This window comes from Lithobates pipiens, unplaced genomic scaffold (assembly GCF_037356315.1).
Source record: "Lithobates pipiens isolate NorthernLeopardFrog02 unplaced genomic scaffold, aLitPip1_a1.2 Scaffold_13, whole genome shotgun sequence".
In the NCBI taxonomy this organism is placed as follows: Eukaryota; Metazoa; Chordata; class Amphibia; order Anura; family Ranidae; genus Lithobates; species Lithobates pipiens.
In genome coordinates this window covers 547,449,874-547,503,247 of record NW_027507718.1, presented here as the reverse complement: position 1 = coordinate 547,503,247, position 53,374 = coordinate 547,449,874, and the positions used below count along the sequence as shown (strand labels likewise).

Sequence of the window (53,374 nt, the reverse complement as noted above, 5' to 3'; positions counted from 1 at the left end):
GTAATATTGCTACGGTTGTTGTTGGGTCTCTTCCAGGCTCATAAGTTATCAGGGCCTCACTCACTTTCTTTCTGTGTTATGCCGCGTACACACGATCGGAATTCTGGCCAAAAGAAGACCGATGAGAGCTTTTCATCGGAAAATGCGACCGTGTGTACGCTCCATCAGAATTTAGCTGTCCCAATTTCCGCCAGCCAAAAATTGATAGCATGTTCTCAATTTTCCAGACGGAAAAACTTTCTATCGGTAATTCCGATCGTGTGTATGCAATTCCGACACGCCAAAAATCACGCATGCTCAGATTCAACTACGAGACAGAAGCTATTGACTACTGGCTATTGAACTTCCTTTTTCTATTCACGTCGTACGTGTTGTACGTCACCGCGTTATAAACGATCGGAATTTGATGTGACCGTGTGTTAAGGCAAGATAGCTTGAGCCGAATTCCGTCGCAATTCCGTCGAGAAAACCATCAGAGCTTTTTCCGACGAGAATTCCGATCATTACTTTTTCTTTGCATTTCACACAATCTTGTTGGATCAGTAATATATTGCTCATTTCAGAACTTGTTTCCTGTTGTTCCAGCTATGGTTCGCAAGGTTATTTGGCATGTCTCATTTCCTTTGTTCTTTAGTCAGTTTCTAGGTACTGTCAAGCTTACGACACGTTTATCAGGACCCCAGGGTTGTTTCTTCTTTAGTTTCACAGTTCCGGCTTATTCAGGTAGGTACTGTGGTGTTTACCTTGAGTTCAGGTTACTCATGGTAGGGCTAGGTGGGGTGTCACCTGGTTGGGTTTTCACGGCATTACTTCACTACTGAGGTGCCTGCCATATTTGTATGCATACAGGTTGGAGACGTTGGGTTCAGGATTATCCAGTATAGTGGCAAGTCGTCTTATTCATTTCACACACGTCATACGTTGTTATTTCACCATCTTGTTATCACACCTGACTCGTTTTCAGGTTCATAGGGCCTGACTGTACGTTTTTTTAATTACCTGCTGAAACCACAGGTGGCTCGGCTCTATCTATTTCATTTCTAGCACATTTCCATTTTCATTTTTCTCACTATGTCACAATCTACGCACGGGAGTATTGGTACATTTGTGACGGGGGAATGGTTCTTTGGGGGGCTGGGTCATCATTTCACGGGGTTCATCACTCACTCATCTTTTCAGTATCACAAACGGTCACGGTTATAGGCTTGGCGGGATGGTTTCCTAACTCACTGTCACTTGTGTCAATTAGATCATGTCTCAGGCGGCAGACATCGAAGATTCTGAAATCATCCCTCCTTCCCAGGCTGGGGATTCCGAACATGACAGCACACCCTCCATGAGGTCTTGGACGGTCCCCAGGTTGATAGCCGAACTTCGTCGTAAAGGTGTCGCTTACCCGGCTTCAGCTCGCAAAGCAGAGCTTTTCAGACTTTTATTCCCCAGTGCTTCAGGCGCTACCCCCGAACACGTTACCTTGCATTCTATTGGTGCATCGCTCACGTTAATTCACTCCTCCCTTAATGTGTTGGCAACATCTTTTCAGGAGTTAGGAGCCAGAGTGGAGGTCTTGGAGTGTCCTCCGAGCCCTGTGATTCTTGACACGTCAGCTCTCCCTGTGTTACCTCTGGTCATTCCATCAGCAGCAGGTAATAGCGCTAGTTCGTTATCAGTCACTCCAGCCCATTTCATCCCGGCTAATATTAAAAAAGATATTTTGGATGGTAAGGACATTAACCTAGCCTCCCTCTTGATCGCGGCCCATGACATCGCGGACAACAAGTCATACGCTTGTGGCGATGTCTTGGTGGTGGTCAAGACCAGGAACCACAGGCTCAGTCGTAAACTTTCCATCCCTCATTTCGTTCTAGCGTTCAGCATCTTCAGGGATATTGTTTGCTCGGTCAGTCCTCAGAGGAGGGAGGAGCTTGACCTTTATTTATACGCAGTAGTGGAGTTGGGGCAAAAGTATGGCGGGTCGGCTTTCTATGACTACCATCGGTCCTTTTCACCACATTGGTGTAATATATTGATTGTACTATTACCCAAATGGTTTCACCATTGTTTTTATTGTTTGTAAATAAAAATTTAGCTTTTATTATATTATTTTGGGATCCTAATTAAGTACATATTACCCAGCACTTTAAAAGTCCCGGGGTTTTGTCAACCCCAATGTCCCTTCTTGTTCTTTTCTGCAATTTCTGGGATGTGGTGCTGTTTTTGTCCGGGTTTTCCTCTATTGCTTGTTTGACATGGGAGGGTTTCCTTGATCTGTCAAAATGTATTTAGGAATACCAGTATGTGAAAACATGTGGAACAAGCTCCTTTACTATAACCTGAGAGGTGGGTTTCTGAGAGGGATTGCTTCATGGTACTGAGTGGCACAGTCACTATTAGGGATGAGCATACGTTCGACTCGAACATCGGCTGTTTGCCCGTTCAGCGAATTCCGAACGTTATAGGCCATTCGCGCCAAATTCCTGTGGCGCTCACGGCCCACAATGCACTGCGATGGCGCAGTGCATTGCTGGCTCATGATTGGCCAAGCATGCACTGTGACCCGCATGCTTGGCCAATCACAGCGCCGGCAGCGAGGAGAGCCATGATTGGCCTCAGGCAGGATGCCTGGGGCCAATCATAGCTCAGGCTGTGTAGTACACGCCCCACACTATATAAAGCCGCGAGCGCGGCGGCCTTGTGTAGTGTGTTGGCGTCTGAAGCAGTTAGTGGGTGTTCTGTGTACCTTCAACACAGTATACACCGATCGTTATCGGCCGATTTTTCAATCTTGCTCTTCTGTAGTGGTTGTTGTCTGCGTGCCCTGACCGCAGTATACACCGCTATATTCACCTCACCTATATAGCTAGTGATCTATCTTTTATAATAGAGCTTGCAGTCAGTGTTAGGAGCTTGTGCGTGCTGTCTGCGTGCTCTGTACCCAGTACACACCGCTATATCCACCTACATAGCTCTTCTCTATTTGAGCCATCTGCCATCTGCAGGAGTTATTGGAAGTTGTGTGTGCCTCCAGCACAGCACAGTATACATCTGTATTTACCCTTTATTGCTGGTATTCTATAATAAAGGCATCTGCAGGAGTTAGTGGGTGTTGTGTGCCTCCAGCACAATATACACCTGTATCTACCCTTTATTGCTGTTCTCTAATAGAGCCATCTGCAGGGCTTAGTGGTTGTTGTGTGCCTCCAGTACAGTATACCCCTTTATCTACCCTTTATTGCTGGTGTTCTATAATAAAGGCATCTGCAGGAGTTAGTGGGTGTTGTGTGCCTCCAGCACAATATACACTACACAATTGCTGTTTTACCCAACTCCCTTCAGGCCATTACCATGTCTGGAAGGCCAGCAAGGAGAGGCAGACAGGCGCGAGCCGATAAAAGAGGGCAAGCAGGCTCTGTGTCTAGAGACAACAGTGCTGGTCGTGGACGCGGTGCATCGTCATCATCAGCACGTGGCCATGGGACACGCTTGTCCTTCTTTTCGGCAGCTGGACATGTTGAGCAGCAACATGCCAACGACTTGGTAGAGTGGATGACCAAGCCCTCTTCATCTTCCTCATCCTCTCTCACCCAGTCTCAGGGTACTAGCAAAGCAGCTGCCAACGGATCGTCTTCCCTCGTCTCAATGTCATCATCAGTGACTCCTTCCCTAGACCCACCACATCCTCCTGAGGAGTCTCCTGAACTCTTTGAGCACAGTGTTGGGTACATGCTCCAGGAGGATGCCCAGAGTTTTGTAGGCTCTGATGATGATACTCAGCTAGAGGAAGGCAGTAGCGTGAATGCAGAGAGAGGGGATGCTCAAGAAGGACAGCAATCTGGCAGTCATGTTCCACAAGCTGCAGCATACTGCCAGGTTTGCTACAGCGATGAAGAGGGAGGGGATGATGAGGGCACTGACTCCACGTGGGTGCCTGGTAGGAGAGAGGAGGAGGAGGAGGAAGAGGAGGCACATGTCCAACGAGGCAGGATGCCCTCCGGGGGCCAGCTTAGGGGCAGCACACCGACTGAATCACACCGCAGAGCTCCGCCTGTGCAGAGCGCTTCCTCTGCGCGTTATTCTAAAAGTTCTTTGGTGTGGGCCTTTTTTGAGACGAGTGCATCAGATCGCACCGCTGCTATTTGCAACATATGTCTCAAGCGTATCTCGCGTGGCCAAAACATCAGCCGCTTGGGCACCACATGCTTGACCAGACATATGTTGACCTGCCATGCAGCTCGTTGGCAAGCGTACCTCAAAGACCCACACCAAAGAACAAAGCGGACTTCTCCTTGCTCCTCATCAGCTGGCATCTCCAACCCCACTAGACCTTCAGTCCTCTCTGAAACCTGCTCTGAGAGGAATGAAGGTATAGAATTAGGTGTGTCACAGCCAAGTGCTTCCGGGAACTCTGCTAGCAGTACACCCACGTCCGATTATAGCAGGCAAATGTTCCTGCCCCAGCTTCTGGACCGGCGAAAGAAGTTCACTCCCAGCCATCCACATGCCCCGCGTTTGAATGCTAGCTTGGCTAAATTGCTAGCACTTCAACTGCTGCCTTTTCAGTTGGTAGACTCGCCCCCCTTCCGTGAGTTTGTACAATGTGCGGTTCCTCAGTGGTAGGTCCCCAAACGCCACTTTTTCTCACGGAAAGGCGATTCCGGCTCTCTACCAGCATGTGGAAGGCAATGTCCTTGCCTCGCTGGACAGGGCGGTCAGCGGTAAGGTGCATATTACCGCTGACTCATGGTCCAGCAGGCATGGACAGGGACGTTACCTGTCTTTCACGGCCCATTGGGTCACTCTTCTGGCAGCTGGGAAGGATGCAGGATAAGGTGCAGTAGTGTTGGAGGTTGTTCCGCCACCACGCCTCCAAAATGCTACTATTGGTTGTGACACACCTCTCTCCTCCACCCCCTCCTCTTCTTCTTCCTCCATGGCCTCTTCCAGTGCTCTGTCCTCAGAACCAGCGGTGCTCCGTAGGCGTTCCAGGGGCTATGCAAGTACGCAGGCAAAACGATGCCATGCCGTGCTTGCGCTGGTTTGTTTGGGGGACAGGAGCCACACTGGGGCGGATGTTTTGTCAGCTCTGCAGGGGCAGGCAGAGAGGTGGTTGATGCCACGCCAGCTTAAGCCAGGAATGGTGGTTTGTGACAATGGCACCAACCTCCTCTCCGCCCTCCGACAGGGACAACTGACCCATGTGCCCTGTGTAGCTCACGTCCTTAACCTGGTGGTGCAGCGGTTCTTGGGCAGGTACCCGAGCTTACAGGATGTCCTGAAGCAGGCCAGGAAAGTCTGTGTGCATTGCCGCCGATCATTTAATACCTGTGCTCGGCTGGCTGAGCTCCAAAAGGAGTTGAACCTGCCCAAGAACCGCCTTATATGTGACATGCCCACCAGGTGGAACTCAACGTTGGCCATGCTGCAGCGGCTGCACACGCAGCAGAGGGCCATCAATGAGTACCTGTGCGATTATGGCACCAGGACAGGGTCAGGGGAGCTTGGTTTTTTCTCACCACGCCAGTGGGGCATGATCAGGGATGCATGCACTGTCCTGTCACCGTTTGAGGAGGCCACAAGGATGGTGAGCAGTGACAGTGCATGCATCAGTGACACTGTACCTCTTGTCCACCTCTTGGAGCATACGCTGGGTGGAATAATGGACAGGGCACTTGAGGCAGAACAGAGGCAGGAAGAGGAGGACTTCCTTGCCTCTCAAGGCCCCCTTTATCCAGACAGTGTTCCTGCTGTGCCACCCATCACACAGGAAGAGGATGAGGAGGAGGAAGAGGAGGAGGAGGATGATTGTGTCAGCATGGAGGTGGAGGCTGGCACTCAGCATCAGCAGCAGCAGTCTTGTAGGGATGATTTACAGTCCCAAGAAACACGTGGACTTGTATGTGGCTGGGAGGAAGTAGCTGTGGATCATGTTGCCCTTAGTGACCCAGAGGACTCCGGACCGAATGCCTCAGCTAACCTACATGGCCTCCCTGATCCTGCAAAGCTTGCGGAAGGCTCCTCGTATTCTTCGGATCAAGGAGAGGGACCATTACTGGCTGGCCACTCTCCTTGATCCACGGTACAAGGGTAAGGTTTCCGACCTTATCTTGCCATCGCAGAGGGAGCAGAGGATGAGACATCTCTGGGAGGCCTTGCAGAAAGGTCTGTGCAACGCGTTCCCAGAGACTGGGAGGTTACAAACTCCTGGTCCTGGACAACGTGTTGGTGAGGCATCGGTCAGAAGGAGCGGTGGAGAAGGTGGCCCTCTGACTGATGCGTTCAGACACTTTTTTAGTCCGCAGCCCCAAGGTATGATCCGTTCCAGCAACCATCTCCAGCGTCTGATTTACATGGTGCAGGAATACCTAGGGGCAAGGTCAGACTTGGACACATTTCCCACCGAAAATCCTCTGGCTTACTGGGTCTTGAGGATGGATCACTGGCCAGAGCTTGCACAGTATGCAATTGAGCTACTGGCCTGTCCTGCATCCAGCGTTCTTTCGGAACGCACCTTCAGTGCTGCTGGTGGCTTTGTTACCGATCACAGGGTGCGCCTGTCCACCGAATCAGTTGATCGACTGACCTTCATCAAGATGAATCAGTCTTGGATCACCCACAGCTACCAAGCACCTGAAGCTGATGTAACCGAATATTTTTTTTTTTTAAATATCACATCCCTTCAAGACTGCCTATGCTGATGCTGAGTGACTGTCCTGTTATGTTGATTGTCTATCCTCTTCCTCCTCCGCTGATATGTTGGAAGAACATTTCTGGTTCTGGGTGATGCCATCAGCCCAATTTTTCTGCCCCTGTTTAACAGGGGCATTTAATTACAATTTTTGATGCAATGCTTTGCAGCAGGGCTAATTCCTGCAATAAAACTAGAGTATATGGGAGAGGTTGCAGTGTCGTGGCACCAGCACCAGTGCCTAAGGCCCAATTTTTCTGCCCCTGTTTAACAGGGACATGTAATTACAATTCTTGATATAATATTTCACAGGAGGGCCCCTTCCTGTGCCCACCCAGAGTAACGGTGAGGACTTATAGTGTTGTGGCACCAGCACCACAACCACCAAAGGTCAATTTTTCTACCACTGTTCAACAATGGCATGTAATTACAATTCTTGATATAATCGTTCACAGCAGGGTGCTCCAGCACCCACCAAGAGTCACTTTGAGGGCTTACAATGTTGTGGCAAAACCAACACCTTGTTCTGCCATTTCTGCAGAGCATATAGGGCAGGCCCCTACTTTCAAACATCCAACTTACAAACATCTCCTACTTGCAAACGGAAGGAGACAACAGCAAGTGAGATGAAAAAAGATGGACGACAAAACAAATTATACAGGGGTGATAACCCTTCCCTATGTTTTCCAAAAAGCTTAAAAATAGTTTTTTTGACTGGAGCTACACTTTAAAAATGTACCAGTTGAAAATTACAAACAGATTCAACTTAACACAACAAACCTACACAGTCCCTGTCTTGTTTGCACCGCCTGTATACTGCTGTTCTGAGTATATAGGGCCTGGGGGCCACACGTATTTCCTTTTTTTTTTAATATGGGCAGGGGGTTCCCCTTAATATGCGTACAAGACCCAAAGGGGCTGGTAATGGGCAGGGAGGGCTACCCATGCCATTGTTCTCAATGATTTTCAACCATATTGCAGGAACCAGATATAACATTAAAACCGCAAGCAGCTTTAAATCACGTTATTTCCGTTAAATGTCATTTTGTGCAGGGACTGTTCTAAACACAGGAAACACGTGGCACTTCACAGGCATACTACAGACACCCCACAGGCACCATATTTAAAGGAATATTTCACTTTTTTTTTCCACTTTAATCGTCATTAAAATCAGTGCTCCCGCCAAAACGGCCATTTTTAAAAACATTTTAGGCATTGACCCATGTCCCCTGGGGCAGAAGCCAGGTCCCCAAACCCTTTTTAGGACAGTATCTTGCATATTAGCCGTTAAAATTAGCACTTTTAATTTCAAACGTTCGAGTCCCATGGACTTCAATGGGGTTCTAACGTTCGTACGAATTTGGGGTCCGTTCGAAAGTTCTGGTGCGAACCGAACCGGGGGGTTTTCGGCTCATCCCTAATCTAGATAAAGGAAGGCCCGTAGACGTGGTGTATCTGGATAAAGGAAGGCCCGTAGACGTGGTGTATCTGGATAAAGGAAGGCCCGTAGACGTGGTGTATCTGGATAAAGGAAGGTCCGTAGACGTGGTGTATCTGGATAAAGGAAGGTCCGTAGACGTGGTGTATCTAGATAAAGGAAGGCCCGTAGACGTGGTGTATCTGGATAAAGGAAGGTCCGTAGACGTGGTGTATCTGGATAAAGGACGGCCCGTAGATGTGGTGTATCTGGATAAAGGAAGGCCCGTAGACATGGTGTATCTGGATAAAGGAAGGTCCGTAGATGTGGTGTATCTGGATAAAGGAAGGCCCCTAGACATGGTGTATCTGGATAAAGGAAGGCCCGTAGACGTGGTGTATCTAGATAAAGGAAGGCCCATAGACATGGTGTATCTAGATAAAGGAAGGTCTGTAGACATGGTGTATCTGGATAAAGGAAGGCCCGTAGACGTGGTGTATCTGGATAAAGGAAGGTCCGTAGACGTGGTGTATCTGGATAAAGGAAGGCCCGTAGACATAGTGTATCTGGATAAAGGAAGGTCCGTAGATGTGGTGTATCTGGATAAAGCAAGGCCCCTAGACGTGGTGTATCTAGATAAAGGAAGGTCCATAAACGTGGTGTATCTAGATAAAGGAAGGCCCGTAGACGTGGTGTATCTGGATAAAGGAAGGCCCGTGACGTGGTGTATCTGGATTTTTCAAAAGCATTTGACACAGTTCACCATCAACATTTACTGTACTCAATTGTTCTCAATCATCAGTTTATGTTACTTCTTTGTTTATTAAACCCTTGGATTACAAACATTGCAGTATAATAGCTAGCAGAAGAAAGAAGACAAAAGACTTTATCCTTTACTGCAAGGCCTTGCAGTGTTGTCGCTCCACACCGGTAACTGCATTTTTTTTCCACAGGGGGAGTTTTGAGTAATTGCACTGTATTATATTGTATGGTTAACATTGTGTGGGACAATACAGATTTTTTTAGTGTCTGCACGGCTGTGCTGGAAGTGGGAAGGTGCCCAGTGCTGAGATCTTGCCGCCTGAGCATTAGTCCCACTTGGAGACACGCCTGTAGGGGCCGTTCAGGTAACCCCTGTGTGATAGCCTTTCACAATTATCTGCCTCAGTATTGTGTCCATCATTGTTCTTGTGTTTAATTGTTCAAATATCTTCCAGTAAACTTGTTCTAATATTGACTTACAATAGAGTGTGATTGTTTTACTGTGAGTATGGAACCCGAGGTGTCAGAGGGAAGGGTAGTCCTGAGTGTCTGGGATAGCCATTGGGAAAATGAACAATTCAGCAGCTCCCAAGGGGGGTAGTGCGCTACATATTGACGGAGGAGATAGCTGGGGGACACAGGAAAACTTGCTATAATATACTTTTTCCTTAGCTTACCTTTGCACAGCAGTGACAGTTTCCGTACTTCCTGTCTGCTGCCATTTTTACAATTCTTCTGCATCTGGCGTCTTCCTTCTTAAGCCGCTGGATGGCCAGCAGGGTTACCACCTTTTCTTCAAGCCAAACCCGAACACTTTAGCGGCACAGGGCAATTTCTTATTTATTTTTGCAGTAAACACTATAGCAGGGATATGCAATTAGCAGACCTCCAGCTGTTGCAAAACTACAAGTCCCATCATGCCTCTGCCTCAGGGTGTCATGCTTGTGGCTCTCAGAGTCTTGCTATGCCTTATGGGACTTGTAGTTCTGCAACAGCTGGAGGTCCGCTAATTGCATATCCCAGCACTATAGGATTATAAAAGACCTGGGACACATTTGGGTGCCCCAAGGGGGGAGTAGTAATGTAGCGCACAGAGCGTGCCAGTGGGTGTGGCCAAATTGCTCTTGCTAACATCATCACCCCACCCTTCAGCGATGCCAAACCTGCCCCCAAACAGCCGCCCGAGAGCGGGAACAGATTTGTGTATGGCTATCTCGTTTATTTGGGAAGCCACAACCTGGTCTGAATAATGTGTCCGGGTTTCGGGGTCGACTGAAACCTGGGCACATGATTCAAAACCCGAACTGTCCGGGTGAATCCTGGACAGGTGGCAACCCTAATGGCCAGTGATGATGCAAATCCCCTTGCATGTGTATTGCAGCTGCATTATCCCTATTATACAGATTCCACAAGACAAGACACAGCCACTTCCATCAATATTTTTAATGCTTTCAATTAATTAATTATTAATGCCATACAAATATAGATAGTCAAGATACAGCCCTAACCCAGTAAACCAATTACAAAATATCACCTGAATACACAAAGGGGCTCTGAAAAATATATATATATACCGTTTCCCCTAAAATAAGACCCAGCGTGATTGTCGGTGATGGTTGCAATATAAGCCCCACCCCCCAAATAAGCCCTAGTTAAAGTCCTTGTAGGTCTTATTTTCAGGGTAAGCCTTATTTTAAGGGAAACAGAGTAGGGCTTTTTTGGGGGGTAGGGCTTATATTTCAGCCAACACCGACAATCACGCTAGGTCTTATTTTAGGGGAAACAGGGTAGTAGGTGCAAAATAATTCATTTTTCAGGATATATATGGAGAATATTATGCTGTATATTGTACTGAATAAACTGTATCAGCACAGACCTCCGGCTTATGTTTGATCCAGAACACCATAAGGCCTCGTTCACATAGACGTACTACTACGACATACACCTGTGTGAGGGTCAGTGTTATCTTAGTCCACAAAAATATATTCGCCAACTAAATTAATGCTATTTCAGTTGACTACAATTCGACTAATACTAAAACAATTCAGATGACTAAAATATGACCAAAAAAATAAATAAAAACAGATGAATAACAACAAACTACTAAAACTAAAATGACATTTTAGTGAAAAAAAAAACTATGAGTGAGTCTGCTTTCACACTGGGGTGCTGGCTGCGTTGACGGTAAAGCGCCACTGTTTTAGCTGTGCTTTACCGTCGTTTGAGTGGCGTTTTTTGGGTGCTAGCGGGGCGCTTTGGCAGCGCTGGCCATTGATTTCAAATGGCAGGGGGCGGTTTAGGAGCGGTGTATTCACCGCTCCCACACCACCCCAAAGATGATGCTTGCAGGACTTTTTTTCCTGTCCTGCAAGCGCCCCGCCCCCCCAATGTGTAAAAAACCACTCAGGCTTTCACACTGGGGTGGCTTGAGAGGCACTTTTCAGACGATCGCATTTTCGGATAGGAACTTTTTCTGACCGAAAAATAGAGAACCGGCTCTCAATCTTTTGCCGGCAGGGAATTCTGCCAGCAAAAGTCCGATGGAGCCTACGCACGGTCGCCTTTTCCTAGACCAAAAGCTCTCATCGGGTCTTTTGCTGGCGGAATTTCCGATCGTGTGTACGGGGGGCATTAGACTAGAACTACATCGAAAATTGATGTCAAAATGAGCACTGGTCGAGGGTCACCTGCGACAGATGTTCCACGCTTCCCCATGCAGGCAGTCCCATTCACACAGTCCACGTGAACGAGGCCTATGTACTAAAAACTGACAATTAATGGAGGTATACAGCAATTCGTTCTGGATTAAATATGTACGTCTTTAAGAGTTTTTTTTTTTTTTTTTTTTTCATAGATATAACTGTCTGGAGTACAGCTCCTTAACCGGTTCCCGACCGGCACACATCGATGTACGTCGGCAGAGTGGCACGGGCAGGCATATTGGCGTACATGTACGTCCAATCTTTAATGCTGCCCTGCCATCGCGAGTGCGCCGCCGCCGGCGCGCTCGCGTGCCGGTCGGGACCCCCGTGAGTCCGGTCGCGGGTCCCGCGGACTCGATCGCCGCGGGCATACCCGCGATCGTCTCACGGGACGGCTGAATGGAGGAAATGCCGTGTAAACAGCATTTCTCCATTCTGCCTAGCAACTAGTGACGCTGATCTCTGCTCCATGTGATTGGAGCAGAGATCAGTGTTCACTAAATGAAAGCCCAACCCCCCCCCCCACAGTTAGTAACACACCCCTAGGAACACTTAACCCCTACACTGCCACCCACTGGTTAACCCCTTCACTGCCAGTGTCATTTACACAGGAATCAGTGCATTTGTATAGCAATGATTGCTGTATAAATGACAATGGTCCCAAAAATGTGTCAAAAATGTCCGATGTGTCCGCCACAATGTCGCAGTCACAATAAAAATCGCTGATCGCCGCCATTACTAGTAAAAAAATAAATAATAAAAAATTATTAATAAAAATGCCATAAAACTATCCCCTATTTTGTAAACGCTATAACTTTTGCGCAAACCAATCAATAATCGCTTATTGCGATTTTTTTTTTAACGAAAAATATATAGAAGAATACGTATCAGCCTAAACTGAGGGAAATTTTTTTTTTATATATATATTTTTGGGGGATATTTATTATAACAAAAAGTAAAAAAATAATGCGTTTTTTTTCAAAATTGTCGCTCTATTTTTGTTTATAGCGCAAAAAATAAAAACCGCAGAGGTGATCAAATACCACCGAAAGAAAGCTCTATTTGTGGGGGGAAAAAAAGGACGTCAATTTTGTTTGGGAGCCACGTCGCCACGACCGCGCAATTGTCAGTTAAAGCGACGCAGCGCCGAATCGCAAAAAAGTGGTCTGGTCTTTCACCAGCAAAATGGTCCGGGGCTGTAAGCGGTTAATTTATCTATGCAATTAAATTATTAAAGAGATCCCTATTAGAAAATATAACATTCAGTAGATGAAAGAAAAACAGGGAAAATAACAATGTGACGATTGTACGGGAGATCTCGGGGGACTTTCATCTAACCCAGGCGGGACTGGTATCCAAAATTCCTTGCGCAGTTAAAATTGAAATTAGTCGGAGTCTTCTTCACTCAGCACTGGAGAAAGAAAAAAAATGATAAGGACAGAGTGAAGATGGTGACAATAAAAGGTGACAATCGGAGGGGGCTGGTGTTTTTTATTTTTTTTTGGGGTGGGGGTGGCCAACAAACCCCCCCACCCCCCCACGGGCGATTGGTCAGTCATCCAGCCCCTCACTTACCCAATGCAGATTGTGAGCGGGCAGCGGTCCAATAGTTGGCGGCTTCCATCGCATCTCCTCCTCCTAAACAACAAAAAAAACAAAAATCCTCAATTTGTAGCGCTCTTGGGGATGTCAGTCTATGCAGCCAAAACTACGCGGCGTTGAATAAGCTGGCTGTTACTTGTAGTCCCACAGGGTCAGACAGGTGACTCCGAAGGAACTGCAGTCATCAGATTGCGTGTAAACTTTTGAAGCTTATTAACCACTTGCTTACTGGGCACTTAAACCCCCCTCCTGCCCAGACCAATTTTCAGCTTTCAGCGCTGATGCACTTTGAATGACAATTGCGCGGGCATACAACACTGTACCCAAATGACATTTTTATCATTTTTTTCCCATAAATAGATCTTTCTTTTGGTGGTATTTAATTACAGCTCGGAGTTTTATTTTTTGCTAAACAAACATAAAAAGATGCAAAAAAAAAAAAAAAATCATGTTTAATAGTTTGTTATAAAATTTTGCAAACAGGTCATTTTTCTCCTTCATTGAAGTGCGCGGATGAGGCGGCACTGATAGGCTGCACTGGTGGGAACTGATAGGCATAGTTAAGGCAGCACTAATAGGCACAGATAAGGTAGCACCGATAGGCACAGATAAGGCAGTACTGATGGACACAGATAAGGCGGCACTGATGGGCACGGATGGGTGGCACGGATGGGTGGCACTAAGGGGCACTGATAGGTACCACTGATAGGTGGCTCTGATAGGTGGCACTGCTGGGCACTGATTGGCGGCACTGCTGGGCACTGCTGGGCACTGGTAGATGACACTGATGGGCACGGATATGTGGCACTGGGGTGCAGCACCGTTGTTGAGGCAGATTGTGGGCACTGCTGGGTGGCACTGCTGGGTGGCACTGCTGGGTGGCACTGTGGGCACTGCTGGGTGGCACTGACGGGGGGCACTTATGTTTTATTAAGGTGGCACTGGCAGGGGGCAGGTGGGCACTGGCAGGGCTGGCCGTGATCGGGACTGAAGTCCCTCTCACGGCCGCCGGTGATCGCTGTCAGGGCGAGGAGGAATAATAGCCGATTACCGGCTCCGTTGCATCACATGATCAGCAGTCATTGGCTGACAGCTGATCACGTGATAAGGGGTCGGGATCGACCCCTTGCTCGGATCAGTGATCAGGCGAGTCTCATAGACTCGCCGATCACAGAGCGCGCCGCGAGCGCCCCTCAGGGGGCGCGCAGGCCGCTCGTGCACGGGACGACGTCAATAGACGTAGTCCCGGCAAAGGAGATCCGCGCTGTAGCCATCATTCGGCTATAGCGCGGATCTCAAGTGGTTAACCACTTCAGCCGACCCCGGAAGGATTTACCCCCCCTCCCCCCCTTCTTCCTGACCGGGCCAGTTCTTGCGATTCGGCACTGCGTCGCTTTAACTGACAATTGCGCGTGGTCGTGCCACGTTGTACCCAAACAAAATTGACGTCCTTTCTTTTTTCCCCACAAATAGAGCTTTCTTTTGGTGGTATTTGATCACCGCTGCGTTTTTTTTTTATTTTTTGCGTTATAAACGAAAAGCGTCAATTTCGGAAAAAAAAACAACACTATTTTTTACTTTTTGCTATAATAAATATCTAAATTTAAAAACAAAAAAAAAATGTCTTTCTCAGTTTAGGCTGATATATATTCTTCTACATTTTTTTGGTAACAAAATAAATGAAAAAAAATCGCAATAAGCGTATATTGATTGGTTTGCGCAAAAGTTATAGTGTCTATGTCATTTTTATTATTTATTTATTTTTTTACTATCAATGGCGGCGATCTGCGATTTTTATCGGGACTGTGATTTTGCGGCGGACAAATCGGACACTTTTGACACTTTTTTGGGACCATTGTCATTTATACAGCGATCAGTGCTAAAAAAATGCACAGATTAATGTATACATATCACTGTCAGGGAAGGGTTTAACACTAGGGGGGCGATCAAGGGGTCAAATGTGTTCCCTCAGCGTGTTCTAACTGTGGGGGGGGGGGGGGAATGACTAGGGGAGGAGACCGATCGTTGTTCCCGTATACTAGGAACACACGACCGGTCTCCTCTCCCCCTGAACAGACGTGGATGTGTTTGTGTTTACGCGCATACACATCCGTGTTGTGGCTCTGTGAGGCGTGATCTCGGGTGCCCAGCGGACCTGATGGGTACGCACATCGGCTCTTCAGTGACGCGGCAGGTGTGCGCGTGCCCCCGTTACCCCTCAAAGCAGCCGCCGTCCAGCTACGGCGATTTGCGCAGGGGAGCCATTGTGCCGCTGCCAGATGGCGCGCGGTCGGCAAGCGGTTAAAAAGTAATGAAAGCAGTCAGAAAAAAACAGGACTGGTCAGTAAAACTGAAAAATATCACATCATCCCAATGTCATAAAACAACAAGGAGGGCTCCACATACTATACAGGGAACGCTGCTGAAGAGGAGAAGGAAGCGGTCTGCCCGGGTCAAGATCACTCCATCCAGGGGGGTCAGCTGAACCAATACAGGCATGGAAGACACTTGTGGGAAGCCCTGCCGTGCAGCTAACATGAGGTGCAGGAGGAAGGATGGCTGGAAAAAGCTGGCACCCCATTGGTGAGGACGTCTGCTGCAGTATACAACGTCGAGGCCGCTGTTGACCCTGAAGGTAGGGGTTAATCCACAGACTGAGTCTGACCGGCCGGTACGGACAGGTGGCACGCCACGATGGCGTCAGAGGCTGGGAGCAGCGCTGGAAGCCATCCTCCTCCTCCTAGGTGTCCAATAGGATCGCCTGTCCTTTAGCCAATCAAGTGACTTGCTTCCTGATTGTGCGGGAGGAGCATCGGTGTGAAAATACAAATATTCATTTGCTATTGTCACACACTGCAGTGCACTGCGCTCCGAGCCCACCCTTTTTGAAGCCTATTAGAGCCTCTGGCTCTAATCACGTGCTTCAAACCCCCTCCCTCCCCACCATTGGAACACATACATCCAGTGCCCTTCATGTAGATTAGAGGGCCAGGCACATGGATGGGGGGGGGGGGTGCTCGTGTGCCCCTATGGATGGGCCGCCACCGGAGATAATAAAACAAGTGCCTTGATCTGATAAAGTGAAAGTTATTTCTCATGTACTAATTTGTTTATCATCAAGTTAACCCAGTTTGGAGAGCTGTTGCCCTGGGTGCCATGTGTCAATTCTGCCAGTGTTCTGGTGGAGCTAGGGCCGCAATCAGGGGGGTACAGCCATCACAGGTGTAAGGGGCCCGAGGAGCCTGAGGGCCGACCAGGCCAGAAGAAGGCAGGACGGGTGGGTGGGTGGAGCCACGCTGTGCATCACACAAACCATCTCCCAGCTTCTGGTGTCACCGACACTGAGCTCCGACATCGAGCTCTTTACTGCCACCTCTGGCTACTATGTGTATGTTCACTGTTGGTGTGATCTGTACTGCGCTTCTCAGCAACATGTCAGCTTTATGAAAATGACCTGGGACTAGGTAGGAAGACCTTATTTACAAGTAGGGGCTGTGAAGGAAAGGGAGGGGGCTGCTGGTGTACAGAGAGGGGCCAGAGCCTTTTGTGGTGTACAGATATGTGTATGCAGTGGTGTATTTTTGATGTTGTGCTGCCCCAGGTAAGAATGAAATCAGGAGCCCCCTCCAGCTAAAATTGTCCCACCCCTTCCTTCTCAAATGGTTATTCGGGGTCCCTGGTGGCTGTGCAGGGTCCCTGATGGTTGTGCGGGATCCCTGGTGGTTGTGCGGGGTCCCTGGTGGTTGTGCGGGGTCCCTGGTGGTTGTGCGGGGTCCCTGGTGGTTGTGTGGGGTCCCTGGCGGCTGTGCGGTGTCCCTGTTGATTGTACGGGTCCTGGGTGGTTGTGTAGAGTCCCTGGTGGTTGGCGGGGTCTCTGGTGGCTGTACGGGGTCCTGGTTGGTTGCGTAGAGTCCCTGGTGGCTGTACGGGGTCCTGGGTGGTTGTGTAGGGTCCCTGGTAGTTGTGCAAGGTCCCTGGTGGTGTGTGGGTCCTGGTGGTTGTGCAGGGTCCCTGTGCAAGGTCCCTGGTGGTTGTGTGGGTCCCTGGTGGTTGTGTGGGGTCCCTGGTGGTTGTGCAGGGTCCCTGGTGGCTGTACGGGGTCCCTGGTGGCTGTACGGGGTCCCTGGTGGCTTGCGGGGTCCCTAGTGGTTGTGCAGGGTCCCTGGTGGTTCTGCAGGGTCCCTGGTGTTTGTGTAGAGTCTCTGGTGGTTGTGTAGGACCTCTGGCGGGTTGTGCAGGGTCCCTGGTAGTTGTGCAGGTTCCCGGGTGGTTGTGGGGGGTCTCTGGTGGCTGTGCGAGGTCCTGAGTGGTTGTGTAGGGTCCCTGGTGGTTGTGCGGGGTCCCTTGTTCGGCCGAGGCCAGAGCCTTTTGTGTGTACAGATATGTGTATGCAGTGGTGTATTTTTGATGTTGTGCTGCCCCAGGTAAGAATGAAATCAGGCGCCCCTCCATCTAAAATTGTCCCACCCCTTTCTTCTCAAATGGTTATTTGGGGTCCCTGGCGGCTGTGCGGGGTCCCTGGCGGCTGTGCGGGGTCCCTGGCGGCTGTGCGGGGTCCCTGGCGGTTGTGCAGGGTCCCTGGTGGCTTGTGGGGTCCCTGGCGGCTGTGCGGGGTCCCTGGTGGTTGTGTGGGGTCCCTGGCGGCTGTGCGGGGTCCAGAGTGGTTGCATAGAGTCCCTGGTGGCTGTACGGGGTCCTGGGTGGTTGTGTAGGGTCCTGGTAGTTGTGCAGGGTCCCTGGTGTTGTGCGGGGTCCCTGGTGGTTGTGCAGGGTCCCTGTGCAGGGTCCCTGTGGCTGTACGGGGTCCTGGGTGGTTGTGTAGGGTCCCTGGCGGTTGTGCGGGATCCCTGGTGGCTTGCGGGGTTCTGGGTGGTTGTGTAGGGTCCCTGTTGACTGTACAGGTTCCTGGGTGGTTGTGTAGGGTCCCTGGTGGCTGTACGGGGTCCCTGGTGGCTGTACGGGGTCCCTGGTGGCTGTACGGGGTCCCTGGTGGTTGTGAGGGGTCCCTGGTGGTTGTGAGGGGTCCCTGGTGGCTTTACGGGGTCCCTGGTGGCTGTGCAGGGTCCCTGGTAGTTGTGCGGGGTCCCTGGTGGTTGTGCGGGGTCCCTGGTGGTTGTGCGGGGTCCCTGGTGGTTGTGCGGGGTCCCTGGTGGTTGTGCGGGGTCCCTGTGCAGGTTCCCTGGTGGCTGTACGGGGTCCTGGGTGGTTGTATAGGGTCCCTGGTGGTTGTGCGGGATCCCTGGTGGCTTGCGGGGTCCTGGGTGGTTGTGTAGGGTCCCTGGTGGTTGTGCGAGGTCCCTTATTTGGCAGAGGCCAAAACACAGCACCGTGTGTATGTGAGGGGCTGATATATAATATATACAGGTGTGGGTGTGTGTGGGTGACATATATATATATACACAGGTGTGAGGAGCTGACATATATACAGGATTGAGGGGGGCTGAGTGCGTACAGGTGAGATGGTCAGTGTGAGGATTCGGTAGGATGGCCTGTAGTCAGACTGGGGGGGGGGGGGGGGGCAGGCCTAAAGCTGTGTAAGGGGCCCAAAAATTTCTGATGGCTGCCCTGGGTGGAGCTCTTGAATTTGGTGCCAATAACTGAGCAATGCCACATTCAGTGGCACCAGCAGTATAAGCCCTGATTGGGTTTTAGGGGTAGAGTCAGGGGTTTAACCCCCCTGGCGGTATTCCCGAGTCTGGCTTGGGGTGAAAATTCAGTACCATTAGTGGTAACCCCGAGCCAGAATCGGGAATCGGAATCGGATCCAGGATGAGTGTGCTTACCTTATTCCCGGGATCCAGCGATGTCCCCCCGCACTGTGAGCGGCTCGTCCTCCGCTCGATCTATCACGGAGCCGAGCTCTGTTCCCTGCGAGCGTTGCGACGCACGGGGACGGAGAACGGCGCCAAATTCAAAAAGTGAAACACACACATTACATGCAGTATAATGTAATCTTACAGATTAAATTACTGTGTGAAATTATTTCACATCCCCTCTGTCCCTAGTGGTCAGCCCAGTGTCCTGCATGCAGTTTTATAATATAAAAACTGTTCTTTCTGCCTGGAAACTGGAGATTGCCCATAGCAACCAAAACTGTCCCTTTACATCAAAAGTGATTTTAGACCAGCTAGAAAACAGCGATAATAAATTAGAATCACTCGCAGGATTGAGGGATAGCGATTTGTGGGGAGATCCGTCATCAAATACTGTAAAGTAACGACAGCGACAATTCTGCAACTCAGCAAATTTCTGTGTTTTTGATTTGATTACATTATTGAATAATTTTTTATTATTTTTATATTATTATTTGGCATAATTATTTATAGTTATTTATTATATTATAATTTATGATTTTGTTTTTCAAACTTTATCATACCCGGGATGTCTGCTAGACTCTGTTTTGGACACATTTAAGTGAGTTATTCCTAAAGCCGTGTACACACGATCAAACAATGTGGTGGAAAAGTCCAGAAGACGGCGACAGCGACGAGAGCGGCGACAGAAGACCGGGCCACCGCTTGTAAAAGAGCTGGAAGAAGGCAAGAAGAACCGAAGAGGGGGACAAGACCCCCGAAGAGGGGGAAAGACCCCCGAAGTCGGAAGAAGGGGGCGGCGGCGAAGAAGAAAGCTGGGCTCCTCCGCTAGTAAAAGAGCTAGCAGAAGATAGCGGAGGAGTCCGGCGAGAAGACCCCCGAAGACCGAAGAAGACCCCCGGAGCTGTGCAATAAACTATTTTAACCCTTGTGTGTTGTGTTTTTTTTTCTTTTCACAGGTGAATGGGTAGGGGTACATTGTACCCCGTACTCATTCACATAGGGTGGGGGGGGCCGGGATCCAAGGGCCCCCTTATTAAAGGGGGCTCCCGGATTCCAATAAGCCCCCCGCCCGCAGACTCCGACAACCAACGGCCAGGGTTGTCGGGAAGAGGCCCTTGTCCTCATCAACATGGGGACAAGGTGCTTTAGGGTTGGGGGGCCGTGCGGCCCCCTTCCCCAAAGCACCACCCCATGTTGAGGGCACGCGGCCTGGTACGGCTCAGGAGGGGGGGGCGCTCGATCGTCCCCACCCCCTTTCCTGACCAGCCGGGTAGCGTGCTCGGATAAGGGTCTGATATGGACCTAGGGGGGGACCCTCACTCTGTTCTTTTGGCGTAGGGCTTCCCCTTTAAGTCCATACCAGGTGACGGGGCCAGCGACGCTTCCTTCGCTAGTCCTGGCTACCTGGAGCCACGTTCAAAATGAACGTACTTTCCTCCGTGTGTGTGTGGGCGAGTCCGTTCATTTCAAAAGTATGGCGGATAGTCCAGCGGACCTTGTCTGCTGGAAAAGTCCCGTGTGTGGGCAGGTCCGCTCGTTCGGACAGTCCGGCGGTTTGTCCGCCAGACTAAGTCCGCCGGATAGTCTGATCGTGTGTACGCGGCATAAGAATTGCAGGCCTACAATATAAAACGCCAAATTTCCACGCAAAATAATTGTACCGCTTTCAGCACCTAAAATCTGAAATAATCATACCGCCAGGGAGGTTAAATCAGGGTCAGGGGATAGAGAAAGGGGTTAGTGATTAGGTACAGTTAGAAATAGTGTCCGAGGTTAGGGATTTGGAAAAAAAAAAAGTTTTACCTTCTAGTGGGGCTGTACAAGAACTGCAAGGGTTAACGGCTCGTTTTGTCCAGGTGAGAAGAGAGAGAATTATACTCACCCGATCCTCCGATTCCACTGGCATACGGCGCTCCCCCGCAATCCAATAATGGATAATTCTAGATGTCCTTACATTCAGAGCGAGTCTATGGAGCTTGATGAACTCGGGAACGATCCACCTCTCAGGATCGATAGACCGCGGGGGACAGGAGTGGGTCTTGTGCGGGGAGGATCAGGTAAGTATTTCTCTGTTCTCCGCTTCCCTGGACGAAAACGAACACTTAACCCTTGCAGTGCGGGAACAGCCCCACTGCAAAGGAACATTTTTTTTCCCCCCGGAGATGGGCTTTAAAGTAAGGGGTTAGGGGCAGTGTTATGCCGCGTACACACGAGAGGGATTAAGTCTGACAGACTTCCAACGGAGTTCTGCCGGAGTTCCGACAGAGTTCTGGCGGACTTTTCGACCGAGCGGACTTGGCCACACACAATCACACTAAACTCCGACGGATTCGAACATGATGACGTACGACTGGATTCGACTAAGGAAGTTCATAGCCAGTAGCCAATAGCTGCCCTAGCGTCGGTTTTAGTCCGTCGGAGTAGCACACACGAGCGAATTTTTCGAAGGGACCGGGTCCGGCGGAGTTCCGTCGGGAAAATTTGAAGCATGTTCCGTATTCTAAAGTCCGTCAGACTTTAGCGAAGCTAAAGTCCGTTGCAGCCCACACACGATCGAATAGTCTGACGGACTCAGTCCGTCGGACTTTAGATGTCGAAAAGTCCACTCGTGTGTACGGGGCATTAGGGATTAGGATAAAGTTGGGCATGGTTTACACATGTGGAAGTTGGGCTAAGTTCACACATGTGGCAGCCCTTCCTGTATCTCTAAAAAATGGGTCTAAAAATGTACGTCTCCATCTGACTGCCTTTGCAGTTTAAGGATGGTGGTAAAAACACAGCCTGTCCTCCAACTGCAAATGTAAAGGTGCCATTAAAGAGGAAGTAAAAATAAAAATAAAAAATGCAACCTGCAAGGCAAAGGCATAATGAGCTAGTATGCATAACATACTAGCTCATTATGAACAACTTACCTGAGAACGAAGCCCCCGAAGCGGTCCTCCGTCTTCATCTTCGCCGCTGCCATGTATCCCGGAGTGACTTCCGGGTCTCGCTGCTCTGGCGCTATGATTCGCCGGAGCCGCGATGACGTCGCTCCCGTGCATGCGCAAGGGAGCCGACACGGGCGGCATATCGCAGTGATCTGCGGCCTGCCCAGTGCTCCTGCGCGCCGCTGTCTACGGCGCATGCGCCATAGACAGCGGTGCCTGTCCTTTTGTAAATATCTCCTAATCCGTGTAGGTTTAACCACTTCCTGACTGGCGCACGCCGATGTATGTCGGCAGAATGGCACGGGCAGGCATATTGGCGTACAGGTACGTCCAATTTTAAATGCCGCCCTGCTCGCGTGCCGGTCAGGACCCCCGTGAGTCCGGTCGCGGGTCCCGCGGACTCGATCGCCGCGGGCATACCCGCGATCCTCTCACGGGGCAGCTGAACTGGGAGATGCCGTTGTAAACAGCATCTCCCAGTTCTGCCTAGCAACAAGTGACGCTGATCTCTGCTCCATGTGATTGGAGCAGAGATCAGTGTTCACTAAAACAAAGCCCAGCCCCCCAAGCGTTAGTAACACGCCTCTAGGAACACTTAACCCCTACACTGCCACCCACTGGTTAACCCCTTCACTGCCAGTGTCATTTACACAGGAATCACTGCATTTATATAGCAGTGATTACTGTATAAATGACAATGGTCCCAAAAATGTGTCAAAAATGTCCGATGTGTCCGCCATAATGTCGCAGTCACAATAAAAAATCGCTGATCGCCGCCATTACTAGTAAAAAAAAAATTAATAATAAAAATGCCATAAAACTATCCCCTATTTTGTAAACGCTATAACTTTTGCGCAAGCCAATCAATAAATGCTTATTGCGATTTTTTTTTTTTTTTTTACCAAAAATATGTAGAAGAATACGTATCGGCCTAAACTGAGGGGAAAAAATGTTTTTTTATATATTTTTGAGGGATATTTATTATAACAAAATGTAAAAAATAATGCGTTTTTTTCAAAATTGTTGCTCTATTTTTGTTTATAGCGCAAAAAAAAAAAAAAACGCAGGGGTGATCAAATACCACCAAAAGAAAGCTCTATTTGTGGGGAAAAAAAGGATGCCAATTTTGTTTGGGAGCCACGTCGCCACGACCGCGCAATTGTCAGTTAAAGCGACGCAGTGCCGAATCGCAAAAAGTGGTCTGGTCTTAGCCCTTGTACACACGGTCGGACATTCCGACGGAAAATGTCAGATCGGACCGTGTTGTCGGATAATCCGACCATGTGTGGGCTCCATCGGACTGTTTCCATTGGAACATCCGACGGACCAAGTTTTCCAGCTTGGCTATAAAATTTTCCGACAACATGATCCGATCGGACCTTGTCCTATCATGTGTAGAGAATTCCGATCGGACAAAGTGCCACGCATGCTCAGATCAAATTCCTACACCAAAGCTATTGGCTCCTAGCCTGAACGTAGTCCCATCGTAAAGAAATAACGTCACCACGTTCTGAACGATCGGATTTTCCGACAACTTTGTCCGACCGTGTGTATGCAACAGTTTCGGACAAAATCAGTCGGACAAAATCCGACAGATTTGGTTGTCGGAATGTCCGACCGTGTGTACAAGGGCTTTGACCAGCAAAATGGTCCGGGGCCTGAAGTGGTTAAGAGATATTTCTTGGACCTACAGGTAAGCCTTAATCTAGGCCTTAATCTAGGCTTACCTGTAGGTCAAAGTGGTTTGTAAGGGTTTACAACCACATTAAGCTGAGGGTTAGGTTTAAAGAGGAAGTAAACCCTGATGGGTTTACTTCCTCTTTCATTCCCTGCAAAGGTAAAGCATAATGGACTACTATGCATCGCATCGCATCACATCGCATAGTAGTCCATTATGTGTCACTTACCTGACACAGGAGCCAGCGATGTCACCGCTGTCCCCTGTAGTCCGGTGCATCCATCTTCTCGGTGGGGTCTCGCAGCTCCGCCGCTGTCATTCGGCGAAGCCGCGATGACGTCACTCCCGCGCATGCGCAAGGGAGCCGAGACGCGCGGCATCGATTATGCCGCGCTCAGTGCGCCTGCGCGCCGCTGTCTACGGCGCATGCGCCGTAGACAGCGGTGCCTGTCTTCGGGCAAATATCTCCTAAACCGTGTAGGTTTAGGAGATATTGCTTGGACCTACAGGTAAGCCTTAATCTAGGCTTACCTGTAGGTCAAAGTGGTTTGTAAGGGTTTACACCCACTTTAAGCGTTAGGTCAGTCATAGAGGACTTGGCATACCTAGTACAGAAACGTGGGGAAGAATACTTACTGTACATATAATTCCAATCTAAAGCAAAGCTGAGGGTCAAGCATTAAAGGAAGAAGTCAACCAGGAGCAGAGATCAGATCCTTTGTAAACTGACCAAGATCAGAAAAGTATGATCAACAAATAGAGACAAACCTGGTCCGGTGGTTGTGTCCCCAGAAGGCAGTGGCGGCTCACTTTGGAAGGCGGGTCCTGGGAACGCTTCCTCTTCACTGGGCCTGCCAATGAGAGAGATGGAAATATCATTCTGATTTGATCTTAATCTTTTATGTTAATTTCCAGCTAAAATGTTCCATTTATAAATGTAGCACCATCTTCGTGAGGGCCGCTTGAGAATGGTTGACCCCCCGAGGATTGCCCTGACCTTGCAGGTCTCCTGACACCTTCCACACCCTGGGTTCAGACGTTCATGACTGAAAATGCAATTGTACAGACACCAGACTGCACTAGATAGATTGTGTTGTTTTACTTGTGGTTCTTAGAACAGGTAGCGCAGGAATGACTTAGGCAGATAAGGTTACAGCCTAAACACACTTGAACAGGTATGCACTATAAGAAAAATCACACTAAAACTAACAGAAACACTATCAGACTCTTGTAGGGCCTATGAACCCAGGCATAAAAGGCAGAGGAATGACCTTTATCTCCGTCAGATAACTCCCTCCCACTCCTGGTGTCACAGGTCCAGAACCCTTGTGAACAGATATCAACACTATAATATCAGAACAGTAAGCCCTTGTACACACGGTCGGACATTCCGACAACCAAATCCGTCGGATCTTGTCCGAAACTGTTGCATACACACGGTCGGACAAAGTTGTTGTAAAATCCGATCGTTCAGAACGTGATGACGTTATTTCGTTATGATGGGACTACGTTCAGGCTAGTAGCCAATAGCTTTGATGTAGGAATTTGATCTGAGCATGCGTGGCACTTTGTCCAATCGGAATTCTCTACACATGATCGGAGTATGTCCGATCGGAGCATTTTGACGGAAAATTTTACCAACAAGTTGGAAAACTTGGTCCGTCGGATGTATCCGATGGAGACCACACACAGTCGGAATATCCGCCAAAAGGGTCCGATGGGACACATTCCGTCGGAATCTCCGACCGTGTGTACAAGGGCTAAGCCCCAATTTCCAAGAAGGAAGAGGTCCCCTTAAATGTGTGAATATTAGTCACAAAGTCATTTAGGTGGGGGGGGGGGGGGGAGGAATGATGAAGAAGTCCTGATGATGTAATGATCTGGGGTCTTCAGCTACCTTAACAAGGTCCCAGAGAGAACCTCTGTATACAAGCCTCCATTATTGTGAATCGCATGTGCAAAATGTCTCTTTGTGAACTTCGGTACAAAGGGGTAGAAAACGGTTTCTGCGCGCAGTGTCTCTAGGGTGTATAGTAGGTGAGCTTCCGCCCGCTCACCAATGCAGATGATACCACGCTCACAAGAACATAGGGCTTCAGGACAGGTCCCCACAGAATCTGCCACCAGGGAAGAGTTGTCAGACCGCACATCCCGTGCCATGGGTGTTCAGCAGGATCTGTGTTTAAGGCAGTGAAGGCGACCCCACCGATGATCTCTCATTTGTCAGGAAGCTGGCAAAGCGGCTCTGCTCACCCACACAGGGTGTTCTTCACACTGACAAGGCTGCGCCACTCCTTGCTGCCCTCTGAGCGTCCAGGTCCCTGCTCTTATATTGAAGGCCCCAGTCTCAAGAGGCCTTCTCCTCACAAACTCTGGATAATTATTACCCCTCCCAGCAATCTGTTCATTCCCTCCAGCCGGCTGGAACCTGTAGTTCAAAACAATCTGCTCCCTGTGATAACTTGGCTTTCTGGACTAAATGTCCCAAAATCCTTTGCTCTTCTCTGGAATCCCGCTCTGCACTTAGAGTATGACAAAGTAGAATCTAAGCTAAACACTAGGGAAAACTCCCCCTGCAGTCAAATCTGCAGTATGTCTTCTCCCCCTGATAGCAAAAAGGTAATCCAGCCAGCACCTGGCTACATCCTCCCCCCCCACCTGAAATCTTTGGTCCTCCAAAGAGGTGAACTTCACGCAGTCTTATTATATTACCTTTCAGTTAGATACTGTATATGTCAGTAGTAATTTGCACACATCGGGGTTCTGTTGGAACCAGTTTGTCAGGGACTTACCAGCGATGGACAGGCACAGCTGCGTGCACGCATGCGCACGCGTGCTTCTTCTCAAACTGAGCCTCAGCGTGTTCACACTGGCAGGCGTCGGTGCGTGCTTCCGGCGCGTACGCGTTCGCGTCCGCGATCGCGGATGGTGCGCGCGTGCGATAGGCGCGTGCGTGCGCGATAGCGCTATTTGCCGCCACTGAACGCTTAAAGGTTCTCCTAGTGCGCTGGTGCGGCGCTGTTTCTTCTCAGCTCCTGTGCATCTGACTACCTGAACCTGAACCTGATTATCTGCTATTGTTACCGACCCGGCTTCGTTTGACTTCTCTGCCTTCTCCAGACCCGACCCGGCCTGCCTGACCTTGCTACCACTTCTGCCTGTGATTCCGTTGCTGACCTCTGCCAGTTTTACCGACGCTTCCTTGCCTGCTGCTATCACCTGTCTGCTCGCCTACTGACCCGGACCATCCGACCCTACTCCAACCTGCTGCCTGTTCAGTGTTCTGCTGTGCCTGTGGTTCCTCTCAACGGCTCCTGTAGCTGTTGCTTGCATTCCTCAGCTCTTCTATCAACTTCCAGCCGTCCAGCCATCCAGAGGGATCTCTTCTCTGCTATCAGTCCCAGCGGCCCTATCCAGCAGGCACTCCTACCCACTGTGCTCTCGAGACTGCTGTTCCCATTCCAGTGGCTCCTGAACCAGCGTTGTAAGAGAGGTCTCCTTCTACAAGTCGGGCTTCAACACCAGGTACCTAACAGTTACTGTATATACACCTTCTGTTAGTTCATAATCAGTCTGTTTGCAGGCCAGTGCCATGGCTGTGGCCCACCTAGTTGTGTCGGAGAGCAAGGCAAGATCACCCCCTACCCAATGAATAACAGTGGGGTTTGGCACTGAATCCTGTCTTTGATTAGTGGGTATCAGTTCATCAGAACTTTTTTCCTAGAATGTCATAAGTTAGTCTCTTGGGAGGATTTATGTTCCATTTCAGTGAGATAGGTGAAACGTCTTCAGACCCAGAGTTGGAGTCTAGGTTCAGATTTCCAGTATTTATAGAGCTGGTGGGATCCACTGGGGGAACAGTAACATATGCCTCAAGGACAAGAGGATCCACATCTGACAATGGATCTAGAAAGACAATTTGTTAATAACGGTAATGTCAGGAACAGGTGTGACCAGAAATGTGTGGACTACCACAGAGAATATCAGGCACAAGTACAATGTAAAATAATCTAATAAAAAAAAAAAAAAAGTGAACAACATAAATGTAATCACACCTCCACTATGCTAAACTGTGTAAAACAAACCAGAGAACCAAACAAATAGTGACACACAATGAACAACTGCCCAAACCAAGTATATACAGAAAGCAGGGAATGCAAGTCGTAGTCGTAGCAGAGTCAGGGTCATACATGGGCAGTGGCGTATCCATCGTATGGCACCTAAGGCAAGTGCCATGGGCGCCATATGAAGGGGGCCTCTGTCAAACAACCAGTGTAATGAAAGAGCTGGCTTACATCTTACTTCATTATATACAGTGCTCCTCCCCCTCCTTATCACATCCCGCACACCACACATCCCCATTCCTCCCTTCCACGGAGCACAGCGGGCCCTCACCTTTAGCACGTTGTATCTAATCCCCGCCCCCCCCCCCCCACGTCCTTTCTGGCGTGAGCAGTAGGTGAAAGGGAGGTGAGTGTATAGAGCAGGGATATGCAATTAGCGGACCTCCAGCTATTGCAAAACTACAAGTCCCATCATGCCTCTGCCTCTGGGTGTCATGCTTGTGGCTGTCCAGAGTCTTGCTATTCCTCATGCGACTTAGTAGTTCTGCAACAGCTTGAGGTCCTCTAATTGCATATCCCTGGTATAGTGAAAGGAGGCTGAGCTCTGATTGGACGGTGGGGTATCTGAGACATTTACAGGAGGGACTACAGGTCCCAGCATGTCATCTGCTTTCTGAGGAGGTTTGTGTGTCTGCAGCCCTGATGTTTGTTAATGTGCCATCACTATGTACAGTGCTGAGGACATCACTTCCTGGGTACTATGTGCTGTGCTGAGGATATCACTTCCTGGGTACTATGTACTGTGCTGAGGATATCACTTCCTGGGTACTACGTGCTGTGCTGAGGACATCACTTCCTGGGTACTATGTGCTGTGCTGAGGACATCACTTCCTGGGTACTATGTGCTGTGCTGAGGACATCACTTCCTGGGTACTATGTGCTGTGCTGAGGACATCACTTCCTGGGTACTATGTGCTGTGCTGAGGACATCACTTCCTGGGTACTATGTGCTGTGCTGAGGACATCACTTCCTGGGTACTATGTGCTGTGCTGAGGACATCACTTCCTGTGTACTATGTGCTGTGCTGAGGATATCACTTCCTGGGTACTACGTGCTGTGCTGAGGATATCACTTCTTCACTAGGTAATTCTGTCTCCGTCGCTGCCATTTTACTGAAGTCCAGCTCATGATGAAGAAACAAGAGGCGGAGCCCTGTGGCAATGAATGCAGTTGCCAATAGAAATGGAGCTACATTTCTATTGGCAGCTGCTTTCATTGCCACCCAGGCTCCGCCTCTTGGTTCTTCCCTTTTGGCATCCACGAGGCAGTCTCCTGTGATGGAGAGCCCTGGTAACTAGAGTGAGACTCTGCTCTGTCTCCCACTCACTGCGGCTGCCTCCAGTCACAAGCGTACCACCCGGAGAGTGACAATCTGAGCAGAGGGGGTCTGTACATATGGGGGGTGGTTTGTCCAGGGGGTATGGAAATATGGTGGGTGGGTTGTCCTGGGGGCTCTGTACATATGGGGGGGCTTGTCCTGGGGGTCTGTACATATGGGGGGTGGGTTGTCCTGGAGGGGTCTGTACATATGTGGTGGTTTGTCCTGGGGGAGGTCTATACATATGAGGGGGGGGTGGTTTGTCCTGGGCGTCTGTACATATGGGGTGTGGGTTGTCTTGGGGGTCTGCTCTGATGGGGGGGGTCGGTACAGATGGAGGGGGGATGTTTTGCCCAGAGGGGGTCGGTACTGAGGGAGGGGGTCTGCACTATGGGAAGGGGGTCTGCACTTAGTGAGGGGGATCTATTCTGCTGGAGGGAGGTCTGTACTGCGGGAGGGGGGTCTTCACTTAGTGAGGAGGGTCTGTACTGCGGGAGGGGAGTCTGTACTAAGGGAGGACTATAGTGGGTGTGGGGGTGACACCATGTTTTTACGCACCGAGTGACATCAACCCTAGTGATGCCACTGGTAACTGGTGACACCTGGTGCAAGGAGAGACTCTACTGGGGACACCTGGTGTAAGGAGAGACTCTACTGGGGACACTTGGTGTAAGGAGGGACTATACTGGGGACACCTCGTGTAAGGAGGGACTCTACTGGGGACAGCTGGTGTAAGGAGGGACTCTACTGGGGACACCTGGTGTAAGGAGGGATTCTACTGGGGACAGCTGGTGTAAGGAGGGACTCTACTGTGGACACCTGGTGTAAGGAGGGACTCTACTGGGGACACCTGGTGTAAGGAGGGACTCTACTGGGGACACCTCGTGTAAGGAGGGACTTTACTGGGGACAGCTGGTGTAAGGAGGGACTCTACTGGGGACAGCTGGTGTAAGGAGGGACTCTACTGTGGACACCTGGTGTAAGGAGGGACTCTACTGGGGACACCTGGTGTAAGGAGAGACTATACTGGGGACACCTCATGTAAGGAGGGACAGCTGGTGTAAGTAGGGACTCTATTGGGGCACCTGGTGTAAGGAGGGACTCTACTGGGGAAACCTGGTGTAAGGAGGGACTCTGCGTGCGTGCGACATCCTTCTGAGCGATGTCACGCCGATAGTGTCTTCCACCTGCGGCTTACCGGAGGTGATTTGGCACCATACGCAGAGAGACAGTCTCTCGGCTACCGGCACCTCACCCTCACCTTGCACACCAGCGTGGCGTTTGGGGGTGACTGGCATGTGCGCCCTTATATGGCCCACTCGGGGTCGGTCTTTCCAATGGGTTGGTCTTCCCTCACTACATGGCCAGCACACAGCACCTCACCTCATCGCTTCATACCCTCCGGCACCAAGTAATGCCTTTAGTATCATGCATTCACCTACACTTTTCATGCATCTCATTTCACTTTTTTATTTTTGGGTTTGGCTGGTACACACCACTTTTCCTTCCCCTCCGTTTCCATTTCCTTCACCTCCCCTCCTTAATCCTACCCTTTCCCTTTTCTTCCCCTCTCTATTCTCCCCCTTTGCCTCCCCCCCTCCATTTCCCCTAACCCACTCCGTCCCAGTCACTCCCTTCCATCCCTCCTCTCCACACTCTCCCCCCTTTCCCCTTTTTCCATTCACCTTCCCATTCCCCTCCTCCACCTTCTCCCACTTCACCAACACTATTCCAGTGGATTTATTTCCCACTAACCTTATTCTATTTTTACCAATTTTTGCACTATTTTGTTGACCAGATTCCAGCTGAAAATTTTCTTTTAGCCATATATGGCGCCTTTCCATGTGCACTACCCATTGACGGCTTTTCATGACTTGATTGAGAGTCGCGGATAAAAGATCCTCATTTGGGTGAGCATTTGCTGATGGGCATGGTAGTCGACAGTCTACTCTATTGTACCATCATTATTTGTATTTCAATTCTTAATTTTCTGTATATTATTCTTAGTCAATGCAATGGTTTTAACTTTGTTTTGGTTTTATGCAGTGCTACATCTAATTGTGTTTGAAATATTCCCTGATGAGCCCAGAGTGACGAAACATGTTGGGACAATCACTCCAATGCTATTCCTGAGTGATTACATTTTGTCGTCTGCTTTGAATTTTAGATGTATCCTTGTACATGTGCACATCATTTATACCAAACTTTTTTAACCATGTCCTATATGTAACAATAAAAAAAAGCGTGTAATTTTTATACCCATTATGGATTGAAATTACTTATTTTTTTCTCTGCTGCTACCCTTCAAAAATCCCGCCAAAAAATCTCCCTCTTCTACATTTACTTACAGGGATGTTGGTGCCTTTTCTCCGTCATTGTCACCTACCCACATTGCTACTTTCCACTTTTCATTTATATTTTTTATCGTTCGTTAGGTATTATTTCTTACCATTATTATTTTTTAACTTTATTTTTATTATTATTTTATTTATTTTTAATATTTTTTTTCCATTTTTTACTTTTATATTCATTTGTATTTTTATTTCTATTTTTTTGTATATTTATATTTCCATTTTTATTTTATTTAATTCATTTTATTCTTATATATTTTTATATTATATTTCTTTTTACTTGTATTATTTTTATTTAGTTTGTTATTTACATTAATTTTTATATTTATTTGGTTTTGTTTTCACCCACACTTTCACCGATACAGGTCTAATACCCCGTGTTCATTTCAGTACACTTTTATTTTTTGGCTTCACACGCCATCTTATTCACTCTTACATTATTTATAGAAAACCCCTCTAGACGCTTTTTGATCATCTACACAATTTGATCATATACACAATTATTCCCAGGGACCACCTCCCTTTGGAGTTCTGTCCGCCCCTGGTGCTGCTGTGTGTGTTTTTTTTTTTGCGCCTGCCAGATGCCGCCACAGCTCCCGGAAAAGATGCCCCTAGGGGAGCCTCCAGCTCTCACCGCTGCACCTTCGCTGCATGGTGTATGTGAGTACTCTTACAACTAGAGTTTATCCCCAAGTTATATTTCTTCATTTCCTTACAAAAGTATTGATCTTTGAAACTCATGATTCATTTCAGGCATACACATTGTTCCTCCTGAAGAGTGGACGTAGGCTCTACGAAACGCGTAGAGCCTACGGAACATGCAATGTGCAATACCTATTATGTATTCAACTTCATTTATATGAATGTCTGTATATTATTACCACTATCAACTATTAATTGTGCAATGGAAAATTTTCACAGTTGGTGTAGTCCCAATCCTGCTTCACCGTCATGTATTACCATGTTTTTTCATATATAGAGATGATTTATACTGTGACCAATGTATCAATACTGTGCAATGGAAGTCTCACAGTTGGTGTAGTTTTAATCCCGCTTCAACCATCATGTGCTATCATGTTTTCTCACGTATATAGATGAATTATACTGTGACCCATGTATCAATTTGTATGAAATCTTTTATCACGTTACATACTAAATATACAATTTTTTGACCCCTCACTATTGACTGCACGCTTCATTCAAAGTCCCGCCTCTTCCTTTTTTTTTACTACCCAGACCCTCCCTTTGAGAACTTGTAGTGGACTGGTGGTCATGGTCAATTCGACCTCAAGAGGCTGGTGAGGGTGAGGGAACCAAAAAAAAAACCCCCACAAATTCTGACAAGCTGCAAGCATCGATTATGCAAGAATGGGCAGTGACAGGGCCAGTGTCAGGAATCAGGATGTGGCTCCGGCGCCCCCCCCCCACCTCAGGCCAAACGCGGTACTGCACACCACATAAAACCAATCACCGCCTTCAGGATTTCAAAAGCCCCGTACACACGAGAGAACTTATGTCCGAAGGAGTTCTGCCGGAGTTCCGACAGAGTTCTGACGGACTTTTCGACTGAGCGGACTTGGCCACACACAATCACACTAAACTCTGACGGATTCGAACGTGATGACGTATGACTGGACTCGAACAAGGAAGTTCATAGCCAGTAGCCAATAGCTGCCCTCGCGTCGGTTTTAGTCCGTCGGAATAGCATACACACGAGCGAATTTTTCGGTAGGAACTGGGTCCGGCGGAGTTCCGTCTGAAAAATTTGAAGCATGTTCCATTTCTAAAGTCCGTCAGACTTTTGCGAATCAAAAGTCCGTTGCAGCCCACACACGATCGAATAGTCTGACGGAATCAGTCCGTCGGACTTTGGATGTTGAAAAGTCCGCTCGTGTGTACGCGGCATAAGGGCGTACATTTTTGATTTCACTCCTCACTACCCGTCACAGTTTCGAAGGCCATAAAATGCCAAGATGGCACAAAACCCCCTCAAATGACACCATTTTGGAAAGTAGACACCCCACGCTATTTGCTGAGAGTCATGGTGAGTATTTTGCAGCTCTGTTTGTTTTTGAAAATGAAGAAAGAAAAGAAATAATGTTTTTTTTTCTTTTTTCAATTTTCAAAACTTTGTGACAAAAAGCGAGATCTGCAAAATACTCACTGTGACGGAACGTCCCCCACACTCCGCTTGAGTGCTTCTGTCAGTATTGCGCTTCCTAAGTCCTGGAACACGAGTCCAATGGATCTGGCTATAGGAACCCCCAAGAACTAGACAACACCAGTCTTAGCCCCTGTACACACGGTCGGACATTCTGCCAACCAAATCCGTCGGATTTTGTCCGTTGGATTTTGCCTGTCGGATCTTGTCCGAAACTGTTGCATGCACACGGTCGGACTAAGTTGTCGAAAAATCCGATCATTCAGAACGTGATGACGTAATTTCGTTACGATGGGACTACGTTCAGGCTAGTAGCCAATAGCTTTGATGTAGGAATTTGATCTGAGCATGCGTGGCACTTGGTCCGATCAAAATTCTCTACACATGATCGGAGTATGTCCGATCGAACCATTGGTCGGAAAATATTTCCAACATATTGGAAAATTTGGTCCGACGGATATTCCGACGGAATAAGTCCGATGCATACCACACACAGTCGGATTATCCGACAACACGGTCCGATAGGACACATTCCGACGGATTCTCCGACCGTGAGTACAAGGGCTTGGAGTACATCAGGAATCAATCTTTATTGGAGGGAATACAGGTCTTATATCCAGTAAAAGAGGAGGTGCATACCTCCTGCTCATATTACTCTTAAAAGACACCTAATTAACATGAGCTAATTACTAATCCTTTAGACAGCCTAGATGACTCAGATATGACCTTAGGCTAAATCTGCCGTTTTGTAGCTCAGGAGACACAATCAACATTTCACAAATCAACACAGATCTCCTTTACACAATAGCAGAGTTAATTAACACAAACAACAATGGGAATCTAATGATTCTTAGATACCATACTAGACTTATTTACAATAAACACATTCTAGCAGACAACAGACAGACAGGTGGCTGGAGTTGATGACATCAGCACCTTCTATGAGCCTCAACATTATGAAGGCCATTACTATAATATGGCATATAGAGGGTTCCCAGATTCTTTGTTTTGGTAGGACATGGACTTGAATCCAAGGTAGCACCACCTTGAGGGTCCCCAGGCATACAGCTCACAAACAACACCGTTCCCCCAAATGCCAGGGCCCATAATCGGTCGGTAAGAGGCTTGCATTCAGTCCCCTCCAAAAGCCTCTGTCCTGGCTAGGTCTGTCACATTTTTGCCCTTTTGGCAGGAGACTAACAGGACAGGAGGAGACCCCAGACGGGTTGACCCCAAAGTTAGTCTGTGGTTCCGGTCCTCTAATGCCGGTATCCACACAATACCCCAAACAAATTGTTCCAAACAGTATTCCTCACCCAGCCGACCTCTGCCTCTCTCAGAGAACATGCCCGCCGCTGGGGAGAGGCCTAGACTGGCCCTTCTTCCTGGAGTCTTTTCAGCCAATGGAGAGAAGTCAGGGTGTGTGTGCTCACACCATCATGCTGTTGGGGATCTGGGCAACTGCCCAGCATCCCTGGGGTATACAAGTGGAGACTGAAGTCCCATCCACCAATATCAGCGCAAGCTGCAGTTGTGAGGTGCAGATAGCATTCTCTCCTTGGGTCCTGATCTGCTGCTTGGGAGTGACCACCACGTCCTCACCCTGGGCCTCCAGAACTGCCACAGGTGTGGGGCAGAGGTCTTGGACCCTCTGTCCGGTTGCTAGCACTTTAGCTGGGCTGGTGTCATCATTCTGGGGCGCCGTCTGCTGCTGGACAGTGTGACCGACTGCCCCAGCTTTCTGAAGCTGTAGAGACATTGTAGGTGCTAGGCAGAGGCCAGTGGCGCTCTGCCCTGTTGCCAGTGATTCAGCTGGGTGTAGAAGCTTTACTACCTCAGCTTGTCACTGGAGAGAGGGGCCAACTGCCCTGGCTCCCTGGAACTCCACAGTTGTTGCCGGTGCTGGGCAGAGGTTGGTAGCACTGCACTTCTGCTGGGGCCTCCACATCCTCCGCTCCGGTTAACCATTGTGGCAGGAGGCTGGCTTCCTCCACTCCCAAACTGTGTAGCTGCCACTGGGGAGGTGAGCCGGCTGCTTCCTTTTCCGTTCCCTCATCTGGCTGCTGGGATGACATATCTCTGTCACTCAGTGGCGTAACTAGAGCCTTCAGGGCCTCGATGCAAGAAACCATGAAGGGCCACCCCGAACCCCAGCCAGGGCCCTTTCCTCGGAGTGAGGCGTTGGAACTCCAGGGCGTGGTCACAGGTATGACCTTTGTGAGCCCTGTAGTTCCACCACTGGTATCAATTATTTTTTAATTATTTTTTTTTTTTTTAGGTGCCCCATTGGGGGACTGTCCCTTGGCAGGATGGGGTCCCCGTCCCCAGAAGAGATGAGGTCCTTTTCTCCAGGGCAGATGAAGTTACTGCCCCCAGGGGAGGTGGGGGTCCCTGTCCCCATGTGAGAAGGGGCCCCTGTCCCCAGGGGGAGATGGAGGGGGTATGTAATGGTGTGTGGGGGATGGGGTCCTCTCACTCACCATGACCAAGCTGTAGGCCGCGCACTCATCCATGTTGGCCTGGGCTCCATCCAGTGTGCTGGACGGGTGATCAGCATATCTCCCAGAAAGACCTTTCATCATCTGTGTATGACGGGGGAGGAGGGGGGCTGGCAGACAAGCCTGCAGTGTCCTCCGGGGGGCTCTCATAGGGCTGCACTACATCTGTGTGCTTAAAGTTTGTTTACCTGGGAGAAGCATGCAGTGCAGTGTGGGCTGGACTCAGGGGGGGGGGGGGCGACTCTGGCTGTGGAGAACAGACATCGGACTGAGCGGCAATGCATGGAGCAGGAGAGGGGTACTCTGAGGAGCCGGCTGAGGACACAGGTCATGCGGGGAATGCACAACTAAAGAGCAGCCAGTGCGATAGTCAAGCATGGAGCTCTGCTAGTCACCCTCTACCTCCAGCCACCCGTATGCATGGTGCACTGGTACCCCTAGCTGCCTATGCTGCTGCCGGCCATATGTAGAGGGGGCTGCATGGGCCCCCTGCAGCACAGGGCCCAGTTGCGGTCGCAACTGCTGCACCCCCTATAGTTACGCCCCCCGCTGTCACTGTCTTCCAGGTGCATGAATCCTTGTTGGGGAGTAACAATCACCTTCTCACGCTGGGTCCGGGGACCTGCCGCAGTTGTAGGGCAGAGGTCTTGGACCCTCTGCCCAGTTGTCAGCACTTCATCTGCAGAAGTTTCTGGTGACACCGCAGATGCTACTGGCAGCAAAACCCATGTCCCTGTCAGTATTGTGGGAGAAAGGCTAACTGCCTCTTCTCTCCGGGAGGCTGAAGCTGCTGTTGGTGTTGGGCAGAGTCTAGCAAAGCTCTGCCCTGTTGTCAGCACTTCAGCTTTGGAGACGGAAATCTCTGGAGTTTCCACTGCCGGTTCTCTGGCATGCTGCTGAGCGTGTTCTAGCAGTTTCCTGTATGCCCTTTCCAGGTGCTGTTCCTTCCTTAGTAAATAGTCTATGTCAGTTTTAAGCTCTGAGACCCCTGCAAGACCGAGCCTCTCTGTATTCTCGCAGGTCTTCAAGGATAGGTTCTCCTTCATCGCCAAACACAAAATGATCTGTAAGGCTCTCCCACAGCCATCCAGGGCCATCAAAGTCATATCCCTCTGGAGAACATTCTGTTGTCTCCCCTAAATATGCCTGCTCTGCGTGCCATTGCAGAGCCCGATAATGATTGTCCAGCTCTATCTCCTGCTGGACCAGCTGGTCCAACTCAGTCACCCATTGCTCCTGGGGCCGCTCTCCCAGGAATGCCATCCGCAATGCCCATTTATCACTGGCCCGTTGCTCTTGTGTTGGAAAGCACTTGCCCTGTTTTATACCAGCGAGCTGGAGAGTTCCAATTCAGAGCTCCACCCGGATCTGCTGCCTGAGCTCCAGTTATTTTTCCTCAGATACGGTCCTGGTGTATGCTGAAAGGACGATCCGCACAGTATTTGCTCAGTTATTTTTCAAAAATACACTTTTTAAAAATTTTAATGCTATATTGCCCATATTTTTGTTGAAATAAAAAAGATGATCTTAGGCCGAGTACATGGATACCAAACACGACATTCTTTCCAATTGCGCACAAATGCGCAGTGGCGACAAACTACATACATTTTTAAAAGCCTTTACAGGTTACCACATTAGATTTACGGAGGAGGTCTACTGCTAAAATGCCAGACCAATGCTTGCGTCGCCTTTGCGCAAGAGCAGGGGGGGCAGGGGTGATTTTTTTATTTTATTTTTTTGCTTTTTTATTTTTGTTTTAAACTGTTCCTTCCATTTTTTTTTTCTTTTATAATTTTTATTATGTCAGGGAATGTAAATATCCCCTATGATAGCAATAGAATAGGTAGTGACGGGTACTCTTTTTTGGAAAAATTAGGGTCTATTAGACCCTAGATCTTTCCTCTGCCCTCAAATCATCTGATTACACCAAGATCGGTGTGAAAAAATGCTTTCCCAATTTCCCAATGGTGCTGTTTACATCCGGGGGGGGGGGGATTTCCTCCCACTGCTTATAAAAGCAGTCTAGAGGCTAATTAGCCGCTAGGATTGCTTTTACATGAAAGTGACCGATGGCTGAAAAGAATGATACCTAAACTCACAGGCATCATTCTGGTATAACCATTCAAAGTCCAGCAACATACCAGTACGTTGCTGGTCCTTGTTGGACATATATTGTAATCTTTTTTTTTTTTATTCATGCAGCCTGTTCGCTGAACACAAAAAAAGAGATTGTTCGGTGGGTATGCCCACCATTAGAATACCTCCCTTCATCCACCCATTTCTAATGATGGGCATACATGCACCGTTTATATATGCCGAAGCATGGGGGCATCCTCCCGTCAAAGTTATGCTGCGTACACACGGTAGACATGTGCAAAAGGAAAAAATTTGTTTAGTTTCGTTTCGTTTTAATTCGTTAATTAATTTAGTTTAGTTATATTCGTTAAATTCGTTTTCGGATTTCGTTTCGTTTTCTACTGAATTCGAAAAATCGGTCGCATTCGAAAATATTTCAACCAAATTCAAAAATATTTCTACCGGATTCGAAATGATTTCAACATGATTCGAAATTATTTCAACTGCATTGGAAACAATTTCAACCAGATTCGAAAATATTTTGTGATCCGAATTTAGTGCCATGTATCTTGGGGTCACTTGGTGCTAGAAACCCCAAATTTGGAGATGTTGTAGTGCTCGTTCTATTGTGTTTGTATACAAAATTTGGTGTTTCTAGCTATAAGTGACCCCGAGATACGTGGCCCCAAATTCGGGTCTCAAAATGTCATTCTCTGCTGCAGAAAAGTGCTTGACATTTTGCGACCCGATTTTGGGGCCCCGTAACTCGGGGTCACTTAGAGCTAGAAACCCCAAATATGGTATGCAAACACAATAGTACTAGCACTACAACATCTCCTAATTTGGGGTTTCTAGCACCAAATGACCCCGAGATACATGGCCCTAAAGTCGGGTCGCAAAATATTTTCTAATCCGGTTGAAATAGTTTCTAATGCAGTTGAAATAATTTCGAATTATGTTGAAATCATTTTGAATCCGGTAGAAATATTTTCTAATTTGGTTGAAATATTTTCGAAATTATTTCAACTGCATTGGAAACTATTTCAACCAGATTCGAAAATATTTTGCGACCCGAATTTAGGGCCATGTATCTCGGGGTCACTTGGTGCTAGAAACCCCAAATTTGGAGATGTTGTAGTGCTAGGTCTACTGTGTTTGCATACCAACTTGGGGTTTCTAGCTATAAGTGGCCCCGAGATACGTGGCCCCAAAATCAGGTCGCAAAATGTCATTCTCTGCTGCAGAAAAGTACTTGGCATATTGCCCATATCTGGGGTCACTTGGTGGCAGGTGACGTGGCAAGTGGACAATCCACAACTTGGCCATGTGGCACTCGTGGCTGGTCACGTGGCACTCATGGCAGGTCATGTGGCACTTGTGGCAGGTCAAGTGGCACTTGTAGCAGGTGTCGTGGCAAGTGGACAATACACAACTTGTGGCAGGTGACGTGGCAAGTGGACAATACACAACTTGTGGCAGGTGACGTGGCAAGTGGACAATACACAACTTGTGGCAGGTGACGTGGCAAGTGGACAAATACAATACACAACTTGTGGCAAGTGGACAATGACAAGTATGAAAAGTTGATGTGACAGATATATATAAGTAACTAACCATCTTCCAAAATTTCTAATTCAAATAGAAAAGATTAGAACAGAATAGACAAAAAATAATTTAATAGACTAAAATAGAAAGAATATACAACCATCTTCTGAAATTTGAATTTGAATAGAATAAATTAGAATTTCGAATAGTATGAATTCAAATTTTTAAATTAATTAATTTTAAATTTGGATAGAAAAGATTATAATAAAATAGAAAATAGACTAGAAAAATGATAGAACAGAACAGAATACAATATATTATACTTTATTCTGTTCTGTTCTATTGTTTTTCTAGTCTATTCTTTTATATTCTATTAAAATCTTTTCTATTAAAATAGAAATCATTATATACTAAATTCGAATTTTGGAGGATATATATATATATATATATATGTATATGTATATGTATATGTATATGTATATGTATATGTATATATATATATTTCTTTCCGACATTCGAATTTCGTATAGAATGAATTCGAATTTGAATAAGAAAGATTAGAATAGAAATAGAGAATAGACTAGAACACTAGAACAGAATAGAATATAGATACTATCTATTTCATTTTACATTTTTTTGCAGATTACCATTTGTTTTAACAAGATCTCCTGCAGACTATTAGCATCTATTTCATTTTTTGCAGATCTCCTGCAGACTATTAGTATCTATTTCGTTTTTTTCAACAGATCTCCTGCAGACTATTAGCATCTATTTCATTTTTTTGCAGATCTCCTGCAGACTATTAGTATCTATTTTGTTTTCTCACCAGATCTCCTGTAGACTATTAGCATCTATTTCTTTTTTTTTTAGCAGATCTCCTGTAGACTATTAACAGCCATTTCACTTCTTTTTTTTTTGCAGATCTCCTGCAGACTGTTAGAATCAATTTCATTTTTCTTTTTTGCAGATTACTATTTATTTCCATCAGATCTCCTGCAGTATATTAACATCTATTTCATTTTTTTTTCAGATCTCCTGCAGACTATTAGCATCTATTTCATTTTATTTTTTTTTGCATTAGAACAGCCATTTCATTGAGTTCAGCAGATCTCCTGCAGACTATTGGCATCTATTTCATTTTTTTGCAGATTACTATTTATTTCCATCAGATCTCCTGCAGACTAATTGGCATTTATATAATTCTTTTGCAGATCTCCTGCAGACTATTAGTATCTATTTAATTTTCTCATCAGATCTGCAGACTATAAGCATCTATTTATTTTTTGCTGGTCTCCTGCCAACTATTAGCAGCCATTTCCCTGTGTATAGAGATATAAGCGGTGATGTCTTTCTTGTTGTCTCTTCCTCATACCGTACCTCCATTCATAAATTAAATAGATGCTAATAGTCTGCAGGAGATCTGCTGAAATAAAGGAAATGGCTGCTCTAATGCAAAATAAGAAAATAAAAATGAAATAGATGCTAATAGTCTGCAGGAATTCTGCAAAAAATTTTAAAAAAATGTTAATATACTGCAGGAGATCTGATGGAAATAAATAGTAATCTGCAAAAAAAAAATTTTATTGATTCTAACAGTCTGCAGGAGATCTGCAAAAAAAAAAGTGAAATGGCTGTTAATAGTCTACAGGAGATCTGCCAAAAAAAACGAAATAGATGCTAATAGTCTGCAGGAGATCTGGTGAGAAAACGAAATAGATACCAATAGTCTGCAGGAGATCTGCAAAAAATGAAATATATGCTAATAGTCTAATAGTAACAAACAGTGATCTGCAAAAGAAATTAAAAATTAAATAGATAGTATCTATGTTCTATTCTGCACTACAACATCTCCAAATTTGGGGTTTCTAGCTCCAAGTGACCCCGAGTTACGGGGCCCCAAAGTCGGATCGCAAAATGTCAAGCATTTTTCTGCAGCAGAGAATGACATTTTGTGACCCGACTTTGGGGCCACGTATCTCAGGGTCACTTATAGCTAGAAACACCAAATTTGGGGTTTGATGTGTCATTGTCCACTTGCCACAAGTTGTGTATTGTATTTGTCCACTTACCACGTCACCTACCACAAGTTATGTATTGTCCACTTGCCACGTCACCTGCCACAAGTTGTGTATTGTCCACTTGCCACGACACCTGCCACAAGTGCCACGTGATCTGCCACGAGTGCCACATGGCCGGCCACGAGTGCCACGTGACCTGCCATGAGTGCCACGTGACCTGCCACAAGTGCCACAGGGCCAGCCATGAGTGCCACGTGACCTGCCATATGGCTGGCCACGAGTGCCACGTGACCTGACATGAGTGCCATGTGATCGGCCACGAGTGCCACATGGCCAAGTTGTGGATTGTCCACTTGCCACGTCACCTGCCACCAAGTGACCCCAGATATGGGCAATATGCCAAGTACTTTTCTGCAGCAGAGAATGACATTTTGCGACCTGATTTTGGGGCCACGTATCTCGGGGCCACTTATAGCTAGAAACCCCAAATTAGGTATGCAAACACAGTAGACCTAGCACTACAACATCTCCTAATTTGGGGTTTCTAGCACCAAGTGACCCTGAGATACATGGCCCTAAAGTCGGGTCGCAAAATATTTTCGAATCCGGTTGAAATAGTTTCCAATGCAGTTGAAATAATTTAGAATCATGTTGAAATCATTTCGAAAATATTTCTACCGGATTCGAAATGATTTCAACTGCATTGGAAACTATTTCAACCGGATTCGAAAATATTTTGCGACCCGACTTTAGGGCCATGTATCTCAGGGTCACTTGGTGCTAGAAACCCCAAATTAGGTATGCAAACACAGTAGACCTAGCACTACAACATCTCCTAATTTGGGATTCCTAGCACCAAGTGTCCCCGAGATACGGGGCCCCAAAGTCGGTCAACTGTGTCCATCTGCAGCAATGTCATTTTTTGGACCCTTTGGGTCCAGAGACCCCAAATTTTTGGCTGCAGCTAGGGGGCATCTGGGAACCCTTAACTACCGAGTTTGAAGTTCGGGGGACCTATGCCTGCAAATGGGCACAGTGAGGCTGCAAATGGGCACAGTAAGGCTGCAAACGGGCAATGTTGACAGTCTTTTCCACCTACAGTAGCTGTGCATTTCTCACCCTAGGCTTATACTCGAGTCAATACGTTTTCCCAGTTTTTTGTGGTAAAATTAGGTGCCTCGGCTCATATTCGGGTCAGCTTATACTCAAGTATATATGGTATTAGCCTGGATGATTTTTGGCCAGAAAATTGCATGTGGGGGTGCTAACCAGGGGTCAAGTCCTGGGGAAAAAAGTGTGGGAACTCCCACCCAAGATCCACTCCCCCACCAAAAATATAAAAAAATAGGACATCAGGGCACATCAAGGCATAGGGCATATCAGGGCATGGGGCACATCAGGGCATGGGGCACATGGCACATTGGGGCACATTATGGCACATCAGGGCACATTATGGGGCACATCAGGGCACATTATGGGGCACATAGCACATCAGGGTACAGGGCACATCAGGGCATGGGGCACATCAGGCCACATGGCACATCAGGGCACATAGCACATCAGGGCATGGGGCACATTATGGCACATTATGGGGCACATCAGGGCACATTATGTGGCACATTGGGGTACATAGCACATCAGGGCACATTATGGGGCACATAGCACATCAGGGCACATTATGGCACATCAGGGCATGGGGTACATCAGGGCTCAGGGCACATTATGGGGCACATAGCACATCAAGGCACATTATGGGGCACATAGCACATCAAGGCACATAGCACATAAGGGCACGGGGCACATCAGGCCACATGGCACATCAGGGCACATAGCACATCAAGGCACATGGCACATCAGGGCACATAGCACATCAAGGCACATGGCACATCAGGGCACATAGCACATCAGGTCACATGGCACATCAGGGCATGGGGCACATCAGGGCACATTATGGGGCACATAGGACATCAGGGCATGGGGCACATCAGGCCACATGGCACATCAGGGCACATAGCACATCAGGGCATGGGGCACATAGCACATCGGGCACATTATGGGGCACATTATGTGGCACATTGGGGCACATAGCACATCAGGGCACATTATGGGGCACATACCACATCAGGGCACATAGCACATAAGGGCATGAGCACATCAGGGCATGGGACACATCAGGCCACATGGCACATCAGGGCATGGGGGAAACGTTGGCACATTATGGCACATCAGGGCACATTTTAGGGCACATAGCACATCAGGGCACATAGCACATAAGGGCTTGGGGCACATCAGGGCACATTATGGCACATTATGGGGCACATAGCACATCAGGGCACATTATGGGGCACATAGCACATCAGGGCACATAGCACATAAGGGCATGGGTAAACGTTGGCACATGGGGGAATATTATGGCACATTATGGGTCACATAGCACATCAGGGCACATTATGGCACATCAGGGCATGGAATACATCAGGTCTCAGGGCACATTATGGCACATTATGGGGCACATAGCACATCAGGGCACATTATGGGGCACATAGCACATCAAGGCACATAAGGGCACGGGGCACATCAGGCCACATGGCACATCAGGCCACATGGCACATCAGGCCACATGGCACATCAGGCCACATGGCACATCAGGGCACATGGCACATCAGGGCACATAGCACATCAGGTCACATGGCACATCAGGGCATGGGGCACATCAGGGCACATTATGGGGCACATAGAACATCAGGGCATGGGGCACATAGCACATCAGGGGGCACATTATAGGGCACATCTTACTAGCCAGTATGCAGAGTAGCACAGGAAGCGTTTGGCTGTAGTAAGTTCTCCCTCACTTCACTCAGCGCTGTTCGCTCCCCGGCGGCCCCTCCTCTCTTCTCGTCTATTCCCATTGGCTTGTGACATCATCTGGGATAGACGAGAAGAGGGGGGGGGGCGCCAGGGAGTGAACAGCGCTGAGTGAAGTGAGGGAGAACTTACTACAGCCAAACGCTACCTGTGCTACTCTGCATACATTTCATTCGGCTCAGGCGGCTCTAGTCCTGGAAAGGGAACGGCGTTCCTGCTGTGAAAATAGTGCAGGGACGCCGTTCCCACGCATTCCCGCAGGATTCGAGCCCTGGTGCTAACCCATCCTTATGTACCACCTAATATCTCTATTTTTATGTGTAATATCTCTGAAATTATGTGGGTTGAATGGAAAAGAACTCATAGGGGTTGTTTTACTAAAGGCAACTACACTGTGCACTTTTGAAAGTGCAGTTGCTCCAGAGCTTAGTAAATGATGGAGAGCTCTGCTGACTTCTATCATCCAATCATGTGCAAGGAAAATGACAAAAACAGCATTTTTTTTGCTTACACGTGATTGGATGATGAAAGTCAGCAGAGCTCTCCATCATTTACTAAGCTCTGGAGCAACTGCCCTTACAGAGTGCAACTGCACTTTCAAAAGTGCACAGTGTAAGTTGCCTTTAGTAAATCAACCCCATTATGTTCTTTATGTACATATGAAATAACATTCTTTATGTCATTTTTGTTACTCCCGACTAATTATATTTTTGGCGGCATACACCCCATTAGTGTGAACCCTGCCTCATATAAATTCAAAGTATATTCATGTTTGACATAGCTCTAAGCCCTTGTACACACGGTCGGACATTCCGACGGAAAATGTCCGATCGGACCGCGTTGTCGGATAATCCGACAGTGTGCGGGCTCCATCGGACTGTTTGCGTTGGAATATCCGACGGACCAAGTTTTAGAGCCGGGCTATAAAATGTTCCGACAACATGATCCGATCGGACTTTGTCCAATCATGTGTAGAGAATTACGATCGGACAAAGTGCCACGCATGCTCAGATCAAATTCCTACACCAAAGCTATTGGCTACTAGCCTGAACGTGGTCCCCTCGTAACGAAATAACGCCATCACGTCGGATTTTCCGACAACTTTGTCCGACCGTGTGTATGCAACACAAGTTTCGGACAGAAACCGTCGGACAAAATCCAACGGATTTGGTTGTCAGAATGTCCGACCCGTGTGTACAAGGGCTAATGCCGCGTACACACGATCAGATTGTCCGGCGTACTTAGTCCGCCGAAAACGCATTTCACCGGACAATTCTATCGTGTTTGGGCTTCAGCGGACTTTTCCAGCGTGAAGTCCGGCGGACTTAGAAAAGTATTTTTGCACTCCAATCTTCCCGCCGGACTTGGGTTTCAGCGGACAATACGTTCGTCAGTATGCTAGTCCGGCGGACTAAGAATGACGCATGCTCAGAAGCAAGTACGAAAAAGGAAGCTATTGGCTACCGGCTATTGAACTTCCTTTTTCTAGTCCCGTCGTACGTGCTGTACGTCATCGCGCAAGCGAACGTCGGACTTTCTGTGTGTCCGTGTGTGGCCAAGTCCGTTCCGTAGAAAGTCCGCCGGATTGCATGGCGGACTAAGTACGCCAGACAATTAGATCGCGTGTGTACGCGGCATAAGATTACTAGCTTTGCGGGTTATTACCTTTTAGGACTCCAGAACTCTTTGCGTCACACTTCATTTCTTGGATAATATTCTTCGCGTCTTCTACTTCCAGTTGTTTATCCTTACTGATCAAAGCGGAATCGGCTATTTTACAGGCTTTCAGGCTCTTCAAAAGTTTATCTTTCTGGATAGTCAGGCTATTATTATTATTAGATAAATGGAATGCAAACACCAGATTGTTCCACACACTTGGCGCTTCGTATTTTTTTTTTTGATGCATACAATAGCCGTTCTTTTTTTGAAATTGACAGGGTGGGCGGCACGTCTTTTGGCCAGGATAATCAGGAATCTTCACTTTGAGAGAAATGGAGGTGGATTCTGGTCTCCAGTACATTTTTTCATCCCTCAGGTCCACAAAACCATTCCTGACAGTGCGAATATTTTTGAGGTTCCTGAACTGGTGACTCTGGTCGGGGCTGTGCACTAATATATAATGCGTAATCTCCTGCTTGTACAAATCAGTACCCAGAATCTTCAGCTGTGGCTCCTCGCCCCCGCAGTGCTGAGCCTGGTACAGAGACAGAAGATCGGATAAGTGGAAGGAGAACTTGAAGTTACCGTACCGTGAAGCAGATTTATCGAAAGCCGGAGAGTTGGCAAATTGAGCTTTAATTTTTCTTTTGGATTGTTCAGCCACCCAAGACGGGAGCGCTTTCTTGGCTTTCTCAAATGACTCTTTGCGTGCCTCCATAATGTCTTTTAGTGTGATGTCTGCACTCCAGAATACGAGGTCCCTATATTTAGTACGGAAGGCTTGCCTTGTTGCCTTAAAACGCTCCTCGTCATAAATTCCATCCATAGAGGACTTGTCGGTGACATGCTGTAGATGACGGACCTCAAACTCTTGTTGAAGGTGTTCAAATGTATGCGGTTTCATATTTTTCAGGGTTTCCAACATTTTCTTCCCGCTTTCATTAAGTCCCGTGCTTTTTTCGGTCAAGCTGTTGAAAATATCTGCGATAGATAAATGTCTCCCCTCTACAAAGTAGACTTGACTTTTTTTTGAGCTGAAAGAGTTCTGAAGCTCCATGTTCCCGAAGTCTCGTGAAGTCGATGGCACTGCCATAGTTACTACTTCTCTGCTGCGAACGTCTTCTCTCTTCTGTCTAGAGTTATGAGTTATGCGTTTCGTAAAAGATTTTATACCGCTGTACTAACCAGTAACCACACCTAGAACTAGATCCCAATGCAGAAACGCAAGTGAAAGTAAGACCAGGCTCTAGCTGCAGGCTAAATGCAGGACCGTATTTGGACACACTTGTTCTATATCATTTTACAGGGACCGTGTGGATGTTTAGGCATAGGTATCGGAAATTAGGAGTTGGGAGTTATGTGTATTGTGAAATACTAACCACACCTATACTAACCACACCTAGAGCTACATCACAATTCAAAAATACAAGTGAACGAAGATTGAATATTCTATATCAGTGTAGCAGTCTTGACCTCTGTATTGTCTGACACTTCCCCTCCATATCACTCTTACCCAATAGATCCTTTTACCTCATTCCAAACCCAACGTCACCCCAAAAACCAGACCAGACTATTTTGGAGTAAATGGCCGACAGGCCTTGATTTATTAACCACTTGCTTACTGGGCACTTAAACCCCCCTCAGTCCCAGACCAATTTTCAGCTTTCAGCGCTGATGCACTTTGAATGACAATTGCGCGGTCATACAACACTGTACCCAAATGAAATTTTTATCATTTTTTTCCCACAAATAGAGCTTTCTTTTGGTGGTATTTAGTTACAGCTCGGAGTTTTATTTTTTGCTAAACAAACAAAAAAAGATGCAAAAAAAAAAAAAAAAAAATCATGTTTTAATAGTTTGTTATAAAATTTTGCAAACGGGTCATTTTTCTCCTTCATTGAAGTGCGCTGATTAGGCGGCACTGATAGGCTGCATTGGTGGGCACTGATGGGCTGCATTGGTGGGCACTGATGGGCTGCACCGGTGGGCACTGATGGGCTGCGCCGGTGGGCACTGATAGGCATAGTTAAGGCGGCACTAATAGGCACAGATAAGGCGGCACCGATGGGCACAGATAAGGCGGCACTGATGGGCAAAGATGGGCACAGATAAGATGGCACGGATGGGTGGCACAGATAAGTGGCACGGATGGGTGGCACGGATGGGCACTGATAGGTACCACAGATAGATGGGACTGATGGGCACTGATAGGTGGCACTGATAGGTGGCTCTGATAGGTGGCACTGCTGGGCACTGATGGGCGGCACTGCTGGGCACAGATGGGCGGCACTGCTGGGCACTGATGGGCGGCACTGGGGTGCAGCACCTTTGAGGCAGATTGGGTGGCACTGTGGGTGGCACTGTGGGGTGGCACTGTGGGTGGCACTGTGGGTGGCACTGTGGGTGGCACTGTGGGCACTGAGGGGGGGCACTGACGGGGGGCACTTACTTTTGCTTTTATTTTATTTCAGGATGGCACTGCGGGAGGCAGGTGGGCACAGGCAGGTGGCAGGTGGTCCCTTTTTTCATGGCCGTGATCGGGACCGATGTCCCGATCACGGCCGCCGGCGATCGGCTTTTTTTTTCTCTCCTCGCGCTGTCAGCGCGAGGAGGAATAATAGCCGATTACCGGCTCCGTTCTATCACATGATCAGCTGTCATTGGCTGACAGCTGATCACGTGATAAGGGGTCGGGATCGACCCCTTACACGGATCGGTGATCAGGCGAGTCTCACGGACTCGCCGATCACAGAGCGCGCCGCGCGCGCCCCTCAGGGGGCGCGCAGGCCGCTCGTAACCAGGACTACGTCAATAGACGTAGTCCCGGAAATGTAGGTCCGCGCTAATGCCGTCATTTGGCAATAGCGCGGATCTGTAGTGGTTAAACCAAATATATATATAAATGTAACAAAATATAAACTTTCAATAAATAACCATAATTATTATGTAAACAACTTTCTTTTAAAACTGTATCCTGGGTCATAGCATAAATAGACCCTACTGGTCACTGCACATTACCTTTAACCTCTTGACCTCCAGACGGAAACCCCTGTCTCGGAGGCTATACCCAACCAATGCAGTGACCTACCCCTTTTACTCTTCCCGGTTAACCCCATGTAACCGTGAAGTACAAAACCAACCACCCCCATCACCATGGATGGGTACCACCTATTCTCCACCTGCACCTGCACGGGGTTTTGGTAGACCATAAGCTCAATAACAACATGCAATGCCAAGCTGCTGTTTGCAAAGCGAGCAAAGTTCTTTCTTGTATTAAGAGAGGTATGTACTCCAGAGAAAGAGATATAATTTTGCCCCTGTTCAAATCATTAGTAAGACCTCATCTGGAATATGCCGTTCAGTTTTGGGCACCAGTTCTCAAAAAGGATATCGGGGAACTGGAGAAAGTGCAGAGAAGGGCAACCAAACTGATAAGAGGCATGGAGGAACTCAGCTATGAGGAGAGATTAGAGGAACTAAATGTATTCACTCTTGAGAAGAGGAGATTAAGGGGGGATATGATTAACATGTTCAAATATATTAGGGGTCCATATAGTGAACTTGGTGTTGAGTTGTTCTCTGTACGGTCAACCCAGAGGACACGGGGGCACTCTTTACGTCTAGAGGAAAAGAGATTTCAGCTTCAAGTACGGAAAGGTTTCTTCACAGTTAGAGCAGTGAAAATGTGGAATAGACTCCCGCCAGAGGTGGTTCTGGCCAGTTCAGTAGATTGCTTTAAGAAAGGCCTGGATACTTTCCTGATGGTACATAATATAACTAGGTACTAACATAGGTAAAGTTGATCCAGGGAAAATCCGATCGCCTATTGGGGGATCAGGAAGGAATTTTTTTCCCCTGCTGTAGTAAATTGGAGAATGCTCTGCCGGGTTTTTTTTGTTCGCCTTCCTCTGGATCAATTGTGGGCATAAAATTGGGTATCTGGATTGTACGATTATTTTTTATTTTATTTATTTGTTTTTAAGGTTGAACTGGATGGACTTGTGTCTTTTTTCAACCTGACTAACTATGTAACTATGTAACTATGTAACCACTTTACCTTCTCAACTGACCCCAAAAACACTGCCAACCCTACCTAAGCCTACCCCGATGAACCGTCTAAATTCTAAAACAACAACAAGGAATCGCTTCCTCCTCCGCTCTCCAACTGACCCCTGGCTTCTTGTGCCTCGTGGTATCACGGCGGCAGGCTCCGCCCACCGCCCCGCCTACTCCCCAATCTTAAAGCGGCCACTCTCTTTTAATCTAAAGACGGCGACAGTGCATACAAAGCAGCTGTCATGCCGTCCCTACGCCCACAGCCTGCAGCTGCGGCTCCGTGGACGTTCTTTAACCTCTTCCAGTCTAATGAAAACCTTCAAGGCCAAAGACAGCTGACATCTTTCCATATGTAATGGGTTATGCGCAGGGCCGTCTTTAATATCGATTGGACCCCGGGCAAAAAATTTCTTGGGGGGCCCCCCCTGTGCAATTTCACTCTCCACCTGCTCTGAGACATACAATATATAGCAGCTAGACTTAAAATCAGTTTACTGTATTAGATCAGGCAGCAATTGCGATTGGTTGCCAGTGGTTACAGGATATCTTTACTGTTTAATGACTGGTTGCTAGAGGTTACAGCACACATTACGGTCACTGTTTAGTTGCTAGAGGTTACAGCAAATTATTTCTGCTTATTAATTGGCTGCTAGAGATTACTGTACAGTAATACTGTTCACTGTTGGTTGCTAGAGGTTACAGCATATCATCTCCTCACTGCAGGGTAGCATGATATACATATGAATGCCGCCTTTATTTACATATCAATGCCGCCGGCCGCAGCTATTTACTTAGTAATGCTGCCACTATTTACATATGAATGCTGGTTATTTACATGTAAACACAGGGTCTGCAGGTAAGTCATCTGTACACAATAATAGGGCAGAGCTGGGCAGCATTAGTACCAGCAATTCACACTGAGATATTGGGACACAGCACAGGGCTAAAACTTCAAGGGACAAGGGAATTTAAACCAGGATAGTTGGAAAGTATGAGACAGCTGCTTTGGGCCCCACAACAATGACAGGGCCCAGGGCAGCTGCCCCTTTTGCCCTGCCTTAAAGACAACCCTGGTTATGCGGCATAGTGGGTGCAAAGATGGTGAAAGTCATTGGGCACCAGACACTTCTTGGATGTAAAAGAGGTTTTTTTTTTTTCTTTTAACAGTTCTTTTTATATTTTGAAGGGAAAGAGGGTTAGGGCCAGGACACCCTTGAGTAGTTGCAATTTCAATAGTCAGACCCTGAGACTTCAATAGGAGGACAGCCTTAAAGGCAAAGGCCACAGCAAGGCACCACATCTGCACATGCAGGACTGCTGCCTCCTATGGCAACAGTATTTAACAGCTCCTAACACAAACGTAACAGTTCCTTTTCTCTTTCACTACAATCGCTCCTTGTAGTTCTTCAGCCCACTGAGCTCCCGGTCTCTCTCACTAGATCCACTGATTCACTGTCACTGAATCTTTTGAGCTCCTCTAGTCTTTACGGTGGTATCTTCCTCAAGCGTTGCCCCTGCCTCTCTGCTGGGTTCCCTAGCTTGGCACTCAAGATACGCCTCAAGCTTCACCCCGCTGCCCTGCTCGGTCCCTGGATTGACACACAAGGCTGCTCTGCAAGGGTCACCTCCACTGGCAGGGTCCCTGGCTTGATACCCATTGAAGTTTCCCGATTCTTCACCGGTTGGTGAGAATGTTGCTCCGGTACTTGCTTCAGCTACTTACTGCGGTCCCTTGTAATAAGGTAGTTGGTGCCTTAGTGGCGACAGCTTCCCTTCTACCTCCGACCACGACTGGTTCATGTTCTCTGGCCAGCAGAATTATCACTTTTGGTTTGGACAGCAAGTCGCAGTCCCAACCCCTGCACTGCTCTCTTGCTTCTGGATAGGCCCTTAGACAGCCTAGCAACCAGATGTCCCCGGGATAGGCCCAAACTCTGGCCTAGCAGCCCAGGCAATACAACACACATCCACCCAGACAGCCATCCAGGTGACACAGAACACAGATCACCTGATTCCACCCAAATATATAGGCTCCCCCAGAAGGCCAGGGGATCCAAGGAAACCCCTGTCCATTGGCTGAGATACTCCATACATTCAAAATCTGACCTTGTGTTGCCCTTATCATATCTAGTACCACCAAGTACCCGGACACCTAGTGGTAGAAGAGAAAAGTGCAACAAGGCCAAACTTAGGGAGAAATCAATAGATTTCTAACAATCGACCAAGATAACTGCTCCTGGCAAGAAAATTTGTGAGGAACAACCCTGCCTAAACTCCAGGATGCTACATGTGAAAGATGATGTTATGCCAAGTAAATAGATACCTAACGCGTCACACTTTAAAATTGCGCACACTTGTGAAATGGTGACAAATTACAGTACTCGCTGTGGTCCCTGGTAATAAGGTGGATGGTCTCTTAGTGGCAACAGCTTCTCCTCTGCCTCCGACCACAACAGTTTCACCGTCCGACAGAACCGTCACTTCTGGTTGAACTGCAAGACACAATCCCAGCCCTATGCTGCTCTCTCTTGCTTCTGGATAGGCCCTCAGACAACCTAGCAGCCAGATGTCCCCGGGATAGGCCTCAGACTCTGGTCTAGCAGCCCGGGTAGCACAACACACATCCACCCAGACAGCCACCCAGGTGGCACAGAACACAGATCACCCGATTCCACCCAAATATATAGGCTTTCCCAGCAGGCCAAGGGATTTAGGGAAACCCCTGCCCATTGAATGAATGAATGAATGAAATACTTGTATAGCGCACAATGCGAACTGAATCGCCTCTAGGCGCTGTGGCGAGCTTTGATCATCTGCTAGAAGAGGAAGGTCTTGAGTTTTTTCTTAAAAGCCAGGTGGTTTTCTTCCAGGCGGATGTTGATTGGTAGAGCATTCCATAGCCGAGGCCCTTGGACAGCGAATCTCCGATCCCCCTTGGATTTATACCGGGCTTTGGGCACGAGGAGGAGGTTTTTGTTGGCTGATGGAAGACTGCGGTTTGGTGTGTAATGATTTATTTTCTCCATTAGGTATTGCGGGGCTTCTCCATGCACGCATTTGTTGGTGAGGCAAAGGGTCTTGAACGTGATCCAATTTTTTACAGTTAGCCA

General features: G+C 47.9%; 1 protein-coding gene across 1 annotated transcript; it reads right to left on the bottom strand.

Moving 5' to 3' along the window:
• Positions 1-10,301: 10,301 nt before the first annotated feature.
• Positions 10,302-47,389, bottom strand: LOC143975817 (uncharacterized). The gene is made up of 4 exons (XM_077478371.1): positions 46,215-47,389; positions 24,361-24,443; positions 13,142-13,204; positions 10,302-12,977 (listed from the first exon to the last, which is right to left on the bottom strand). The coding sequence occupies exons 1-4, from the start codon at positions 47,299-47,301 to the stop codon at positions 12,972-12,974; spliced, it is 1,239 nt and encodes a 412-aa protein (XP_077334497.1). The 5' UTR covers positions 47,302-47,389; the 3' UTR covers positions 10,302-12,971.
• Positions 47,390-53,374: the final 5,985 nt, after the last annotated feature.

What these genes read in the sequence shown, in the direction of transcription:
- LOC143975817 (XM_077478371.1), bottom strand. Translation starts at nt 47,301, where the DNA reads ATGGCAGTGCCATCGACTTCACGAGACTTCGGGAACATGGAGCTTCAG. An exon ending in GAGTTCTGGAGTCCTAAAAG is followed by an intron (nt 24,444 to 46,214) that starts GTAATAACCCGC and finishes TCTCATTGGCAG; the next exon opens with GCCCAGTGAAGAGGAAGCGT. An exon ending in GGACACAACCACCGGACCAG is followed by an intron (nt 13,205 to 24,360) that starts GTTTGTCTCTAT and finishes TTTGTTGTTTAG; the next exon opens with GAGGAGGAGATGCGATGGAA.